This window comes from Equus quagga, chromosome 1 (genome assembly GCF_021613505.1).
Source record: "Equus quagga isolate Etosha38 chromosome 1, UCLA_HA_Equagga_1.0, whole genome shotgun sequence".
NCBI classification, from domain to species: domain Eukaryota; kingdom Metazoa; phylum Chordata; class Mammalia; order Perissodactyla; family Equidae; genus Equus; species Equus quagga.
The window spans coordinates 16,285,877-16,354,750 of NC_060267.1; the positions used below are offsets into that span (position 1 = coordinate 16,285,877).

General features: G+C 53.3%; 4 protein-coding genes across 4 annotated transcripts in view; 3 read left to right on the forward strand and 1 right to left on the reverse strand.

Moving 5' to 3' along the window:
- Positions 1–3,872: 3,872 nt before the first annotated feature.
- On the forward strand, positions 3,873–12,241 carry KRT84 (keratin 84). Its single transcript, XM_046677286.1, has 9 exons — positions 3,873–4,469; positions 5,637–5,845; positions 6,461–6,521; positions 7,013–7,108; positions 8,030–8,194; positions 8,348–8,473; positions 8,995–9,215; positions 9,675–9,706; positions 11,089–12,241. The coding sequence occupies exons 1-9, from the start codon at positions 3,948–3,950 to the stop codon at positions 11,382–11,384; spliced, it is 1,728 nt and encodes a 575-aa protein (XP_046533242.1). The 5' UTR covers positions 3,873–3,947; the 3' UTR covers positions 11,385–12,241.
- Positions 12,242–24,344: 12,103 nt separating this feature from the next.
- LOC124246410 (keratin, type II cuticular Hb5) lies at positions 24,345–31,384 on the forward strand. The gene is made up of 9 exons (XM_046674505.1): positions 24,345–24,868; positions 26,203–26,411; positions 26,988–27,048; positions 27,213–27,308; positions 27,982–28,146; positions 28,410–28,535; positions 28,944–29,164; positions 29,920–29,951; positions 30,389–31,384. The coding sequence occupies exons 1-9, from the start codon at positions 24,449–24,451 to the stop codon at positions 30,580–30,582; spliced, it is 1,524 nt and encodes a 507-aa protein (XP_046530461.1). The 5' UTR covers positions 24,345–24,448; the 3' UTR covers positions 30,583–31,384.
- Positions 31,385–35,607: 4,223 nt separating this feature from the next.
- LOC124245731 (keratin, type II cuticular Hb5-like) lies at positions 35,608–49,875 on the reverse strand. The gene is made up of 9 exons (XM_046673416.1): positions 49,388–49,875; positions 46,453–46,661; positions 45,008–45,068; positions 43,863–43,958; positions 42,733–42,897; positions 42,384–42,509; positions 39,661–39,881; positions 37,147–37,178; positions 35,608–36,422 (listed from the first exon to the last, which is right to left on the reverse strand). Exons 1-9 carry the CDS (start codon positions 49,808–49,810, stop codon positions 36,271–36,273), a joined length of 1,485 nt encoding a protein of 494 aa, XP_046529372.1. The 5' UTR covers positions 49,811–49,875; the 3' UTR covers positions 35,608–36,270.
- Positions 49,876–66,170: 16,295 nt separating this feature from the next.
- LOC124245739 (keratin, type II microfibrillar, component 7C) overlaps positions 66,171–68,874 on the forward strand; it is a 6,565-nt gene continuing 3,861 nt past the window's right edge. Inside the window, exons 1-2 of the mRNA XM_046673428.1 lie at positions 66,171–66,618; positions 68,364–68,572. Of these exons, the coding sequence (XP_046529384.1) occupies positions 66,235–66,618; positions 68,364–68,572 (593 nt within the window). The 5' untranslated portion in view covers positions 66,171–66,234. The remainder of the gene's footprint in view (positions 66,619–68,363; positions 68,573–68,874) is intronic.

Below are 68,874 nucleotides of genomic sequence, written 5' to 3' on the forward strand. Positions count from 1 at the left end.
GCCACAGCTGCGGGCTCAGGAGGGAGGTGGGGTGCCGGAGGGGAACAGGGCCCACTGCTTAGAAGTGAAGGGAGGGTTGTGCACAAGAGAGGGGAAGGGGCAGAGAGAAGGAGAGAGGGAGGGAGGGAGGAAAGAGAGCGAGGGGAGGAAATGGACAACAAGAACCACGCCAGGCCCACGCAGTGTGCACCGCAAACACTTTCATAGTTAATCCTCACTGTACAGACGTGGCTCACTTAATGACAGGCTACGCTCTGAGAAACGCATCGTTAGGCGATTTTGTCGTTGTGCAAACATCATAGAGTGTACTCACACAAACCTGGATAGTCTAGCCTCCTACACAGCTAGGCTGCATGGTACTAACCCTATGGGTCTACTGTCGTATGTGCAGTCCCTCGCTGACAGAAGTGTCGTGCTGTGGCGCGTGACTGTACCTTGACGTAGGTATCATTCCACTTTACAGACGAGGAAGCTGAGGCTTAGAGAAGTTAAGCAGCTCCCCCAGGTCATCATGTACCGTGGAGGGGAGCGTTTGCTGACTAACATTGTTCAGAGGGGCTGGTGCACAGTGATAATGAAAAGCAGACCGATGTTCAGTTGGTTGTATTATTGTGTTTAAATGCTCTCAGACAAGCCCCCTTATCGCCTGTGCCCAGAGCAGAGCCCTGACACCACCCTGCCGTCCAAGGTAACCCTGCTGGCAGGTAGGAAAACTGGGATTGAACCCGGTCCGTGAGACTCAGAGGGCCGTGTCACTTCTTCCGCCCTCGGCCAGGCACACTCCACTCACTGGAGTTCCTCCTGCTCCCCTCCCCCTTCACCTCCACAGGGGCCTTGGGGCCCCTTCCCAGTCTCCTGGATCCCCTTGCCTGGCGTTGGTGGAGGGGATGCCTTTTCGTCCAGCAGCCCAAGAGGCCAGAGCTGGAGGGCAAAGAGGGTTGGTCCTCTGTGAGCACTTGAGTTCCTGCACCGCGATCATCCTCAGGCCCATTCCTCTCCATTTTGGAGACTAGAGACTTCTCTTCCCGAAAGATCTGTGAAACCTAGAGCCAGAATTCCTCTTCTTTTTCATCCCTGCTCCTTTCTCCCCTTTTCCCTCCTGCTTTTAATCTTTGCAGTGTGTTCATTCACTCAGTAAAGCTACATAGCCCGCCCACCTCGTGGCCCCGCTCTGCTGAGCACTGGGAACACGGGAAGAACAAAGCACACAACCATGCCTGCCTTCTGGAGCCTGTGCCCCAGCCGGGAGGGCAGGCAGGGAACAAGCAAGCGGGCAGGAGAGGCTCTCTGATGGCAAGAACTGCTAAGAAGGGGAAGAAGCAGGGAGCGGGATGTGGGGTGTATGGGGGAGGGGCTTTAAATAGGGGGTGACGTATGAACGAAGACCTGGAAGAATTAAGGGACCTGGGCTTGCAGTTATCTGAGGAAAAAGAGTTCCCAGCAGAGAAACCAACAGATGGGAAAGTGTCCCGGGCAGGAGTTCTCCTGCCCGTCTGATGGACAGCCAAGCGCCCAGGGTGGCTAGGGTGGGGTGACAGTGGGATGGATAGAGGTGAAGGGAGGGGGCAGAGACTCTGTCGAGTCCTGTATGGCATTTACTCTGAGTGAAATGGGAAACCCCTGGAGGGGTTCGAGCACGGAAATGACATGATCTAACGTGTTTTAAAAGGATCACTCTGACTATGGTGTTAAGAAAAGACTGAAGGGGTAAAGGAGGAGGCAGGGCACCTGGCTGGAGGTCACTTGAACTGCCCCCATGAGAAAGGAGGGGCTCGGGCCAATGTGGTAGCAGTGGGGGTGGTGAGAAGCAGTAGGAGTCCAGATACCTTTTGATGGTAGGATTTTCCAGTGCAGTAAATGTGGGATATGGAATAACAGGAATAAAGGATGACTCCCAGATTTTTGGCCTAAGCTACTGCAGGGATAGTGGCAAGTGGAACAAACTTAGTAGGAACAATTAGGAGAACAGTTTTGGATCTGTTAAGGTTGAGATGCCTATTTGACATCCGAATAGAAATGTTGATCAAAATATACATGTGGAGCACAGAAGGAATGTCCAGGATGGAAATATGCCTTGGCAGTCATCAGTGGATAGATAGTATTTAAAGTCATGAGGTTGTACGATGTCACCAAGGGAAAGAGTGTAGATAAAGATGTGAACAGGTCCAGGGGCTGAGCCCAAGGATGCTGTGGAGTGGAGAGGTTGGGGATATGAGGAGAAACTGGCTAAGAAGACTGAAAAGAAGCAGCCAGTAATGGCAAGAAAATCAGGAAAGCAGGATGCCTAGAAACCAAAAAAGAGGGTGTTCCAAGGAAAAGGAAATGATCAACTAGTCATGTCAAATAGTCAAACAGTGCTGATTAGTTAAATGAGGGCTAGAACAGACCACTGAATTTAGCAACATGAAGGTCACCAGTAACCTTCACAAGCAGTCTTCCCTTAATATCATTTTTCTACTTCTTCCCCCTTTAGACATACACCTGATAGCTGGGTCTATGAAAAATAGTAGTAAACCAGGAACAGAGGGAAACTTCCTCAATGAGTATCTACAAAACAACCTACAACTAACATCATACTTAATGGTGAGAAACTTGAAGCTTTCTCAAGAAATCAGGACTAAGCGAAGAGGTCCCCTCTCACCACTGCTTTTCAACATTGTCCTGGAAGTCCTGGCTAATGCAATAAGACAAGAAAAGGAGATAAAAGTTATAGAGATTGGGAAGGAAGGAAATAGTGAAGATGTGAGCTGATCCAAAGTACTCATCCCCTTCCAAGGGTCCAGTCAAACACGAGCTCCCCAGGCACAAGACAGGTGGGACGAGCCACGTCACACACTAGAACAGAAAAGCTAAACAGCAGCCTGCCATATTGATAATACCCAGTTACTTAGAACTTTTCGTTTTCTATCTGCTTTTTGTCTCTCTATCCTAACCAACAATTCATCAACAATTCAAGGAACCTACATAGACCAGACTACAGATCAGCCCTAAATTGTATGTGGGGTGCTCAAAATCATGTGGCTAACTTTCCACACAGACACATGGCCAAATTATTGACACGCTTTGGCCCCAAATTATGCCACAAAAGTGTTGAGTGGCAGAAGTCCTCTGGATTAATATTCCGCCACCACCGTGAGGATAGAGACTCTCGTTTTTATCTCTGTACCCTCAGTACCAGGCACAGTGCCTGGGACAGAGTAGGCACCTGATGATTGGTGAATGAATGAATGAATCTCCTTTGAGTGTCTCAAATCAGAGATGTGTCTACAGTAACCCAAAGAGCTTTACTGAAGATTCAGCTCTTACATAAACAGCCAAAGAAGCTCATGGAGGATAGATGAAACACTGCCAAAGGTTTCTGGATTTTTTAACCCATCTACAGAGCTGCATTAAACTGTATTCTCACCATATCATTTCTTACTCAGAGCTGTGCAGGCCCCGTCCCTCTCCTGCACACCCTCTATCTATTTAGGGGGTTCTATCTGTAGATGCGTCCTTTGCAAGCCTCTTGCTGGAGCTGTTACCACCCTAACTTTCTGGTGGTTAGCCACACTTGCAGTGAAAAAATCTATTGGATTTATGCCTAAAGCAAATTAACGTCCCCATAATGGCAATTGTGGTGGACTTGTGGGAAACAATAGGACCATAATATTTATGTGTTTATGTGTTTTTAATGTTTATAGGTTTGATGTTATAGCCCTGATCCTGAGGAGTATAGGTGTGTCTGTGATTAGCTCATTGCTGAGGAGGTTATAGGCTTGAAGAGTTTCTGCTAACTCCCCAAGCTCATAAATGCTGCCAAATGGCTTTTTTCGTTTTTATGGGGCCAGTCCTCAGGTCCCCACACACATAAAAGGGGTGAGAGGGATCCACTAGCCTCAGAGGACTCCCAGCTCCCGCTCGCCCCACTCTGCAATCACACCTCTGCTCTCATCCAGGAAGCCACCATGTCTTGCCGCTCCTACCGAGTCAGCTCTTGCCGCCGTGTGGGCAACTTCAGCTCTTGCTCAGCAGGGACCCTCCCCAACCTGAACCGCTTCCGGGCCAGCTCTGTCTCCTGCAGGAGTGGGCCCAGCTTCCGGGGCGTCGGCGGCTTTGGCAGTCGGAGCGTCATCACCCTTGGATCATGCTCACCCCGGATGGCGGCTGTAGGCCCTCATCCCATCCGCTGTGGAGTCGGCTTTGGTGCTGGCAGTGGGGTGGCCTTTGGCTTTGGTGATGGCATTGGTGCTGGTCTGGGGTGTGGGGTCAGCAGTGGCCTTGGCTATGGCTTCGGCGGCCCTGGCTTTGGCTACAGAGTTGGAGGATTTGGCATCCCGGCGGCTCCATCTATCACAGCAGTGACTGTTAACCAGAGCCTGCTGACCCCCCTCAACCTGGAGATTGACCCCAATGCCCAGAGGGTGAAGAGGGATGAGAAGGAGCAAATCAAGACCCTCAACAACAAATTTGCCTCCTTCATCGACAAGGTACCTATGACAGTTCAGTCTCTGGATCTGGATGATGAGAGCTAAAATGTACTGGGGTGCTGGGACATTGACCTTGACCCCAGATCCTTCAGGTGTCAACCAAAGGCGTTGCAGTATGGTTTCTGGGTGGCTCTGCTGCAGAGCAAGGACAAGCCTGAGGAGAGGCTGTGCAGTGGGATAGACTAAGACAGTGGTTGTGTCTTCTGGAGGAAAGCGGAACACCCATCCAAGTCTGAGGGTCTCCGGACAAACTAAGACCCACCACCTAGTCACTTAGAAATATCCCCCAAACAGGCTAGAGACATTAGGACTTTGGCCAGGTGTTGGCTGGGATATGTTTAAAGCTTTTATCCTTGAGGTCTTCATGCTTTTCTTGAGGTTTTCATAGTTTCTGAGGTTGGGTGGCCACATCTGTTCAGGCTTAGGAAAGTGGTGAATGGAGCTGAGTGATTTTTGTACAAAACAAAGAATTCAATCACCCAAGATTCAGCTAAATTGCCTGGAATGAGGGAAAGAGTTAGGCACCACCTCGGGTAGTCCCTGATCTTCAGGCTGATGAGAAGACCAGTGATGTGGAACTGACGTCCCACAAACCACGTCTCCGTGGGGCAGGAATGTGGTGATTGTGTCAGAGAATAGAAACTAACCTTTGTGAGCTTCAGTTTCCTCATCTATAAACGAGGGTTGGAGCAAATGCTCTCCAGTTTCTCCTCCAAGCCTACAAGTCTCAGCTGACGGAATATCTGGGATGGTGGGGATGACTTACGAGCTGAGAATTCCCACTCCCTAATGCCGCATCCCACCCCATAGGTACTTTACTCTGCTCCTCATTCCTGCCAGGGATTGTTGACATCAGCTTTTAGATAGAGGCAAAACCCCAGCCCAGGCAGAATCAGTCTCTCCAACTTCGCGGTGAACTGGCTTATACCCTTCTCAGAAGGTAGAAGGGGAAATGGTACTGAAGTGCTTTGGTTTGAAAGCCTCTGTTTGTAGCTAATCCTGGCTGAGCGTGAGGAGGACTCACAGACCTGCTCTTCCAGCTCCTACTGGAGAGAACGATGTCAACACACGGTTGAGAGTCATCTCTAGCCAACTCAAGTACAGGTCAATATGTAGATGACCCTATCAAGCTGTTCAATCACTATTTCTTTGCCCCCGTGGATTTAGGTGCGGTTTCTGGAACAGCAGAATAAGCTCCTAGAGACCAAGTGGAGCTTCCTCCAAGAGCAGAAATGTGCCAAGAGCAACCTGGAGCCCCTCTTCGAGAACTACATCACCAGCCTGCAGAGGCAGCTGGACGTAGTGACCAGCGAACAGGCCCGGTTCGAGGCTGAGAGGAACCACCTGCAAGATGTCCTTGAGGGTTTCAAGAAGAAGTGAGTGGCATCTAACTGCCCTGACCAAGGACGGGCATGGGCTCATCCCCAAAGCAGCAGCCAAGCTCAGAGGAGAGGAGCTGGAAGGATCAGGGTTGAATGAGGGTTTCAGTCCCCAGCCTGGAGACAGGGGTGGGGGCCGTGATGTGTGGAGGAGGAGGAGAAGGCTGTCCATGGGTCCTGAAGAGAAAGGAGATTTGCAATTGGGCATTGTTTGTCCCTAATCCTGCCTGTGGGAATGGGTAGTTGACCCCAGAAAAAGGAACCCTTTGATTTTGAGAACACTGCCCAGGTTCAGCAATGAGTTGGGTCCTGCTTCCTCTATGGTCAAGCACAATGACCCTAAGTCTTCTCCAGCAGAGGAGCATAGCAGTGGTCCAGATTTTCAGACCCCCACATCCAGTTGGAGAAAGTAAAAGGGATTTGGAGAAACTGAGGGCCACTGGCTCATAAAGATCTTAAAGATGGGACAGAGCGGAGGATAGCGTATAGGTGGCAACAGGGCGCCATGCTTCTGGGTGGGGCAGAGAGGGCAGAAGAGGCTCACTGTGGGGCTGGGAGTAATTGGCTCTCAGTTCAGGGCAAGAACCCACTCTCTTAATCCTTGTCATCCAGGTATGAAGAGGAAGTAGGATTCCGCGCCAATGCCGAGAATGAGTTTGTGGCTCTGAAGAAGGTAAGAGAGAGCGACAGAGCCGATTAGACTCCTCCTCCAGACAGGCAAATGTTCTCAAGACACCCAGGAGACTGCCCGGGAAGCCCTGTGGAGTCTGGGATCACTCACACAGAGTGGAACCCCCAAAAGCATAACAGGCTCCCTTAGAAGTTCTGATTCAACCTCGGATTATTTAGGATCAGATCTTCGTGAAGCAGAGGTCTGAAGAGAGGACATTTTAAGAATCTTGGATTATCCAGATTCTCCTCACCTCTAAATAAGCATCAGGAAATGTCCAGCAGCCCCTGGGGGAGTTTTCAAGCTGTAGTGGGGAGAAGAACAGGAGTCACTAAGCTGCATTTCCACCCAATGCCTTCACCACCCATCCCAAAGCTTGGCCTGGCCCTGTGGGGATTGGCCTGATCTTCCCACCCACCTCTGGACCCTGCCAATGGGGGACGGTGAAGCAGTGCACAGGTAATGAGCACTTCATCCTTCTCTCTCTCATGCAGGATGTGGATGCAGCTTTCTTAAACAAGGCTGACCTAGAGGCCAACGTGGACACCCTAATTCAGGAAATCGACTTCCTGAAAACCCTCTACATGGCGGTAAGGGCTCCTCCCCTCTGAGCCATCCAAGGAGATCAGTGCTTGGCCCGGACACCCGGGGAGCTTCCTCTGGACTGGCCTGTTTTCTAACATTTGGTGTCATGCATCTTGCCTCCCACCCAAATCCATGTCCCCTATGTGTCGATGTGTCTACAGGTGGAGAAGTGAGGTAAGCAGGCTTCTCAGCAGCCTGACTCAGGTCGATGAATATACTCCTTGGATCTATGATCTGCCTCCTTGCTGGCCAATCAAAGACTGGAGTCTAGGAATGTCTAGACTTCCTATCTGCTGAGAAGACTCTGGAAAACTGATTTGCTAGGAGATATAAGAAAAATTGCATTTGACCTGATTAGCCAAAAGAACTTGCTCTCTTTTGCTCCATAAGTGGTCCGTTTGGTCTGGGGCAGACCCTGCCAGAGTTGAATGCCTGGCTCTGAGTGGAAAGGCTGAAAAAGCTCCTCTGGAGCCCTCACCTCACAGGCCAGTTCCAAGACCCCCAGTTCTATTAAGGACTTGGGATATAGGAACTCCTAGACCACCATGTCCTAAAATATTGTCAGCTCTCAATGATCTATGACCAGCACAGCCACTTTGAAGATAAGCCAAAGAGGAGTTTAAGCCCCAGCATGGCTCTCATCCCTCCTCCGAGGCCCCAGGCCCGCCTGGCCTTAATAGTCACCTAAGCAAAGTTGGGGGTTAAAGCGAGGTCTCCAAGTATATAAGAAATGTTTAAAGTCAAAGAGAAATGGTTCTCCGTCATCTCTTTCTTTGCCCTGGGTTTGGATAGTCTGCTCCATTGCTTTGGTCTGAACAAGTGAGCAATGCTCTCTGCTCTTGACACTGCATCCTGGGGACACTATACAGAGTCCTGGACACTGAGGGGATTCTGAGTCCCTCTCTCTCGCTGATCCTCCGACACAGGAAATCCAGTTGCTGCAGTCACACATCTCAGAGACATCAGTCATCGTGAAGATGGACAACAGCAGAGACCTGGACCTTGACGGGATCATTGCCGAAATCAAGGCCCAGTATGAAGAGGTCGCCAGGCGAAGTCGGGCTGATGCTGAGGCCTGGTACCAGACCAAGGTGGGCAGGGGCGCTGGGAAGGGGTGTAGCAGCCCTGGGTAAGACTCGAGTACTGCGGAGTGGACTCAGTGAAGGTCTGAGGCCCCCAACTCAGTTGGGGATGTAGTCTTGACCCAACCTTTGAAACCTCGGAACATCTTCTCTCCCCCCCAGTATGAAGAGATGCGGGTGACAGCTGGCCAACACTGTGACAACCTGCGCAATACACGGGATGAGATCAATGAGCTGACTCGCCTGATCCAGCGGCTGAAGGCGGAGATCGAGCACGCTAAGGCTCAGGTGGGCAAAGGAGAGGAGAGAAAGCCCCAAAGGGAGGACAGGCAGGGCCCCCAAGCTTTGGGGAGCCCCAAGTCTGAAGACATGGGGAGACCACCAAGACCCAGGATCAAAGGAATTGAGGGATTAGTCCAGGAAGACTTCCTGGAGGAGGAAAATGTGAAAGGGAAGGAGTCTCCCATATAGAAGGAAAGGCTGGGGCCAACTTAGAGAGGCAGGTGAAGCAGAAAGAATAGCTTTACTCTCTGGACCCCATGGGTCTTGGAGTAGCAGAAATCAGGAAGTATAAAATCAGTGGGGATGGAAACAGCAGAAAAGCAATGCCCTACCTGCTAGCGACCTCGAACTATAGGATCACAATCCCGCAGAAAGCAGCCACCGTGGGCTCCATCCCTGACTTGGCACCAGGCTGTGTCCCCACCAACAGAGGCCAGTGTTTCTAGCCTCTCCCCCCGCCCCCCGCCCCCGGGGTTCCCCTAGTCCCTGCTAAAGCCCACCTGCCAACTGCCCCCTCCCCCTGGCAGCGGGTCAAGCTGGAGGCCGCGGTGGCCCAGGCGGAGCAGCAGGGTGAGGCGGCCCTCAACGACGCCAAGTGCAAGCTGGCAGATCTGGAGGGAGCGCTGCAGCAGGCCAAGCAGGACATGGCGCGGCAGCTGCGCGAGTACCAGGAGCTCATGAACGCCAAGCTGGGCCTGGACATCGAGATCGCCACCTACAGGCGCCTGCTGGAGGGCGAGGAGATCCGGTGAGCGCTCTCAGGGCAGCGGGAGGGCTAGGGGTCAGACTCAGACACCGCGAGAGACTAAGTGGGGGAGGGGCCCAGGTGAATCTCTGAAATAAGCGGTCTCTGGAGGTGACAGTAGCTTTTCTGCCCTTGGCAGGGTTTTAGAAGAATGCTGGAGGTCTGTGCCTGCTGAACCCAAGTTTGAGGACAGGCTGCCCCAGAATCCTAAGGAGTTTTTCTTGATTGGTTAGCTGATTAGAAATAATAGTAATAACACACTTCCTGAAATATCTTGATTCAACAGCTTTGGGGTAGGGTCTAGGAACACGTAGTTTTTCAAAGCTCCCCAGAAGCTTGTATGGCCAGGGGTGAGAGCCACTGGTCCACACTGTCCACTCAGCGGAAAAGCCCTTCTGAGAGCAAGCAGGTTTCCAGGGAAGAACCCCCACTGTGAGCTGACTTGTTTCTTTCTCTCTCCAGGATCTGCGAAGGTGTTGGACCAGTAAACATATGTAAGAAACTTAAGTCTTTTCCTCTTCCCATTTATCTCCTGGAGCCCTTCCAATTTCCTTTAAACTCAGGCCCACCTTGGGATCAGGAGCCCATGGCTGGGCTGGCTGTGACAGTCAGGGGAGCAGGGACCACCTTGGGCCCTGGACGGGGAGCATCCCCTTAGCCCAGGTCTGAGATCTCCGCAGAGCCCGCCTTCCCCAGAGCTAAGCGATGGCGAGGGTTTGCAGGCTTATTGGTGGGAGAGGGTTCCGGAAGAGAGGCAGCCTTTTTGCTTTGAGTGGCTTTGCCCTTCAAGGGCAAAGGCCAGGGAGGGAAGTGAAAGGCCTGTGCCAAGGAGTTCCCCGACGCCCACCCCCTGAGATGGCGAGGGATGGGACAAGGCTGAGCAGAAGTCCCCCGGCTGCTGCCAGGCAGAGCATGCTGTGCTGGGCACTGCCGGGTGGGGACACAGAGAAGGCGAGCCCCAGCCCTGCTCCCTAGAATTGCAGTCTTCTTGATAAGATGAGTCCTATCCACTGTCTGCCTAATCCTCAGAGCCCGGAGGTCGGGGTGGGGGGTGGGGGGGGGTGCCTAGGCATTGGTGCATCTCCCTTTTGCTAATTCGGAGAAAATACGTGAATTGCCAGAAGTCGCAGAGCTAGTCAGTGGCACAGCCAGAAGTCAAACCCAGATTTCTGACCCCAATCACAAATATATGCAGATGTGTGGTGAAACTGAGGCCTAAGCTGGGTGGTTAGATGGTCAGAGCTTCATGTGGTCAGAGGACAGCACCACAGAGAGGGGGAAGCCGCAAGGAATGGCTTTCTGCAGAAGGTCAAGCTTGAGTGGAGGTCACAGGTGGCGAGAAGGATTCTGGGAAGAAGAGGGGGGGCCCCTCCACAGGCGGGGCATGTCTAAGCGAAATTTAGTCGGATTAGGGTCCCGAGGCATGGAGGTGTGCCCAGTAGAGACCACAGGGCTACAGAGCAGAGCCATCAGCGGCTGAACAGAACTGACGAGGACTCTTGGAGGGGCAACGTGGGGAGCACCAAGGGGCTCGATATAACTGGGAGAGAAGCCCGGGGCTTTACCCGGGCTACTGCTCCAGCTGTCTGGAAAGTCCAGCTCACGCCTCCCTCAGACCACCCAGCCACAAATAAATGATAGTCAGCAGATAGCTGTATGCAAACACCTGGGGAATTGGGTGAATTCTTCCATTTTAATCTGAGTGTTTGACATTACTGGAGTCACAGCCTTTGAGGCACCGAGACAAGAGAAGGGAAAGTAGGCACTGACTGTGTAGAAATAAGGACCCCCTGGGGCCACCAGTCCTGCCTCCCCTCCCCCGCAGCAGGGAGCATAGGGACATGGCAGCCCCACTGATGGTTTCTTCCTCCCGCAGCCGTGAGCAGCTCCCGGGGCGGCGTGGTATGCGGGCCTGAGTCCCTGGTCACCAGCTCCACCCTCTCGCGCAGTGGGCTCACCTTCTCCAGCGGCAGCAGCATCCGGTCCAGTGGCGACCTGCTGAGCACTGGCTCCCGGGGGTGCTCGGTGCTGGTGGGCGACGCCTGCGCCCCCAGTGTCCCCTGCCCGCTGCCCACCGAGGGGGGCTTCAGCAGCTGTAGCGGGGGCCGCAGCAGCCGCAGCTCCAGCGTCCGCTTCGTGACCACCACCACCTCGCGCAGAACCAAATATTGAGATGCAAGCCCCAGCCAGCCACCGCCCAGAGAAGAACCAGCTCAATGTCTCCTGCTTCTGTCCCCAAAGCACCTGGACTCTGAGCCCGAGGGGTCTCCAGCTACCCCCACTCCTGCCAGGAAGCCACATTCAGCTCTCCTTCCCCGCCCCAAGGGCTGCTCTGCCTGGCCACCATCCTCTGGGGGGATTTTGTCGCCAGCTAAGCACTCCATCCACAGCACCCCCTAGACGGGCTTCTCCCTGACTCCCAATTTCCTTCCTTTGGATCACTCCCCACCATCCAGCTAACAGCATCAAGAAATGCAGATTCAATACAATTACCAAAATCAGGGCGCCAGGGGAAAAAGGAACCGTTCAAAGCCAAAAAGAATGTGTTTGGGCACCACCACCATCCATGGCTTTGGAGCAACTTGGAAACTGGAGAGTTGACTGTCCACACCGCGGGCACCCTTAGCCCACTGTCCTTTGCTTCCTTCCTCTTCCTTTCCTTGGCAGGAGAAGGTTCTTTCCTTCTCTTCCTGACCCAGAAGGACCCACAGTCCTCGGTGGCCCAAAGGATCCCTAAGTCCCCTGAGATGGTTCTTCTCCGAGCGGCGTATGTCCTGGCTGCTTCTCTTCCTGGGTTGTTGGCTTAACTCTGGCATGTGTGTCCACGAGGCGGGTGGCGGGCGTGCTGGTGGAGAGGTGGGCTCTGCAACGCTCGGGCTGCCCCGCCCTGTTGTGGTGTGCGGGAGGCCCAGCCCTGGCTGCTGCCGGAGGGTTTCTGTCTGTACCCTCCAGGAAGGCCTGGGGTGGGTGAGGGGCCTGTTTGTACTGCTCTCTGTGTTCCTGGGTTTTCAATAAACTTGCCAAGCTCACATCGCTAGGACTCCGGTCTGTCCTTCTGGATCACACTGGGAAGGGGAGAGATTGCCTCCTACACTCACCAGGCCACCCCACTGGGGACTTGCAAAGGGCAGAGGCTAGTGTCCTGGGCACCGGGGAGGCGCTGAGGAAAGAGGGCTCAGGCCCCTCCCCAGAGGGGCTCACAGTTCAGCAAGGGAGAGGAGGCACAGGCAAAGGCTCTGAACAAGGGCTGAGCAGCCACCTTCTCTCCAGACACGGCCCTACACCCTGTAGGTACCCTCCTCCTGACCAAGGGAAACCCTTCCACCTGTTCCCCAGGTCCCACCTCCCCCTACCCAGTTCCACTGGGATCATTGCAGGCGCCTCCTCATCTTGCTGTCTCCACTCTTGTCCGCATCCAACTCATTCACCATGATGCTGCTAGAGAGGTCTTTCTCACACAGAAAACTGATGATAGCTCTCCTCTGCTTAGAGCCCTCAGTGGCTCCCTATTGCCTTCCAGAAGTAGCCCAAACTTCTTAATATGCCATATGAGCCCTTGGTGATGGGTTCATGCATTCCCACCCCCTGCCTTCCCCACCCCCACCATGCACCCCGCTTTCGGCCTCTCACCCTTTACTCGTTCATCCAACAAACGCTTGATTAGCACTTGCTGTATTAGCCAGGCATGATGCTGGGAAACTGCAGAGAGTAAGACTGGGTCCTTGCCCTCAAAGAGCTTAGACTCAGGCCTGATGGACATGCCAGTAAACAAGCATTTATGACTTGATACACTAATTGCTGTGTTAAGAGTAGAATCAATGTGAGCCAGCCCTGAAGGCCTAGTGGTTAAAGTTTGACATTCACCGCTTCAGTAGCCCAGGTACATTTCCTGGTGAGGGAACCACACCACCCATCAGCCAGTAGCCATGCTGTGGCAGCGGCTCACACAAAAGGACTTACAACTGGGATATACAAGCATGCACTGGGGCTTTGGGGAGGAAAAAAAAAAAAAAAGAGGAAGACTGGCAGCAGATGTTAGCTCAGGGTGAATCTTTACCTACCAAAAAAAAAGAATTAAAAAAAAAAGAAGAGTAGAATCAATGCTGCTGTGCACAGAGGAGGCCCAACCCAGATGTAGGCATCCTTAAAAGCTTCCTGGAGGATGTGATGTCACCTCATAGATGTGAAGGATAAGGAATTAGCCTTACTAAGCAAAGGGAAGTGTCCCGGGCAGAGGCAACAGTGTGCCCAGAAACCAAGAGGTTGGAGAGAGCATGCCCAGCTTGCTCCTTCTTAGAAAGGAGGAAGCCCATCTTCCGTCTTTATAGATTCTGCCTTGCCCAGGCCTCAGCCAGCAACCTGAGATCTTACAGGGTTCCTCTGCTCACGGCCTAAGGCCTGCCCGACCCTGGACTCACCAACCACCTGCCCTCCCGCTTCCAGAGGCTCCTGGCTTCCCAGCTCATCTCCCATGTGCAAAGTCCCACACATCCCTCAGGTGGTGGCAACATCAAGGCTGCCTCCATCTGGCCTTGGTGCCTCTCCTCAGCCAGACCCACGTCTGCCTGTGCTAGTTGTCGATTTATTGCCTCCACTCCAAATTCACCCTTATTGCCTACTCTGTGGAAAGGGATCTGATCCCTTTAAATAATTTCTTTTGCCAGTTGGCACATTAAGCCTTGTCAGTAGGCATTTCCATAGACATTGGAAAGACCTCACGGGAGTAGGGGCCTTTGCTTCCAGTGCCCTCGCTCAGCGGTTTCTCTAGCACCTGATTGCTGCAGCACAGGTGGCCTCTGTGTTATCAGGCCCCTGCAGTGCGCAGCAGCAGCAGCAGCACCTAGCAGCTCCCCCAGCATCCCCCTGGGGCAGTTTCATAGCAGAGGGCTTCCAGCAAGACACCTCCTTGTGAAAAGCTTTCCCCGGCAACCTAGAGGGTGGGCTTCAGGTCAGTTCTGGATGGAAGACCTCCAGCAAGCTCATTTGGTGTGGCACCACATGGCTTCTCCAGAATCCAGTGAGCACTGGCTGTGCCCTCCCCAACGAGGTCTGGACCTCAGCTGTGGCCTTTCCACGGGGCCTCGATCCCAGCCCTAGAGGTAGTGGCTGTTCCTCACATCGTCATCTGTATCCTCTTTAGAGTTCTCTGTGTTTCTCACTAGCCAGCCCCTCATCACTCCAACCCCTGATATTATCCATATGAAACTTTCCCTGTTCAAGTTATTGTGTGCCACTGTCCCCTCATGGGACCCTGACTGACACGTGCCCCCTAGACGGTATTGCTTCCAACCTCTTGCAACAGACATGCCAACACTGGACTCCTCAGCTCCCGTCATCAGATTTCTTCTCTTCCCTCTCCATGCTACCCTGTAGGTGATCTCTCTCAGTCAGTCTTGTGGCTTTCAATGCCCTCCCTATTCCAGGAACCCCTGAGCTTATGGCTCCAGCCCAGACCTTCCATTAACTGCGAGCTGGTATATCCAGTTTGCTCATGGACATCTCCGTGTGTGTATCGAATGGGCATCTCAAACTAAACATGTCCAAAAACAAACTCATCTTCCTTCTTCCCTTCCTATGCTGCTCCCCCCCATAGTAATGGCAATTCCGTTCAGTTGCTTAAGCCAAAAAAAGCCTTGGTGTCATCCTTACTCCATCTCTTTCTCTCACATCCCCACATGTAATCCATCAGCAAATCTTGTCCTTTTAACCTTCAAATGATATCCAGAATCCAACTGCTTCTCACCACCTCCATGGCCACCACTGAGGGCAAACTGCCATCACTCTTGCTCTCTGCTTCTCCACTCATCCTCCTTCAGTCTGTCCTCAAAAAACAGCCAGGGGGTCCTGTTAGAATTAAGTCGACTTCCAGTTCCATCCATGTTGGAGGAAGCCGATTAGAGCCTGTCTCTCCCACTGATTACAACTAAAAACTCTGGATAAAATTTAAAAGCAATGATTGGAAGACTCTGAAAAGTAAGCAAAAGCAGGTAGATTGTAGCAGAAGGACAAAGCACGAAGCAGTGACCCCTGTCTTTTTTTTCCTTCTGCGTACACGGCTGTGAGCTGAGGGTCGGCTCCAGTTGTGGGGCTGTGAACCATCAGCACGACCAGCTAAGACTCCAATAGAAAGCTCATCTTTCTAACCGGAGGGAGCAGGAAAAGGGACACCTGTAAAAGAAAGCAGACGGGGGAGAGGAAAGTTGGAGGAGGGGATCCCTCTGTGCATAAATCCACACAAGTCCTGGGCTCTCCCTGGAGCTGTATGTGCATGAGAGACCCAAAGCGGTGTGCCAATGACTTTGAGAACTGCAATGAGATTGAAACCATGGCCCGAGTTTCAGACAAACGCCTAAGCGGGATATGCACAGAGCAGACACAAAGCAGCAAGCAAAAGCTTGGGCAACTGAGCTGAGCGTGGAACCATTGCCCACAGAAGAACTTTCAGTCGGAACCTAATTAGGCTGATTCCCGCTAAAACCAAACAAAACCCATCTGAAATTTCTCCAGAGGATTTAAGCAGGACTGATACTCTACACAGCACAATATTTTAAATGCCAAGGATATGATCTAAAATTATTTTGACATTCAAGAAGCCAGGAAAATGCAGCCAATTCTCCAGAGGAAAGAAAATCAACAGATGTCAATCCCGAGATGATACAGTTGTTGGAATTATCACACAGAGAAAAAGCACTGTTATAATTATGTTCCATGAGATAGAAGTAAACACATTTGAAGTGAATGCAAAGACAGAAGTTCCCAGCAGAAAATAGAAACCACAAAAACAGAACCAAATGGAAATTTTAGAACTGAAAAATACTATATTTGAAATTTTAAAAATCATCTATGGGCCCCGTAGCAAAAAGCAGAGGACAAAAGAAAGAGTCCATGACTTAGAGATAAGTTAATAGAAATTATCCAGTCTGAAGAATAAGGAGAAAAGAAGATTGGAAAAAATATTTTTTAAGCTAGAGAAAAATGACAGTATGCGTAGGAGACAAGTATTCAAATTACTGCAGATTTCTTGTTAGAAACTATGAAAGACAGTGGACTATGACAGAAGGCTATGAAGACAGTGGAACAACATCCCTAAAGTGCTGTCAACCCAGAATTCTAATCCAGCAAAACTATCCTTCAGAAATGAAGGCAAAAAAAGAGAGAGAGAGAGAGAAGACATAAATTAGCAATATTAGGAATGAAACAGGGGACATCTCTACAGACACAACAGATATTAAAAGGATAATAAAGGAATATTGTGAACAATTTTATGCCCACAAATTTGGGGATCTAGATGAAGTGGATAGATTCCTTGAAAGACACAAACTACAAAGCTCATTCAAGAAGAAATAGATCACCTGAATGCAGGGCTGGCTCCATGGGCGTGTGTCCCATGCTATCACACAGGATCCTATACCACAGACAGTCCCCAGGCATGGTATAATGACCATTTTCAGGATCTTGAAATTCTTAATAATTTTTTTTTGAGGAAGATTAGCCCTGAGTCAACATATGCTGCGAATCCTCCTCTTTTTTCTGAGGAATACTGGCCCTGAGCTAACATCCATGCCATCTTCCTCTACTTTATATGTGGGACGCCTGCCACAGCATGGCTTGACAAGCGGAGACATGTCTGCACCCGGGATCCGAACTTGCGAACCCCGGGCCACCAAAGCAGAACGTGCACACTTAACTGCTGCGCCAATGGGCCAGCACCAAAATTCTTAATAATTTTTGACAAGGGGCCTTGTATTTCTGTTTTACACTGAGCCCCACAAATTGTGTAGCCAGTCCTTCGTGAATAGCTCTATATGTACAGAAAGAATTGAATGTGTACTTTTAAATCTTCCAACAAAGAAAATGTCAGGCCCAAATACCTTCACCACTGCATATTACCAAACTTTTAAGGAAGAATTCAACCAGAAAACGTAAGAGGAGGGAAAATTTCCCAACTCCTTTTATGAGACCAGCATTACCCGGATACCAAAACCAGGCAAAGACATTATAAGAAAAAAGACTACAAACCAATATCCCTCATGAACATAAACGTAAAAATCTTCAACAGAATACTAGCGAATTGAATACAGCAGCAAATAAAAGGATAATGTATCATAACTAAGTAGAGTTTATCCTAGGAATGCACGGCTGGCCCAACTTTTAAAAAATCTATTAATGTAATACATGATAGCAACAGACTAAAGAGGAAAATTGTATGATTATCTTAATAGATGCAAAAAGACATTTGACAAAATTCAATATCTACCCCTGATAAAAACCCTCAGCAAACTAGAAATAGATGGGAACTTCTTTAACCTAAAAAATGGCATCTATGAAAAAAAAAAAACCCTCTAGCTAACAGCATGCTCAGTTCAGTGAAAGACTGAATTCTTTCCTTCCTGGGACTGGAAACTAGATAAGGGTGTCTTAGTCAGGGTTATACAAGCTGGTCTAGCCTGTGAACTCAGGCAAAAAGAAGAAATAAAAGCCATATAGGTTGGAAAGGAAGGAATAAAACTGTTTCTATTTTCAGAAAACAGTATCTTCTACATAGAAAATCCCAAGGAATCTTTTTGTAAAAACCTGCCAGAACAAATATGTAAGTTGAGCAAGGTTTTAGGATACAAGGTCAATATATAAAACTAATTGTATTCCATATACTAGCAATGAACCATTGGGAAGCCAAAAATTTTTAAAATATCATTTACAATAGCACCCAAAAGATGAAATACTTAGGTGTAAGCCTCAGAAAAAGTATGTGAAGAAGGATCTGCATGCTGAAAGCTACGAAACGATAAAGAAAGGAATTCAAAAACTACTTAAAGAAACAGAGATATATACTATGTTCATGAATGGGAAGACTCAGTATTGTTAAGACACTGATTCTCCCCCAAAGATGACACAGGGGTCAGATCCATGGACTCTGGTGTGGGCAGAACCCAGTTCAAATCCGGATCCTCTACTTACTAGCTGTGTGACCCGTGGTCACAATAGGCAGCAGAATACTTCACGTCGATTGAACTGAGCAGTGTTCCAAGTGCTTTTCATCCTCTAACTCACTTGGTTCTTTCAATAACCTTATGCAGCAGGCATTTTTCTTATTTCCCATTTCACAGACGACAAAACTGAGGCCCAGAGAGGTTAAGTAGATGGTGGAAGCAGAGCCATTCTGACTCCAGAACCCACATTCCTCACCATGCTGCTCTGCCTGCCACTTGCTCTCAGTAAGCCTCTTGCTTCATCTGTAAAATGGGAAAATGTTTCCTACTTCAAAGAGTTGTTGTGGAGATTACACACAATGGCATAACTAAAGTGCTTAGCACGTAGCGTGGCACACAGTAGGTGCATAATAAATGATTGTCATTGTTTTGATGGTGGTGGTGGTGGTGGTGGTTCTAGTTTTATGACTGATGGAGGATATCCGTGTTGGGCAGCTCAACCACTGCAGTACCAGCCGCGGGTGGAATGCGGGAGTGTCAGCAGGCTGTTTCCAGCATCTGTATCCAACCTCTGGAGGCCTGAGCCCCAGCCAGGCAGCTCCACCTGCTCCTGCAACACTGAGCCTCCACCGGGCCAGCTGTGGGGCTTTGCTGCCCTCTGCTGGCCACCAGCTTCCGAGGAGGCACTGCCACTGGGGATTTTCAAAGTAATTCAGTGGGAGAAGGAGCTTAGAGTCCTTTAAAACAATTTTTTTCCTCCAAAATTGTGTTTAGGACACAAATATTACAACATGAATAGCAACTTTAAAAAGAAACCTACCCCCTCTCTCACCAGCCCAACACAGCACTGTTTTTACCATTCTGTGTTTCTATCAGTCTTCCTTCCCACAGATGCTCAGGAAACCACAGCCTCGACGCAACAAAAGACCAGGGGGGGCTCGGAGTTTTCAACTGGTTTTAAAACTGGGTATGCTCCAGGGCTCAAGGGCCAGGGCCTCCCACAGGTGGCATTTTCCACCAACCGTTAAATATCTAAAGTATCCAAGATACCCATTCGTGCACACATTCCATCAGTCAGCAGATGTTTCCTGGGCACTCACCACAGTCCCAGCACTGTTGTAGGTGTGGGGAACCATCAACGAGCAAAACACCAAGTCCCTGCTCCCACGGAGTTGGTTTTGGGATGAGAGGAGAGACTGAGAATAATCAATAAGTAGAATCAATCAATCAGTTGTAGAGTGTGTTAGTAGGTGTTAAGTGCTATGGAAAAAAGAAATAGAGCAAGGGGAGCTGGATGGAGAACGCCCTGGGGGGGCAGAGCAAGAGGCTCTTTGAGAGGAGTTACTTGAGCAGAAGCCCCACTGGCCAAGGAGCAAGCCATGTGGTGAGGGAAGAGCATTCTGGACAGAGGAGACAGGCAGTGCAAAGGCCCTGAGGCAGGAGTGTGCCAGGTGTGTCTGCAGAGCAGCAGGAGGCCAACATGGCTGGCGAGAGCAAGGAGATGAGGTGAGAGAGGTGACAGCAGGGACAGGCAGTGCAGGGCCCTGTCGGCCATCCCTAGGACTTCATCTTGTACTCTGAGTGACATGGGGAATCCGTGGGCATTTGAGCAGAAGAGTGAGACAATCTGGTTCTAAGGTGATCCCTCCACTGTGTTGAGAATGGAGCAGAGGGGCCAGGGCAAGCAGGGGACCAGCATGTCATTCTCATCTGTTTTTATAACTGTGTCTATACAGCTCTGTGCCCCAGAAGCAAGACCTCGAAGGAACTCCTTGGCCATGCCATCCTGAGCAGTGCTGGGAAGCCTGCTGCTGAGTCATCTGGGAGACGGGACTCGCACAGAGGCCCTGTGTATCTGTCCGGCACTGGGCCACAGGGGTCTGGTTCAAATGACCACTCCTACTCCGCATCAGTTAGCTGATAGCACCCACAATCAGCTTTAGATAGCTGTTTTCCTCCTAAGAGTTAGGGAAATGGTGCTAGAAAAAAAAATTCAAAACCATTAATACGGTCGAATTCTGAAATTAGAGGCTCTGTGTTTACTGAGCATCTGCTCTGACCAGAGTGGCCATGGGAAACAGCAGAGCCACCAGGGACCTCCACCTGCAGGAAGGTGTGTGGACACGGTTCGGGAGGACACTGCAGTTTCTTGGAGCTCCTGGTGGGGAAGCCCGTGAGAGGGAGGATTGGGCAGCCGGGGGAGCGGCCTTGCCAACAGATGAGGGGCACGGCCCCAGAATTGCTGGGGAGGATCCAGGGTCCATCCAGCTCCTCCCTGTGGCTCAGACCTCCCTCCTCTCACATGGGGTCTGAGTCATGCCCAAGTTTGAAAAAAGCCAAAGAAAGCATCACAGGGCTAGAAGACCCTTCAAGAGCTGTGTCCTAGCACCGGGGAGTGGCATCGACTTGGATACGTAATAAAGTGTGGGGAAGACCAGCAGAGATGATGGGCGATGCCCAACTTGAATGAGCTGTGTGGGCAGCAACCAAGGCCGTGCTCAGGACAGGCCTTGTCCGTGGGGAACCCCTCAAGCTCAACTCTTGAGAACCAGCCACCAGCAAAGACAGCAAGAACGTCCACGGGAGCCCAGGCAGATGCAAACACAAAACTGCGAGGGCCGGCAGGCAGTGCTCAGACAGACGGACAGACAGGGCAGGGCGGGAAGGGGTCAGCGCTCCCTTCTCTGGGGACAAATCCTGACAGCCTTCCTAGAGGCAGGGGAGTCAAGCCCAGGAGAGAGGGCAGAAGTGAAGGGAGGTCGTGAGCCGCTGGCGTGAGGAAGAGCAAGCATGGCCCCAACCAGCATCCAGCTTCACATGCAGGAGGGGGACGGACCATCGTGGGTGGGCATGAGTGAGTGATGTGGCCTCTGGGGAAACCCCAGGAGATGGACTCCAGGAAAGGAGCAGAGTCGGATGGAGTGGAAGTCGCTGGGGCACCAGGATGGGGCAAAGAACCTTTCTCACCCAATTAACTCTTGAAGGCTTCCTGGAAGAAGTGACCTCTGGGGAGCATTTTAAATTACAATATGGACATGGGCTCTTGAGTGGACATTCCCGACACTGGGTGTGGCCTTCAAAAGGTGTGGAGGCAGCAGGGGACAGGAGCGAAGGCGGTGGCAAATGACAGCGCCAGGACAAGGGTGTGTGGAAGGGAATAATTGGAGTTACTTGGGGAGCCCCGGAAATGGCATTTTATGAGCTGCCCACTCAGAGAGGGAGGAGGAGAAATCACAGCCTCCCTCTGACTAGTTCAAAAGCCTTCTTGGGAGAGGTGGCCTGTTGTTCTGGGACATTCCAGACAAAAGTGTGACCAAGGAGAAGACTTGGGGGAGAGAGAAGCGTTCAGGGAAGCCATCGGGCACAGGAGGGCAGTAAATGAGGAGGAGGCCAGAGCAGAGAGGTCCGGGGCCAGTGCCAGCACCTGGACAATGATGTGGTCCCAGGGGGCAGAGTGCTTGGGTGATGGGTAGAGACAGGCATGGGGCTACGGGTTCTGTGTCCCTCCCTTGGGCAGACCAGACTGCAAAGGCTCAGATTCCCTGGGTGTACCCAGACCCTCCAGGGAGCTGTGCCAGACTGGCCTGGTCTGTGAGGTTCTCACTTGCCCTGGTCGACCTGGGAACAGCCCATGAGGACTCGACCTCCCTCTCCAGCCGGCCCCTCCAATCCAAGCACCATCCGGACAGCCATCCTGAGCGCGCCCACCAGCCCTGGTCCCAGCTGCATCTGCAGAGACACAGACTTCACCCAGCGCCCATGAGTACCTCCCTGTGCGGGCTGGGCCCGTCCTCACTCTCCACACACCTGCCCAGGTGCTCACACCCTTGTCCTGGATAGTTCTGCTGGTCCTGGATGGGCATCTTATTTCTGAAAGCAGTGGGGTTTCTCCCAGGTCTCTTGAGTCCCCTGGATCCACTTGCTCATCCTCAGTTCCCAGGCTCAACTCAGGGTGGAGGACGGGGAGCGGTGTGTGTGCGTGTGTGTGTGTGTGTTGGGGGCAGGAGGAAGCAGCTGACACAGGAGCCATTCTACAGGAAAAGGCTTCCACTCCCTCCTGTTCCCAAAGAGGGGCAGAACTGGGTCTGCTTCCATCCTCTTCAACAAGCTGAAGGAAGCAGAGGCTTGTAGGAGTTGAGAAGAAGGTGGGCCCACCCATCCTCCACCTCCCACTCTTGCCACCCCCTCTACTTTCAAAAGGCCTAAATCCCTCTCGGCCCACATCGCACCAGTTCCAGGTCTACACAACTGTCAGTCAATGAGCTCACCGTCCAAGGCACCGGAATGCAGCCCTGGACCCAGGCCAGCAGAGCCCCTGCCGAGGGGTGCGGGCTGGCCAACCATCCCCTGTGCTCCCCAACGCAGCCTCCCCTCTCCACCCCCAGATTCCCCCCAAATCCTTATACTAGTGAACTCAGGTTAAAGAAAACATTAAAAGCAGCCTTGAAAGGGTAAAGAAGTCATAAATGTGCGGAGGAGGCGAAGAACAGAGATGGGGCGAGGAACAGGCCCACTCTGCCGGCTGAGGGGTGCAGGGGCCGGTGGGGTGTTTCTGATAGGAAACAAAGAGTCCCTTTCCTTTATTCAGAGTTTTCTGGTCCCCAAAGCACATTCTTGTGTATTATCCACTTGAGCCTCCAAACAACCCTGGAAGGTAAGGATGAATCTCACATTACAGCCACAGAGATGGAAGCTCAGGGAGATTAAGAACTTCCCCAAAGCCACATTGCTAAGAAGGATCCAACCTGGCACTTGAACCGGGTCTTCCAACTTTGATTCCGCTGCCCACGTGCTACGTCTCAGCTGCTTCCGCAGGGGTGACTATGATCCGAAGATCATTTGGGGCCAGCTGGTGAGGCTAGCTGCTCCTCCCCCGCCAGCTGCCCAAGGCTCTCCGTCCTACTCGGAAGAACAGGCGTGGGGTGTGGAGGTAGAAACCCGTCAGCCTGTGCTGGGCGAAGCCCTGTGGTAGGCCCGGCGGTAGAGACAAGGGCAGAGCCAGGATGGAAGGGACGACTCAGGAAATGGAGGCCCGGCGGTGGCAGCGTTTGGTTCTGGGAGCCTCCCTCGAGGGGTGATCACTCTAGGAGGAAGCTCATCTCTCTCCTTCCTGAAGTTTCTAACACCTCTGGGGCCTGGTCAGAGACTACAGCCCCCAGGTCTGTGCTTAATGAACGGTAAAAGAATAGCAATCATTATCCTAATAAGTGGCCCCAGGACACACAGGGAAGCAGGGACTTAGAAAGAACCAGAATCCCAGAGCCCCAGGGAGCCAGAAATCAGCGTCTTCAGAAGAGAAAAGCCACCTTCCACCCCCATCTCTGAACATTCCTCAGGGGTGGTAGTCCTGGGGCTGGCGAACAGGATGAGTACCTCCTCTGGCTGGTGGTCTTGGAAGGAAGGAATGCTTACAGGACCTGTTTCTTCTTCAAGAGCCAAGGGAAGGTGCCCAGAGCAAGTTCACAGCAGCCCGGTTATCCCAGGATTGGGTTCTCCCATCCTTTTGGCCAGTGGAAGACAGTGCCTAGGGGGAGGCCTCCCATTACCCACAAGTGCCTGTCATTGTGGCCACCAAGAGTTGAGTGGCTTGCAGTTTGGGTGGGTGAGAAACAAAGGGCTTTTGGGCTGGAATCCAGAAAGTTCTAAGAGGCCATGTGCTCCTTCCCCGTGTCGTGCAGGGAGCTTGGTCAAAAGGGCCCCTCTGGACCTGAACCACCATCCAGGCGATGCCGCCTGGGGCAGTCCGGACTAACCGGATGCATCCGCCCCTGAAACACAATTACTTGAGAACGTGTCCTGCATGGAGCCAGGACGTCAGAGGTAACGACCTCTCGTGGTCTCACCCAACCTGGGACCCTGGAAGTTCTCCAGAGATGGTGGCCCCAGCCTCTGCCCCAAACCCAGCCCCTTCAGACTGTTGTGGAGTTCAAACCCGTCTCCAGGTGTGGGTTGAGGCCCTCTCACAGGGCGATTGCGAGAAAATTAATTACTTAATGTATGTAAACGAGCTTTGAAGATGAAAAGTGCAAACGCACAGTGTCCCTAATAACATCCTCAATACCTTTACGGAGTCCCGGAGTCGCCGCTGAGCTCACCTTTAAGACGAGTCCTTGGGGAGTTGCTGGCAAACTCCCCAAGCCCATAAACAACATAAAATGGCTTTTCACTCCTTTTATGCAGCCAACCCCAGCTCTCCCCACCAATAAAAGGACCAGGGAGGATCAGAGAGGCCAGAAGGATCCTAAGCCGTGCACCCCGCAGCCCTCACCATCGTCCGCTGTGCTCACCTCTGCTCAGACGCACAAGATGTCCTGCCGTTCCTACAGGATCAGCTCAGGATGTGGTGTCACCAGGACCTTCAGCTCCTGCTCGGCTGTGGCCCCCAAAACTGGCAGCCGTTGCTGCATCAGCGCCGCCCCTTACCGGGGGGTGTCCTGCTACCGGGGGCTGACGGGCTTCAGTAGCCGCAGCCTCTCTAACCTGGGCTCCTGCGGACCCCGTATCGCTGTGGGCGGCTTCCGGGCCGGTTCCTGCGGCCGCAGCTTTGGATACCGCTCCGGAGGCGTGTGCGGACCCAGCCCGCCCTGCATCACCACGGTGTCAGTCAATGAGAGCCTCCTGGCGCCCCTCAACCTGGAGATCGACCCCAACGCACAGGGCGTGAAGCACGAGGAGAAGGAGCAGATAAAGAGCCTCAACAACAGGTTCGCTGCCTTCATCGACAAGGTCAGTGAGGCCCGGGATGGTCCAGAGAGGGCCCCAGCCCTGCCCTCCCTGGGGAAGATCCCAGTCTGTCCCGGAGACAGCAGGGCAGCCACATTTCAGACAGCAGAGAGAGGGAAATGCATACCAATAAGGGCAGAAGGACGGGTTTTCATCCTCCAATTCCAGCAAAGTGTATTGAGGGCCCCCAGCAGTCCAGAAATTGAGTGTGTGGTCTAAAGTGTGTGTGTATGTGCGGAGAGAAGACAACACGGGAATATCAGAGCTGCTCCTGAAAAACTGGCCTGGGCCCTGGGTGCTGGAAGAGTGGGAGTTAATGGGAAGAATAAAAGGCACGTGGCCTGTGGCCTAGGCAGCTCAGGAAGTGTCGGGGGCGCCGCTTGGCACCGTGTTGCCTCCCCCATCCCTGCCCTGGCATGTGGGACCCCGGCATGATACTCGTCTGGCTGACGGAACTGGGCTCTGTGCTTGTTGTGGGGATTGGTGGGTTCATGCAGGAAAAGTGCTGGCACACAGTAAGCACTCGATAAATGCTAGCTGTTAGTATTATTTTCCAAGAACGGTAGTGGATGGGGAGGTGTGACAACTAACGAATCCAGATTTGGCAGCCTCCTTCATGGGTGGGGGGCTGGGAACGTGGACGGCAAGGTGGCCAGGCTGGCAGGAGGAGGCCCAGTGATGCAGAAAAAACACCACTCTGCTGCGAGCCTGTCCCCCGATAAGGCCTCCTACACTGCTCCCTTCACTCCTGCGTATGCGCGGCCTCACTCCGCAGAGTAGATGGGACCAGCCTCTGGGGTCTGGGGTCCGGGGTGATGGGGATGGCAGGACTGACCTTCCTGTCATCACTTTCTCTTAGTTAATCCTCGAAATGCCCCAGTGGGGTAGGTATCATTATCTCCATTTGTCGAATAACAAATTGGAGTTGAGAGAATTTAGATGAGCTACTTAGACGTATGTGGTGGGCAGGTGAGGGGACCCACAGGACGGCAAATCCTGACTCCATCACCTGCTGATGGGGTGACAATGAGCTAGTCATTTCACACTTTGGGTCTCAGTTTTCCAGTCTGTACGATGGAGGGAATAATATCTCCCCCCAAAGGATTGTGAGAATTGAATGAAATTAAGAGATAGATACAGATACAGATACTGATAAAGATATTGCACTGCCTCCCCAGGGGCTGGTACCCAGGCTCCTTGGGTCCCAACGCTCAACCCCACGGTTCAGTCCTTGGCTGGTCCCGGCGGTTCAGGGAGCATCAGGCTAGAGAGGGCTCCGGGGGACCAGGCACCTGGCCGACTCCCCCTGAGTCTTCTTCCTCCACCCTGAATGGCAGGTGCGCTTCCTGGAGCAGCAGAACAAGCTGCTGGAGACCAAGTGGCAGTTCTACCAGAACCAGCGCTGCTGCGAGAGCAACCTGGAGCCGCTGTTCAGTGGCTACATCGAGACGCTGCGGCGGGAGGCGGAGTGCGTGGAGGCCGACAGCGGGAGGTTGGCCTCGGAGCTCAACCACGTGCAGGAGGTGCTGGAGGGCTACAAGAAGAGGTGAGTGCACACAACCAGGGGATCACCGGGAAGCGGGAAGGCTCCGCCCACGACCCTCTGGAAGCAGCATCTTTAAGATTCCTGCCTGGCAACAGGGGCTGCCTGGAACCCGAGGACATGTCCAGTAGTGGTTTAGGTTTCTGCAGATTCTTCAGCTCCAACTCTACCTCTGGGAGGCCCGGTGGGTCTTAGAGCTTCAGGGGAAGTGAGGAAAAGAATGCCAGTGTGGTCCTACAGCAATCTTTTTTCCCTGCTCCTTCCACTCACCTTTACGACACAGGCTCTGCATTCTCCCTGCCTGTGGCACCAGCTCTCTTTGCATCTAGGAAGCAGGGATGATTTTAGGCTTGGGGGATGGAGCGTGCATTCCTTGATCTCATCCCAGAGACTGCAGGACTGGGTGGAATAAGCCAGGCTGGGACGAGGGCTAGCCCATGAGAATGCACAGAACAGGTCATGGAGAGGATGACATTTGCAGGGAGTTAATCCCTTTGGACTTCCGGAAGAGCTTGCTGGGGAGCTGGGATGGTCTCCAGGCCCCCGCCCTCAGCTCCGGCCCCTCTCTCCTATACCCAGGTATGAAGAGGAGGTGGCTCTGAGAGCCACAGCCGAGAACGAGTTCGTGGTTCTAAAGAAGGTGAGGGGGCTGGTCATGGAGCGGGGAGGGAGGGGGACCCATCTGTGCAAACTCCAGTGGGGGGCCCGGTCACCACAGGGACCACAGAGGCACCCTCCCTGGGCCTCCTCCCATACGCACGCCCTCTCCTCTTCGCCTCCCCCCCACCCCCCCGCCACCACCAGGACGTGGACTGCGCCTACCTGAGGAAGTCAGACCTGGAGGCCAACGTGGAGGCCCTGGTGGAGGAGTCCAGCTTCCTGAAGCGCCTCTATGATGAGGTGAGGGGCCCCGTCAACCCTCCAGGGCAGGTGGAGGGGAACAGGGGAGGCCTGGGGGAGATGGACGAGGGTGCGTGTGTGCACGTGTCCGCCCCATGGGTGATGTAAGCATGAGAAGAACATGCACACACATGCAAGAGGGGCATGTTGTGTGGCTGTCATGTGTGTGTGAGCCCAGGGAGAGCCTGGCATGCGTGTCTGAGGACATGGAGTGCGTGTTGGGTCTCACTGTCGTGAGTTCCTCTGCGGGTTACAGGTGTGTGTCTGCGTACACATCGGTCTATACGCGGATAGGAAAGTGTGTACGTAGGGGTGGGGTCAGAGTAGGTTTCCAGTTAGAGAGGGCTCTTAATTAACAGACAAATCACTGGTCCTGACATTCAAACCCCAGGCCTCTGCTGAGCGACTCTGAGTCAAGCCTTTTCACACACAGGGCTGCAGTTTTCCCATTTGTTAAGTCGGGGGCATCCCCAGCTGACCTCTAGGGTCCCCTCCAGCTTTATTGTTTTATCACGTACCCGTGTGTGAATGGTGGGGGGCGCAGCATGTGGACAGCGGTCATGTAACGTGCCTGACCAGAGACCCCTCCAGGGAGTGGACCTTGTCCCCAGGCCTAGAACACATGGCCCAATGCGGGCACCAGAACCAACTGCACTGGCTGTTGGCCCCCCAGGAGATCCGCGTCCTCCAAGCCCACATCTCAGACACCTCGGTCATCGTCAAGATGGACAACAGCCGGGACCTCAACATGGACTGCATTGTGGCCGAAATCAAGGCTCAGTACGACGACATCGCCAACCGCAGCCGGGCCGAGGCCGAGTCCTGGTACCGCAGCAAGGTGAGTGGCACGGAGCACCTGCCTCCTGACACAGCAGTGGGAGGGATGCGAGGTGGATGTTAGCAAGGCTTCTTTTTCCGGGAGATTTTGATCTTTAGGGATGGTAAGAGAAAGGCAGACAGCTCTCAGTCTGGGTGGCAGGGCAGGGCTGCCAGGTATGATTATGCAGGCTGAGCACTGTACAACCTGCACTATCATCTCTGCTGTCCTGAATGGTGGGATGTCCCATCCTGAGCCTCAGGAGCCTCTCTGCCTACCCCCAGTGCGAAGAAATGAAGGCCACGGTGGTCCGGCACGGGGAGACCCTGCGCCGCACCAAGGAGGAGATCAACGAGCTGAACCGCCTGATCCAGAGGCTGACCGCCGAGATCGAGAATGCCAAGGGCCAGGTAGCATACAGGGAGGGCTCCAACACCCAGCACAGGCAGACGGCAGCGCAGGGCCCTTTGCCCCCAGGGTGACAAAGGCCTGGCCCCTATCAGGCCTCACAGGGTGCCCATGAGGAAGCAGGGACCCAGAGCGAGGGCAGGGGCTCTACCACATCACGCAGCACTCAAGCCACGATGAGCTGCATCACTGACATCCCCTCCTTGGCCCCCTCATGACCACCGCCAAGGAGAGATGGTGCTCCCATGCCCTTCCCCATGTTCACAGTCCCATTAACTACCCGGTCACAGGTAGCTAACCCACCTTCTCTTCTCTCTGGGACCCCTCTCCCTGCCCCAGCTCCATCGGCTCAGCTGAGCCAAGCCGGCCTTCTCTCTCTCACCCTTGTCCTCACATCTCCTCCCCCGTAGCGGGCCAAGCTGGAGGCCGCTGTGGCCGAGGCCGAGCAGCAGGGCGAGGCGGCCCTCACCGATGCCCGCTGCAAGCTGGCCGGGCTGGAGGAGGCCCTGCAGAAGGCCAAGCAGGACATGGCCTGCCTGCTCAGGGAGTACCAGGAGGTGATGAACGCCAAGCTGGGCCTGGACATCGAGATCGCCACCTATAGGCGCCTGCTGGAGGGCGAGGAGCACAGGTGGGCTAAGGGGGACCTTGTGGGTATGGAAGGTAGAGGCCCTGGTCCTTGGGAGTGCATTTCCCTGAGCCCAAGTGTGAGCTACATAGCTGACCACTGCTAGTACAGGTCAAGCTTCAAGAAGAAGAAGAACTTATCGAATACTTATTATATGCAAGACCCATGCTAGGTGCTCATTTTAATCCTTGCCACCCAATGAGGTGGGTATCATTTTTTAACCAAAGACAAGGAAAGAGGGCTCAGCATTCAATGACTTTCTCATAGCCACACAGTTAAATGCAGGAGCCAAGTCCTGCATGTATGTCTCCTGTCTCTGAAATCTGTTCTCTTGGACTAGCTTGCTACACGAGGCTGCAGCTCGGCCTGCCGTGCAGCCTTACGTGTTATAGGAAATGCGCTCTCTGCACGCCTAGCTCTTCACTGGCACGGAGCCCTTCCACACACACAAGCATTTCACTCCACTCTCCTGTTTGTGAGCCTGATGGAACCACCCAGAGTGGGCAGGGCCACTCAGAATGGAGGCGGTGGTGGAGTTCATCACCTCCCCCATCTCTGCCGAAAACCACAAGACCTTGTCTCCGTGGTCAGAGAATGGTTACAGAAAGACAGTGAGCATTTCATACGGACTTTGGGGAGCCCTTCCTGCCACTCAGGGGTAGGATCTGTACACAGGAGGGCCCTCTGTCCCCGAGCCACATCCACCTCAAGGATGACTGCTCAGCGGCCGGGGCTAACGGAGTGTTCTTTCCCCGTAGGCTGTGCGAAGGTGTGGGCTCCGTGAATTTGTGTGAGTATCCGCTCAAAACCCCCCTAGAAAAATGGCTTTGTCGCTGGGCAAAGTTGAACCCGACAGCCTAACCCTTTGAACCTGGAATGTTCCCCAAATGGGAGGTGGCCTTTCAGCCTCCCCTGGCTCCTCATGGGGGAGCCTTAAGGGGGGTAGGAAAAGCAGAGGTGAGCGCCCTTCCCTGGTGGCAGTGTGAGCTGCAGGCCGTGGAAATGGGGCAAGGTGGCTTTGCCCCTCTGGGTCCGGGGTCCTGGCGTCTTGCCCCGGTCCCCTGGAAGGGCTGAGATGCTGAGAGGAACAGGGCCTGAGTCATGAACTGCTAAACCCCTTTGAGGAGGAGGAAGCTCCTGCAGTGCAGAAGCCCTTTAGGGCCTGTTATGGGGTTGGGGAGTTCACGGCAGGCCACTCACCCCTCCCTGTCCCCTCTCTCCCCACAGGCGTCAGCAGTTCCCGCGGTGGAGTCTCCTGTGGGGGCCTCACGTTCAGCACCACCCCGGGGCGGCAGCTTGTGTCTGGCGCCTCGGCCACGGGGGGCAGCATCAGCGTGCTGGCCCCCGACGCCTGCGCCCCCTGTCAGCCCCGCTCCTCCAGCTTCAGCTGCGGGAGCAGCCGGTCGGTCCGCTTTGCGTAGAGTCCCGGGGTCGCCTGCATCTGCCAAGCTCGGGATGGTGTGTGAATGGAAAATGTGTGCTTGCTTCCAGAATCTTCCACATGTTCCTACAGAGGGAAAAACCCTGGGGCCACTCTCCGTCCCCTCCTCATTTTAGGGCGTTGCTTCCTAGCTCTCCTCAGCTTCAGTTAGAGAGTCATTCCCTGCCTTTCGCTTAAGTCCAATTTGACTCCAGAATACCTGTGGCCAATTCGTGTTGTCCATCAAGCTCTCCGGGACACTACTAGTCACCCAGGGTGCCTGGACATCATGGAAGCTTGGCCTTCCCCTGGACAAGGAATGAGCCCAACTATCCAGCCGCGTCTCCCACCACCTGAGAACCAAACAGAGAGGAAGCCCCCCACCCCACCTCCGGCAGCTGCCCTCTCCTGGCTGGGGAGATCTCTGCAGGAAGCTTTTGCCAGGTGGTTATTTCGTGTTTTGCTTGTCTCTCTGACGGACTGCCTTCTTCTGGGCTAACGTGTTCCAGCCAAATTCCTCATGTGACCTCCCAGTTAAGGGGCCCATTATGGGGGGAATCCTTTTGATTTTGGACAGCTCTCGCTATTCAGTGCACCTTTAAACATTTCAGAGAAAACTCCGTGGTTGCTCCAGATCTCCCCCTGCCGGTGCAGGGGCGGGGTCTGTCCAGTGCAGAGCGGGTGGGATGGAGAAGGTCAGGCCACTTCCTGGGTCTCCCTCTGGTTACGACTGTCTGTGGGTGCCTTGCCTTCTGGGTTGTCTCAATCTGTGTTTCAATAAATGCTGCTGCCCTGCAAGGATATGTGATCTTGCGAACGACAATGTCTCCGTCGCCTCCAGCGTGTCCCATGCTCAACTCCCTCTTGCCCCATCTCCAGCTGGCCAGTCCCTCCCAGCCCCATGCAGTGTTTCCTCAGCCCCCCAGTGATCCTGCCTCTTCCTGTCCACTCCCGTAGCCTGATTCCGGCTCAGCTTCCTCGGTCCCCTCAGGCCTGGATTACAGCCCCAGCTGCCCCCGTGATTGCTTTCTCCCCGGCCCCACCCCACACACCCCCAGCAGCCAGAACCCCATCCAAACTCCTTGCTCTCATACCCTCCCGCCTGGTTCAAACCAGTTCCCGCATAAATGTGTGCTCCTTAAGCCAGATGCAGGCTCCTCCAGTCTCTTCTTCCCCAGCTGCTCCTCCACCCTGTACAGCCCCACCACCCAGCCCTGATCCTCCCAGATGTGGGCTCCACCCCATGGAGACAAGTCCACCCTCTTCGGCTGCCCAGGACCACTCCTCGGGGACACACAGGCTGCCTCACGCCCTCCTCTCATTTGCCTTTGCTCTCTGCTCCCCCTGCCTGCCCTCCCTCCCACTCATACACATCCTCCTCCCCACCCCCACAGCGTCTAGAACCCTGAGGGTCTCTGCTTCTGTCTTTGTGGCTCGGAGCCAGGGATGTCAATGTGTGTTTCCTGAACCTGGATCAGGCTGGAGATTCCCTAGGGGCAGGAAGTGTCTCCTCCTGGCTCGGAGCCTCCACTAAGTCCCAGGATGGGGCTCCAGGACATGTCAGGCCTGGCACAGTTGGATAAACTCAGGCAGCTGGTAGAGCAGGAGGTATAGACATCAACCCTCTTGGACTCACTTCTTTTTCTCTGTTAGGAGAACAAATTGCCTGTCACTATTCCAGGCAGACATCCATCTGCCAGCCCTGTCTGCTGCCCCACCCCCTAGCCTTTCCCTGGGAGAAGAAGTTAAGGCCCTGTGCCTTCTGGTGAATCCTCAATTCAGGCCCAAAGGGGCTGCTGGCCTCTTCTGAGCGCTCGGGCTGCTGCCGTTTGAGCTTTGCCGGCTGACTCCAGACAGGCCGTGTCCAAGTTTCTTGCCTGTCCCTTCCCTTCTCCCACCTGTCTGGGCCTTGAGGGCGTGGTGATAATCACAATGAGCCAAGGTTCAATTTAGGGCCCATCATTCATCCACAGGAAAGGTTACATCTCTCAGGGACTGAAAAGTCAGGAGATGGACATTTGGGTATCAACACGCCATATCTCAGCAAGGCCCCCAGGCATTGGGCGTCGACCCCGGGGGTCTGAGCTGAGGTGGCTGAGCCCTTTCCAGCCCTAGCACCCACTGTGGTTCTGGATGCTGGAGTGAGTCTGTGCTTAGGGAAAACAACTTGATGGTACCATGGTCTGGTACCAAGCATAACTAAAATGCCAAATCGAATAAGCAGAAAATACAACACCATGCCTTGAAAAGTCAAACAGCCAGGAGCTGGCAGACATTAATAAGCTTTTTAATAAGTTTCCGTGTTTTGTGTGCAAAGATGAGTCAAGGGACTTGCCATCCCCAGGTGCCTCTGGCTTATGGGAGGAGTCCCCTCCCCAAGCCGTCCTCACAGCCCACAGCAAAGATCCAGAGCGAGCTCTTCTGGATCAAAGGATCCTGGGGCTCCCATAGCCCTGATAAAAGAGCTATTCCCGCAGAGAGCAAAGGGTACAATCCAGGGGTAACTAAGGATTAAAGTTTTATTAGTAAAAAACTTACAAAGGAGAAGTCCAGGTGTCTGAAATGGAGAGAGCAGGGAAAAGCCAGAAGAGCGAGCGGCCCCACACTCAGGTGGGCCCGTGCGAGGGGTTCCTGCCTGGCGCCTGTTTCCTCCGAAACTCCACAAACCAAGCTGAGACCTTCGTCAGAGAAAATCAGACCTTCTGTCTACTCTGCTCCCATCTGAATAGTCAGTGTCCCCCACAACGTACACAGGATCCCGAAAGGGTTAGGAAGTATGGAGGATGGTCCTTTCAAAACATCAGGTCAGCCCGGGTTTGGAATCCTCTCCTTTCATCTCAGAGGCCACAAGCAGGCCTCCACAAAGTCTCAAAGCCCCTGTGCCTTGAACTGTCCTCACAAAGCCGGCTCCTTCCCCCGGCCCAGTATCTCCAACTGCTCCCTGCTTCAGTCTTTGGGAATCTCAGAAAATACAAATTGGTGTCATTCCTCATTAGAGCCAAGCATAGTGAGAAACTCAAGCCAAAGTGTGTCCCTCTTTGCAATGGACATGGACCTCGGAAACGACCACCTGGGAACTGCCCTTTGTCTGCATGTTCACACCCCTGCTGCTTTCTGAGGATACAGACATTAAGGGGTGACTGTACTGAGTGTTTTGTTCATTGAGAATTAGAGTGATGAGGACCCCTGCACTACGTTTTGCTCTCCTTGGGTGGGGGCACCTGCAGGGGAAAGAGGCTCAGCTCACAGCTGCCTCACACCACTTCCCTGCCCCCCACCCTCCCCACATCCCTTTGTGCTCCTGGAAATCCCTGCCCATTTCTGCTTTGTTCAGAAACAGAGAGGTCCCCAACGTGCCCGCTCTGACTCCCTTTGCGCTACTGGATGGGGTGGTGAGAGCTGGGTAGCAGGGAGTGGAGTTGGGGCAGCACTCACAGTGTGAGCTTCTGCATTAAAAATGGAGACACCACCAGGCACAAACATGTAAACACACCCTCCACCACCATCTTCAGAAGGAAGTGCAGACCCCACCCTCCGCCTCCAGGGCAGCAGGTGCCCCGTGGGACCCATTTCCCTCCTCAGAGCAGGGCTGGTGGCGCCTTGAACTTAGTCCTACCCCCACTCAAACTTGGTGGGATCCAGACGGTGATGCACTCAGGATGTAGCCCCTGGGACCCTCTCCGTCCAGGAGTCAGAGAGGAGGAGAGCACTATACTAACAAGACCTTGGTTCTCCTGGGACCCAGGGGCCGATGTGCCCCCTGGGGACACATTCTGGAGGCATCAGACTACTGCATTGCCAGGGGCAACTGCTCAAAGGGTTTTCTAAGGCTTGAGATCAAATATGTATTCTTGTGGCAAAATACCTTCCACCCAGTCAGGTTTTTTTTTAAACCTTTTTTTTTTCTTTTGCCCCAAACAAAACAAGATGGGAAAAGTAGAGTTCTTCCTGTAAAACAGGTGAAAGAAAGTTGTCCTTCAGAAACCCCTGTCTCCACGTCCTCACACCCAGGGGGACACGCTTGCATCAGAGAGGTCTCTGAACAGACTTCTCCAGGTGGGACTTGTTGGGGATTGTCAGTTCCGGAAGAGGACGAGACAGAGTTCCCCACTCGATTGCCCCCGTCCTAGGCCATCAGGGGAAATCCACAAGCCCTGAGTTTTAATTCTGGGTTCCCACATAAGAGGCCTGTATTAATTGCTCCATAATAAAATCGTCCAAGATTCTTGACGAGCAGAGGCTTTGGGGAGATGTTTCTACAAATGCTTCCAGAAGGTTCCTTTATGTCACCTCCATCTCTTACCTGTGAAGTGTTAGACTCCCTCATCTGGGAGCGTCTGATGAGCTGGGATGCTTAGTCTGAAGGAAGAGCTGGGGTAAGGCAGCAGGAAGTGTGTGAACATTGGCATTCCCCAGATCTCAGTTTGGATCCTGGACTAGCCGTATGAGCTTAGCAACGTTACTTAACTTCTCTGGACCTTAATTTCCTTATCTATAAAGTGAAGATAATACTGTTGCTGTGAGCAATGAATGAAATACACATATGATGTGCCAGCCACTTAGCAGGTGCTGTGACTACAGGCTCCCTTCTCCTCTTCTTTTCTATCTTTGGCCCCACTCTGCCCCGGCATGGGTGGCCCAGATGGGTTCTGATCTTTTGGCAAAGTCAAAGGAGAAATGCAAAGAGATGATGTGATCCTGTGAGAATCAGAGGGAAAGTCACCTCCACGGCCAGAACTTTCTGACCCTCCTGTTCCCTTGGCCCATACGCCAGTGGTTCTCAAACTTCAGATCCTGTGGGAATCACCTGGGAGCCCGTGTACGTTCAGATTCCTGTGGTCACCCCTAGAACTTTTGATTCAGTAGTTCTGGATGGAGCCCAGAATCTGCATGTGTGACAAGTCCCCCCAGGGATCCTGACGTGGGTCATAGGTCGTGGTCCGTGGACCCCACCTGGAGAAGCACCGAGACAATCAGGGCTTTGGGTGGGCTGGGAGGACAAGGAAGGAGGCAGGCACGCACCTGGTTACCAGGAGAAAGCCTTTCACCATCGCCATTTAATCATGCGCACCAAAAACGAGAGAAAGAGCCACAACGTGAATCATCCAAATACAGTAAAATTCCAAACCTCCACCAGCAGAAACCTCAGCCAGTTACCCTCAGTCAATCTGTCCATCCTGACATACGAATAGTTGGGGGACGCTCTGGGAACACACAATCTCTAAGACTGAGTGACGGCCTCCTGGAGCCCCAGCGCCCCTGCAGCCCCCTCCACGGTGTGGCGGCGTGCACAGCCCCTCGTCCGAGGGCGAGCACAGAGGTGCCCCCATGCACCGCCATCCCGCCACGGGGCTCCCTTCCCAGAGGGCCTGGCCCACGGTCACTACTTAGTAAGGTCTGCTAACCTGAATTAGTTGGGGAAGAAAGTGGCTAAGCAGTTTGTATCAAAAAGCCTTTAGGTCCCTTTCCCGGACCACAGGGAGGGGAGAATCAACAGAGGCGGCAGAATGCCAAGTCCAGGGTTTGCACTCAAAGGTTAAATCGTAATTCCAGTAAGAAGAAAACTGGACTATTAGCTCCGGGTTCCCAGTAACGGGAAATTACTAAACTAATATTGGGGCCTGGGAGAGACACATTTCCCCCTCCCGTCCCCCTCCTGTCCCCTCATCAGACGCCATCCATCCCCCCACTATGCAAACCGCACAGATCTTGCCATGGAGCAGGTCCCCACCCCAGAGGGGGAGCAGAGGGCACCGCTGCTGATGGTTACGCCCCCCAGGCCACGAGAAACGGTCGAGCTGAGGTCCCCGCAGGCCACAGCACCGTGGGAACGGCTCACACCTGTGGACAGAGACACCGAGTGAGAATTCTGTTCTATCCCAGACGTGGTATGACCCAGGAATTTTTGGAACTAATGATTAATTCTCTTCACACTCCAAGGGACCAGCAACATGAATCTTTTAAAACTACAGTCAAACCTAAACCCATTGCCATCTGCTTCTTGAAGGAATGGAGTTACCAAATTGCACACCTAACTTTACTTGAACCAGACTAATGTTGAGAAGTGTTTATACATCTTCGAGCAAAAACTGATGGATCACAAAAGAGCCACCATCTGGAAATACGGTTGCTGGAAAGGTGATGGAAATAGATAGACACCTAGCCTAGGGGCTGCGTACACACTGGATTATTAAAGATACAGATTTCAGAGTTGCCTGCAGGGGCCCCAGCTGATCAGAATGTACATGCAGTGCTTCTTCTTACTGAAACATCGAGCCTCTTGAGGAGTATTCTGTGTGTCATTGAACGACTTAGGCTCTATCTGCAGAACAATTAGGAGATCAGAATTTGCCACATTCATTTGCTTAGGCTTCATGGATGTTCCACATGGATCCATGTAGGGGCCAACTTGGGGCCATCTTTCTCTCCAGATCTCAGAGACTTCAGCTCCTATCTCCCTCACCCAGTGCCCCATGGACAGAGGTTCAGTTACCAGTGAGATGCAACCCAATACTAAGACTATGGACACCCAGAAGAACCGCGCCCACGCACACACCCAACTTACAGATGTTGACTGAGCCCACGCCTTCACACAGCCTGCAGGAGAGAGGAGAGGGTGAGCCGTTAGAACTGAGTCCTTCTGCCCTTGTGGCAGACCCACTCTGCTCCATCCTGAAGGAGGGGAGGGGGGGAGGGGCTGGGCGCGCGCTGCCCGCCTGAGACACTGAGATAGCCTCAGTGTTGGCCCTGCTCCCCAAGATCCCAGAAGAACAGGGGAATGTTAGGTTTCAGGACCCAAAAGGCCACCTTAGGCCTTGTTTGCTTCTCCGCCGTGGAAACATGGTGGACTGAAAGGGAGAGATGGGGTTGCGGTGTGGGTCATCCTCCTTGTCCCTCAGCTGGAAATTTGAGCAAAGGCAAAGAAATAGGTGATGGGAGTAGCAATTGCCTAACTGGACACCCCTGGCAAAAACTTGCCTCTCGTCCAAATTGATCCATTTTTTATCCCACAATTTTAAGTGCTACCCCAGACGTCCACTTGACTTGATAAATGCTGAGGGAAGCTGGAGGGTGCAGTGGCTGAGAACCTGGACTCTGGAGCCAGGCCAGCTGGGGTCAAATCTAGCTGAGCCAATTCCCAGCTGAGTGACCTTGGGCAGGTCACCTAAATTTTATGTGCCTCAGTTTCCCTAGTTGTGAAGTGGGAATGATAAAACCCGCCTTCTAGGATTGTCGTAAGCTCTACCTGGAAAGCGCCCACAAGCAGAGACTGACACACAGTAAATCCGATGAGAGAGTTTGCTACTAACACTATGAACATCTCGTTAATGAGGGGACCTTTATACCCCTGCGGGGGCTCTCCTTAACGCTCCTCCTCCCTCACACCCACTGCACTTTCTGGTCTATGTCTCCCCTTTCTTAAACCCCAGCTTCAAACCTTTCCTCCAGGAAAGCCCTAGTCGCTCCCACCCGACCTGGCTCAGAGCCCTCCTCCGCGCAGCAGCCTGCAGTGAGGACGTGTGCTTTGGGCTCCCTTTCCTGCCGTGTGAATCGGGCTTTGCCGCAGCCTTGGCACTGTGCCCTTCCAGAAGACTCTACCCAATACCCATCATGGCGCCTGTTGAGCCACCATGCTGGCAGCAGCCGTATCCGAGTCGAGTGACGATGACTGTTTTTATTTTCTGTATTCCCTGCAATGAGCATTGCTTGTGCAATCCAATTAAATGTGCTAAATACCAAGAGGAGAAGGTGTATTAACAGATCAACAGCCACAATACGAAGGCCCAGTACGCTAAACCTCCTTGCAGATCTCACGGGGTGGGGACAGTGCCTCATTCATTATGTGACTGAGTTATGAATACACGAATGATCATTAGCACAACGAAAATACTTCTCATGGTACAAATGCTGGGTCCCTCACTGGATGCTGGTGAGTGGGTTGGGGGCTTATAGGTGCAAAGTCAGAGACAGTCACTCAAAGGCCTGATGAAATAGACAAAAAGTTCACCTGCTTGGGTCAAGCACGGTGCAAATCCAGCAGCACGGCCAGCTGCCGGGAATGTCACTCATGTCAGGTTTCTAGCACTGACCAGGTTAATAAGGAGCCTCTCCATGGCGTCGGCCCGCCTCGCTACCCTGGATGGAGCGGTTCTTATTCTGATACCAACCTGCTCCTGCTTGTGCTTCCTAAGTTCCATTAATTCGTTTAATCCTTGCACCAGCCTAAAGTGCTGGGTTTCATGATTATCCGTTTTACAGCTTAGGACACTGAGTCTTAGAGGTTCGTAGCTGGTGAGTGGTAGGGCTGGGGTTGGAGCCCAGGTGGTCTGGCTCACAGCCCATGATCCTAACCTCTATAGTCTTCTGCCCAGTTTAGCCTGTTCCCTGCAGTGGGACCCAGCTGGGAGGCAATAACAATCTGGCTTCCTCAAGGCTGGAGGCCGTGCACTGCTCCCATGCTGACTGCACCTGTCCCGGATTCTTGGTTCAAACAGTCCCCTTTCTACCCCCTCAGCTCTTTATCTCCTCCTCTGAGAGCCTCGACAGCCCCCTGGGGCAGTAACCCCCGTCACCTGCAGGGTGGATCGATGTCTGCCCCATCTTCCCCTGCGAAGCAAGGACCCGAGCTGCTCATTTCTGTTTGCTGGTCTGAACACCAGACAATGTAGGTTGACAGGATTCCTTGTCTGTGCATCCCAAGTCAAACGCCCTTTACTGAATCTTCTGAGTGACTCCAGCTTCTAGAACCCACCCAGATGGGATTGCAGAAACATCCTTTCAGACAACAAGGTAAAGTGGTTGCCTTGGGATGAGCTCTAGGTGCAGCTGGAGGGTCACTAGAGTGCTAACCAGAGGCTGGTGTCATTTTGGCTTTACCACCAACTAGCTGTGGGTTTGGACAAGCCCCTTCCCCTTTCCAGGCCTCAGTTTCCCTATCTGAAAGTGGGGAAGTGGTTGGAGTGCGTGATTCTAGAGTCTTTCCCAGTCTGAACGCTCTCTGCCTGGAGGATGATGGTCCAGCGAGGCCCTCTTCTAGACCTGAGAGGGCGTGTGAAATGACCCTGAGCCCCATCCTCACCGGATTTCTTCCCCTTCCAGCAGTTTGCGATAAGTGGCGATCTCCACGTCCAGGCCCAGCTTGGAGTTCATCACCTCCTGGTACTCCCTGAGCAGGCAGGCCATGTCCTGCTTGGCCTTCTGCAGGGCCTCCTCCAGCCCGGCCAGCTTGCAGCGGGCGTCGCTGAGGGCCGCTTCACCCTGCTGCTCCGCCTCAGCCACGGCCGCCTCCAGCCTGCAGCGCTGTGGGGAAGGAGAGGCGGAAGGAGCTGGAGAAGGATGCAGACTGTGGCGACCCCAGCGAGTCATCCTGTTTCACCTCCATTCCAAATGGTCAACTGTTAAATTAACTAGGCAGGGACATAGGCATTTGGGGCTTTCTTCCTTCATTTCTGTACCACTTTATTGCAAAACTCAAGTCCATGGTGAGGCATTAGAGGGAGGAAATGCTGGCATTGGAATAGGACCGATAATAATTATATTATCTCACGTTTGTTTACCGTTGCTGGTTCACAAGTCACTTTCACAGAGTGATCTTATTTGCACTTGGAGTTACTCTATGAGCTCATCAGAAGAGGTGTTGTTATTCCCACTATGCAGATGAAGAAACCGAGACTCAGAAAGGCTGTGACTTGCCCTAAGCTACCAGTTAATCGGTGCCAAGCCCAGGTTTTCAGAGGTCAATGTACGGGGTCTCGATCTTTGGTCCACGGAGATCAGCGTGCCAAAAGAAGTTCCCATTTACAATGCCAACACACTGACCACGGCTCCTCCTTTCTGCCCCACTTAGGGAAGCATAAGGAATGCTTCCAATTCAATGGCAAAAAAAAACTAATAACCCAATTTTAAAAGTGGGCTGAGGACTTAAATAGACATTTCTCCAAAGAAGACATATAAACAGCCAACAGGTATATGAAAAAATGTTCAACATCACTGAGTATCAGGGAAATGCAAATCAAAACCACAATGAGAATCACCTCACACCTGTCAGGAGGGCTGTTATTAAAAAAACAAGACAAGCATTGGCGAGGATGTGGAGAAATTGCACACTGTTGGTGGGAATGTAAAATGGTGCAGCGGCTGTGGAAAATAATATGGAGCTTCCTCAAAAAATCAAAAATAGATCTACCATATGAACCAGAATCCCACTTCTGGATATTTCTCCAAAAGAATTGAAATCAAGATTTCTAAGAGATATTAACATTCCCATGTTCATTGCAGAGTTATTCACAATAGCCAAGATGTGGAAACTCAGGTATATGGCGGAACTCAGTACTGTGATAGAAGCGGTATCACAAACGAGTGAGGAAAGGATGGATTACACAATAAATTTTCTTACTATATGTAGAAGAATTAAATTAAAACCCCACTCACTGTATATAGAAAAAATAAAGTTCAGATGAATAAGACGTAAATGTGAGAAGTAAGGACAAAAATGCATGAGGATTCCACTGTGCCCACAACTTTCATGAGCATAAACCGTTATGGTAAGAACTGATGGAGCTGGCCACACCCAGGTTAAAGATTTCTGTTTAGTAAAGGACCTCAGACAAGGTAAACAGACAAGTTAGTGATTGAGAGAAGATTCGTTGCAACGTGTATAACTGACAAGGGGCTACAGTCTGGAGAGAATGGACGAGGGTGTGCTGCAAATCACCAAGAAAAAAGACAAGAATTGCAATAGGAGAATGAGCAGATGACAGGAAAACGCACATGTGTAGTCAGTGAATGAGGAGACATTCCACGTCGTAGTTAACCAGAGAAATGAAAATGAAAATAACAATTGCCTGCAGATTTACAGCTATTAGATCCACAGGAATTTGTAAGTCCCATAACAGCGTGTGCTGGGGCAGAAGCCCTCCCGTGCAGATTCTGGGAGCGCACGCCGGCACGGCACTCCGCTGGTGTTTAGGGAAAGTAAATACGCCCATGTCTTACAACCCTACAGTTCCACTTACTGCGTTATACCTTCAAAACGTCTCCCATATAGGTGCACATGGAGACACATATAAAAATACATACAACTGGTTGTTGTTGCAAAGACTTGGAGGCAAACTAAGTACATATCAAAAAAGGAATGAATAGGAAATGATGGTCTATGAATATTAGAGAATTCCATGCAACAGAAATCAGGAAACGGCCATTTAGAGTAACATGCATGGATTTCAAAGACATAATGTGAACTCGCAAAGGGAGGACTCAGAATGACATTTATGGCGTAATATCACTATGTAAATCTAAAACACTAAAAATTTTATATAAATATAAAGCCTATTTATGCATTCGTGTAAATATATGTACGAAAGATGGACTACAAGGACGTACACTAATACGAGAGAATGAGTGCTGGGGATGGGGGGGGGGAATGGAACTGAAGAGGAAGAATAGACAATTTCAAATTACAGAAACGCACAAATGGGGGTAGTGTGCCCTCTGAACAGAGTGGTGTGTGGTCAGTTCAGGTCCATGCACCTCGAGTCCATCAAGAGAGGTGGGGAGAGAGAGAGAAAGCGGGAGACCATGTTGTCTGAGGTGTGTTTAGGGGAGAGAAACGGTGAAGGGATATGGAGGGAGCTAAGAGCAAGATTCAGAGATGGTAGACAGACCAACGTTCTGCCTCAAATGTTTTGTGCACTGTTGGTCCTTCGGATGCAGGTGGTTAAACTAGAAGCCTCCCCAAAGACGGCAGGCAGAAAGCAGATCGGAATCAGCAGGTGCATGGAGTGGGGTGTCCGCGTCCCTCACCTGCTGCTTGGCATTCTCCACCTCCGCCGTCAGCCTCTGGATCATGCGGTTCAGCTCGCTGAGCTCGTCCTTGGTTCTGCGGAGATTCTCGCCCTGCCGGGTCACTGTGGCCTTCATCTCCTCGCACTGCAGGTTGGGAGACAAACAAGCAGAAACAGCCATTGATTGCAATGTAGCTAGAGAGGGTGCGGGGATGTCCCTCCGGAGAGCCAGCCCACTGCTCTTCTGCAGTAGTCCTGCCTCCTTCCCCTGGTCTGCTCGACCTCCGCTGCAGCCCCACTGAATGCATGGGTACATTTCCCGGGGAAGCTCCAGGTTCCGGCTAGCCTCCTTGCCCAGCCCAGCCCACCTTGGTTTGGTACCAGGATTCGGCCTCGGCCCGGCTGCGGCTGGCGACATCATCGTACTGAGCCTTGATCTCAGCCACGATGGAGTCCATGTTGAGCTCCCGGCTGTTGTCCATCTTGACCACCACCGAGGTGTCGGAGATTTGTGACTGAAGGAGGCAGATTTCCTGTCGGAGACAACAGCCAGTGTGCTCATCTCCAAATCCTGCTCCCATTCCCATCTCCTCGGGTAATCCCAAAAACAGTCCCAACTCCCAAACTTTAGGAAATAAATTAGAAAACTACTGGCAAGTCAGGAAAAATTTTAAAGTGTAGCTTTCAGAGGAAAAGGCTAGAACTTGGACCATGGCCTCAAGGCCACGAGTAAGGTGGCATTCCATTAACACCTGGATCAACAGAGGCCGATGCCTATGCATAGGGACAGACCGATCCCTCCCCTTGGGGCCTGAACCATCCAGATCAGCTGTGGCTTTCCTATCAACCCAACCAATCGGATTTAGAGTCCGGGGTTTTCTAATTGGGTTTTCACACTTCCTGAATTAATAAAATATTACCATATCTATATACCATCTTTACCTATATTGTCAAATCTCCACTTCGTGTCGTGCTGTGTAAACAGGCAAAGAACCACAGTCTTTCTTTTTTTTCCAAAGATTGGCACCTGAGCTAACAACTGTTGCCAATCTTCTTTTTATTTTATTTTATTTTTTTCTGCTTTTTCTCCCCAATCCCCCCAGTACATAGTTGCATATTTTTAGTTCTAAGTCCTTCTAGTTGTGGCATGTGGGACGCCGCCTCAGCATGGCCTGACAAGTGGTGCCATGTCTGCCTGCAGGATCCGAACTAGCAAAACCCTGGGCCGCCAAAGCGGAGCACGAACTCAACCACTCGGCCACGGGGCCAGCCCCCACCCCCCACAGTCTTTCAAATCATTCTAAAGGAAAGGCATCACCCATTTCCATTTGAAGAAAGGCCTGAACAGGAGAAAATTCCCCTGCTCACAAAAGGAAAAGATGTGAGGTCCTGGAAGAATAAGGAGGGGACAGCTCTCCCCAGAACCCGGGCACCAGGACAGAACACCCTCCTGCGTCTGCTCCTTCACTGGCTCCTCCAGAGATGGGAAGAGACTCACCTCCTCGTAGAGGGCCTGCAGGAAGCCTATCTCCTCCTTCAGAGCCTCCACATTGGCCTCCAGGTCAGCCTTGCGCAGATAGGCACCGTCTATGTCCTGATGGAGGCAGACAGGAGAGGGTGGGACATGGGTCATTCAGTGTCCCTGGACCTCTGCGTGCTCCAGGGGCCCTGAGGCCATCTTCTGGCCCAGCTCTCTGACCATCTACCCTGCAATTCCGAGTCTAAGCTGGACTTCTCGTCTTCACCTTCAGGGCCCCTCTAGGAGGCACAAGGCCTTTGTTGTCTGCCACTGACCTTACCTCCCATCACATAAACATCAGTGGGACCACCTGGGATAGGAAGTAGAGAGAAGTCTGAACCCCACAGACTTTTCTCCACTTCCATCAGAATTGGGAACCTTGCTAAAGCAGATGACCTAGTATCACAGCCCGAAACATCGGGTTGCCGCTGCTGCTGAGCCAAACTGGCCCACAGAGCGTGACCATGTGGCCGTCACAGAGCCGCAGGCAAACCTCTCCCGCAGGTCGTCCTTGGTGCCCAGGTTAGGCAACGCCCAACACCCAAACAGCTGACTTCGCTGCCTGAGACTAAGTGGATTTTCTACCAGCCCTTTCTCCATTCCGTGATTGCTCACAAATAAGGTGTCTGGCAAGCACATTATTTGTTAAAGAGCGTTAGTATACCTGGCAACTCACCAATTTGAAACCAAAGAGAAATCATTAGCAGTTTTCCCTCTGGTTTTTTCATCACCTGCAATTGCACTGAGTGAGGGCCGCGGCTCACAAGAGCCCCAGCAAGCTGAGAACCAGCACTCCCCCATCGGGGATGATGGCAGGAGGCAATGTCCACGCGAGAGGGAAAAGGATTTAAAAGTGACCATTTCAGCTAATCAGGGAGTTTACAATAATGCAAACAGTGCATGATGAGGTTTTCTTTCTAAGAAGCTTCCATCAGCAGGGTCTGGGTCCCTGCACAGGGGCCAAGGGGACTTCCACAGCCTGACCGGCTGACCATCTCCCTCCGCCAGAGGACTCGAGTGCTCAGCCGCCACAACCAGACTGAGGCGAACTTGGCAAGCTGCTCAGTCTCCGAGCGCCCAGCGCACAGGATTTAATTCCTGCCCATGTGGGAAGAGTCGCTCACCTTCTTCAGCACCACAAACTCATTCTCTGCCGTGGCCTTGAGGGCCACCTCTTCTTCATACCTGAGGAGAGAGGGCACAGGTGAGGCCCTGGGGATGAGGGCCCTCGACTCGACTCTCTGTGCACCCTGGGAGGAGACGCTTGGCCCCTCGGGACTTCTATTTCTCCGCCACAAAGAACTCATCAAAAGGGCCCTGGACATGGAGTCCAAGCCCCTGGTTGCTGGTCCAAGCTTGGACTGAATTTGCTGCAAAACCTTAGGTGAGGCGTTTACTCTCTCTGCGCCTTGAGTCCAATGGCCTGGGTGGGGTGTAGTAAGGCCCTCAGTAAATGTTTGTGGGGTGACTGAAAGACAGACCCTCCGGGGGCCTTACAACCCTAAAACCATCCAAAACAGAAAGCTCCGTGGAGCCACCCCTCCCCCAGCACCCCAGGACTGGAAATCCCGGAACAAGCCACCATGCCCGGACTGTGGGGGCATTCCCACCACCCTCCTCCACTGGCCTGGCCCATCCCTTGCTCTTGTCCATGAGGTCTCCGCCCCAGGGCAGCCCTGCCCCAGGTGAGAAGGGGGCCAGAGTTCCCAGAGCGGGGTTTCACAGCTTTTTAATGACAGGGTAATTTGGGCTGCTGTAAACTGTGAGCCATGTCATTACCGGCCCTCACACCCCCAGACTGCGAGGCGGACTTTGACACCTGCGAACAGAGTCGTGTCTGAATTTGCATCCCTCCAAGGGAAGTGAAAACCCACTGCTGGGTCCCTCTGGCTGGGAAAACCTGATCTTCCAAGACAAGAATTCTAATTACTTCCAATTAGAATTACCAGGACCAGTTACGTCAAAATCACCCTTCACTCTGTCTGTATCTACCAGGTAAAGAGGGACAAGCTAACAGTGACCTGCTGAGTTTAAACTAGCTAATGGTCAAAATTAAGAAGTTGCGTTACAACGGAAGGTTTATGTGGGCCTTTGAATTGTGGAGCCTTGCACAAGAGCCTGATGATTTATCTGTAAATAAAAGAATTATCCAAGTTCATCAGACACCTTGAATGGCATCGGCCAGATCACCTTCAAGAATTCCTCCAGGGACCTTCCTTTTCCACCCATCCTAGCGCTGACTGCTCCCAAATTCTACTCTCCAGCCCTGTCCGTCTCCATCTGCCTGTTTCATTTGTTCCTTTCCCTCCATCTCTGGGTCAGTCTGTGCCCCGGATGTGTGCCCCACCCCTCCCAGGCTGGGAGCTTTTCTCTCCAAATCTTCCCCCAGTTCCCAGGATGGGGCCGCAAGAGCTGGGAGCCAAGACAAGATGGAGCAGATGGACAAAGCAGAGCCGTCAGATAGATAGGCAGCCTGGAAGGACCCTGACCTTCAGCTGTCTCCACTTCCACGAGAGTTGTGCCAAGACCTACCCCATGCCTATAACCACACCCAGCCTGGCCGCCTCACCTCTTCTTGTAGCCCTCCAGCACCTCCTGCACGTGGTTGAGCTCCGAGGCCAACCTCCCGCTGTCGGCCTCCACGCACTCCGCCTCCCGCCGCAGCGTCTCGATGTAGCCACTGAACAGCGGCTCCAGGTTGCTGTTGCAGCACTTGCGGTCCTGGTAGAACCGCCACTTGGTCTCCAGCAGCTTGTTCTGCTGCTCCAGGAAGCGCACCTGCCATTCGGGATGGGGGAAGGAGATTCAGGGGGAACCCTGGGAGGTGCCTGGCCCCCCAGAGCCCTCTCTGCCCCTGGCGGTGGCCCCTGACCTGCAGCAGCCTGTGACCTTCTCTCAAAGGCCAAATCATTTGGCAAAGTCTGAAAGTGTGGGTCACAACCGTTCCCCAGGTGACTCCCCCCGCCACATCCTCATCTCCCAGAAAGGGCACACAATTTATGTGTGATTTGTTTATGCTGCACAGAACAAAATAACATCTGATTCTGAAAAAATACCCCAGCTCATGTGTGGTATACCAAAAATGGCCCCTCAAAAATGTCCCATCCCTGGAACCTGTGAATATATTGCATGCCATGGCAAAAGGGACCTTGCAGGGGGAATTAAAGTTAGGGACCTAAAAATCAGGAGATTATCCTGAACTGTCCAGGTGGCCTCAAAGTAGTCACATAGGCCTTTAAGTGGAAGACGACGACAGGAGGGTGAGAGAGATGCTCAGAAGAAGCAGGCAGAGGAGAGATTTGAAACATGAGAAGTACTCAGCCACTCTCATTGGCTTTGAAGATGGAAGGAGAAGGGGTCGTGAGCCAAGGAATGCTGGCGGCCTCTAGAAACAGAACCACCTCCAGCAGCCAGCCAGCAAGGGGACAGCGACCTCGGTCCTACAATCACATGGGACTCAATTCTGCCAGAAGCCTGCATGTCCCAAAAACAGGTCTCCCCCAGGGCCTCCAGAAAGAAGTGCCATCCTGCCAACACCTTGATTTCAGCCTCAGGAGATAATAAGTTTGTGTGGTTTAAAGCTGCTGAGTTTGTGAGCATGTTTATGGCAGTGATGAAGAAATGCACCCACCGTGACTCCCCCTCTGATCCTGGGGCACAGGAGCCCCGGAGGGGACCCTGGACCAGGAGCTAGGAGCTCTCTCACTACCCAGCTCTGCCACTATCCAAGCCACTGTGCCTCCTTCTCTGTGGACCTCACTGCAAACTGAGGCCGTGGGAAGACGTCAGCAAGTGTACACTGAGCCCCCAGGCCCTCTCTGGCCCATAGGCATGGTTTATTTGGCCTGCATGCTGTTTTATAAAAATCAGATTCATCGCCAACATTTCGTAATTGAGAGATTTCAGGCCAGACTCCTGATTTCCTGACCCTGACAGACAGGAATCTCGAGGGATACCGGCCTGCATCTGGCGGTGAGTCGCTGTGCTGCCCCTCTAGGCGGGCGTGCCTCTCAGCCTGGCTTCGTTCGTGCATCCTCTAGGCCCCACACAGCTACCAGCCCTAAACTAGGTGATCTCTTCTCAAGCCCTAACCTTAGGGAGTATGAGCCTGGCATAAAGCGACTCTCAATTGTCCATGCTTGTGGGAGAAGCAACCAAAACTCTGATTATCCCAAAGGCACCTGCCTTGGGTTTTCACGTGCAGGCCCAGGCCGTGGAGGCAGCTCTCTGACTTGCCTGCCCTGCAGCCTTAGCCCCAGCACTGCAATGCTGTTTGCACACCTGGAGCTCATCTCCAAGGAAGGATGCTGGGAGGAGGTGGGTGGCTGTCAGCAACCCCAAGGGAGGGAAAGCCAGCCGGGTGCAGCAGTGTGAGTCTCCCTGCCCAGACCAGAACTGACCCCTCATGACAGAGAGGGCAGCAGATCTGGGTGATGCCCAAAAGGCCACGTGCAAAGAGCCCAAGTCTGCACCCTTTTGAGCAAATTAGGAAAAGGCGCCCCTCCAGGCAGACGCAGCCCCCTGCCAGGGCTCACAGCCCAGCAAGCAGAGAGCCTGGGCTGGACATCGACCTCCCCCACCCTGGGGGGTGTCCTTGTGCAATGAATAACCGCATGAGCCTCAGTCAGCTTCTCTGTGCCAATGGAAGGGAAGAGGGGCTTGGACAGCAGCAGCACGGTAAGAAAGCATGCACAGCGCCTTCGCTCACAGCTAGGCCCACTGCTGGTGGCGGTGTTTGTCTGAGAGCAAAGCTCGCACCACCGTCACCCTGGCGCGCGCCTCTCACAAAGGCCCAGGGTGGAGATGTGCAGGCCAGTCAGGCCTGGAAGAGGAGCCTTTCCTCCCTGGACCTCAGTGGCCGGCCTCCCCCAGAGATCAGACTGTGGGCTCTCAGAGAGGGCGTCACTGGGTCAGAGGAAAGCAGAGCTGTGTATCCAACCAGAAGGCGCGGGGAGACGGCAGCATCAGAGAAGTGCAACTTGACAGCCCCTCCAGTCTCTCAACTGAGGTCTTTAATCCCTGTAAGTGTTGGGTGGGGCGGGCATCTGGGGCAGGGGTCCTGGCAATTCACAGCCTTCCTACCATGTCCCCACCAGGGGGGAGCAGGAAAGGGGCTTCTGGCCCCTCTTCGTCCTGGCTCCTCTCTCACACTGGGGTTGGTGGCATCTCCTAGGAGGGGATCAGACGCCAGCCTATGCAGAGATGCCTACCCAGCCCCTCTCACTGTGTGGTGGCTGAGATCCAGAAGATGGGGCCACAGACACACAGTGAGCTCTTGCTGGGCAGGTTACGCAGCAGCGATAACCCATGCTGTTCTCTCTGGGGCTTTCACTTCCATTATTGCATTTAAAAACCAAGACCCTGATTCAGCCACGCTCTCAATGCCACGTCCTCATCGTTAGCAGGGCTAGAACTCAGAGAATTTGAACCCAGCCCATTACTGGGTTCCACACCCCTTGCCCCTTCCTAATCCACCGCCCTGGGGAACAAGCCCACAGGCCCACCTTGTCGATGAAGGCAGCGAATTTGTTGTTAAGACACTTGATCTGCTCCTTCTCCTCGTGCTTCACGCACTGCGCGTTGGGGTCGATCTCCAGGTTGAGGGGCGCCAGGAGGCTCTCATTGACTGTCACGGTCGTGATGCAGGGCGGGCTGGGCCCACAAAGGCCCCCTGCCCGGTAGCCAAAGCAGCCCCCGCTTCGCAGGGGCCATCCACAGCTCACGGCAACCCGCGGGGACCCCACTGCACACAGGCTCCGGCTGCCAAAGCCCCCAAGGCGCCGGTAGCCCGGCCCCCCAGGGCTGCCCCCACGGGAGGCCAGGGCGCTGGTGCCGCCACGAGCCCCAGGCTTGGGCACAACAGCTGAGCAGGAGCTGAAGTTCCTGCCCCCGTAGCTGGAGCTGGTGCGGTAGGAACGGCTCGCCATGCCGCAGCTCTGCAGGGCAGCTTGGGGCAGTGGAGAGGACTGGAGGACTCCGGGTCTCACCCGGAGACCTGTCGTGCTCCTGCCTTTTATGGGGTAGACACAGGCCTCCCGACAACATAAAAGGCAGGAGAAAGTTATTAATGCCCTTTATGAGCGTGGGAATCTCCCGCTGGGCAGACTGAGAGGAAAGCTGAAACTTGCCCCTTTAATAGGCGTATGGAGGAGACCCTGCACCACACGGACCTGTCCCCTGCCTTCCCAACCCTGCAGGCCTGGACACATCTGTTCAGCCCCCACTTTCCCTCCCACCCTGAGAGCAGACCTGGGGTCATTATCCCATGTAGGCCAGTGGATGCTCGGGCCAGAGTATTCCTGAGGCTTGAAGGGTCCCATGTCCCACCAAGGTCCCACTGGCCCTTCCTTCCAGGTAGATCTCCTGCTTCCCTGAAGGCCCATCCTTCCAGGGTGAGCACACGTGGAGCGAGCCTCTTCCAGCTTTGCCTGTAACTGCTCTTAACCACATCCCAGCTTACAGAGGAGTGACTGGGGGTGCCCCGGCCCCCGGATTCAGAAACCATGCCTTATCTACTCTTACATCCCCCATGGCCACCTGCACCTAGTAGGCCCTCAGGCAGCATTGCTTGGATAGACTGCACACAGGAGGCAATGACCAATGTGTGGAGAGCTTCTTCACCTAGTCCACAGCTTCTGGTTGACCCTCCCCTGCGTGCCAGGCCCAGGAGCCGGCCTCAGGGAGCTGTCCTGGAGGAGGCGCCTTCGTTGACAGGCAAGGGCTAGGTCCACCCAGAACAAGGCCTTCATCTGGATGCTGAGGGAAATCAAGCCTGTGGACAGAGCTGGCCCTCCGCGGAGGCCACCCACTCACAGCAGGTGGAGGTCATGAAGGTGAGATCTGCGGCAGGTCCTAGAGGGTGGTAAGAGTTGGCAGAGAGAACAGAGGCGGGGGTGCCAGGCAGAGCCACCACAAAAGGCTGACAATCATAGAAATGACCAATTCATGAGATCCCTCGCAAGACAGGGGCCCTCGGCCAGGGATGCTCACCCCCCGCCTCCCACCCCGTCTTCCAGGGTGCCTCCATGTCACACCCGGAGGAGCAGGATGGAAACGGGACCCAATGGGGAAAGCACCTGCCTTTTTGATAGAAAACCATTGGCAGCCCCGACCATGATGACGCCAAAGCCCCCAGCTCCCCAGGCCCTCGAGGAAAGCTCTCATTACGGAGCATCTCTGTGCACGAAGACAAGAACAAGAACTAATCTTCCAGAGCTCCCTCTTCAGGAAACAGGCTTGGAGAGGGGGCATAAGGAAAGAGCCGAATGGAACAAGAGAGAACGGGGATCTTTCTGCTCTCTGTCTCGCTCTCATTCACACACACACACACACACACACACCCCTCACAGCAGGAAGACACGAGGACAGAACCACATGCTATGTGGGGAGTGCAGGGATGGCCAGAGGGAGCAGGCCCCGCCCAGGAGAGCAGGTCTGAGATGAGGGCCCTGTTTCTGCATCTGGAGGACTAAGCACCAAGGAGGAACCACATCCGGGGGTGCTGAGGAGACACCCTATAAACCGAGTTGCTGCAGAAACGACTGCCTCCAGTCTTTTGCTCTTGTGGCCACACGGCTGCCTCACCCCTTGCACTATAGAAGCACAACCCTCACTCTAGCCCTCCCTGGTGGGGAGAAGAGCTGAGTGCACGGGAGGCAAGGGGCCTCCTCCACGGACACGTGGAACAGGGAAGCAAGAGAAACCAGAACTCAAAACTGATGCTCTGGACTGGGCCTGTTTCACGGTGGTCTCTGTTTGTTTCTTTCATTCAACAGGTACCAGGTGCCAGGCTCCACTCTATGATCCTGGGATGCATCCATGAATAAAACACGCAAAGATATACACTTCCATGGGTTTCCATTCCAGTGGGAGAGATCAACAGTAAACTTAATAAATGAATAAATTATATATTAATGGGCATAAGTGTTACGGAAAGAAGAAATAGAAGAGGATAAGGGGACTCGGGAGAGCTGGGAGGAAGATGGGGTCCAGCTTCAACAGGGTGGCCTGAGTGGCTGCACTGAGAAGGTGACATTGAGCAGATTTTGAGGAGGTAAGGGGGTGAGCCATGTGGGCTGAGGAAAGAGCCAGTGCAAAGGCCTCAGGGGGGAACACACCTGGTGTGCGCCCACCAGGAGCACAGAGGCCAGTGTGGTTTGAGCAGCGAGAGAGAGAGAGAGACAGAGACAGAGACAGAGAGACACAGAGACAGACAGAGAGGTCTGAGCGTGGGCGTGTCCAGGGGACACAGGGAGGGAGGGGCCACCATGAGGACTTCAGCTCCCACTGAGTGCAGCATGGAGCTTCGGGGGCCTTTGTGCAGAAGACGGACATGAGTGGACGTGTTACATGATCACCGGGATGTGACAGCTGCCAGGAAACCAGACCGTAGGGCGGGCAGCGGAGAAAGGAGGGAGAAGGCTCAGTCTCTCAGGCATCCTGGGGAGCCGGCCGGAGGCTCAGGCCAGGGAGAAGCCCTGGAGGGCAGGGAAAGTGGCCGCTTTGGATGGAATTTCAAGAAAGGGCCAACTAGACTTCTTGACAGATTGGGTTTGGGATGTGAGAGGAGGGGAGGAGTCAAGGACGCCTCCACACCTTCTTGTGGGTTAAACTTGTCTCCGAAACAAAGAGAGGCAGCCGTGCAGGGAGAACGCCCAGGCAAGCACCCCAATTGCTTGTCCTGGCTCTGCTGGTGCACAGCCTGGTATAAGTCACTGGCCCTCTCTGGTCCCCGGTGTTCTCAATGGAACACGCGAGGGTCGGACCAGATGACTTCCGACATTTCCTAGGGAAGCCATGCGGTCTCCTTTCTTCAGGAAATTCTTTAGAGTCTGTCATTTCACTGGCCCATGCTAAGTACACTACATAGATGATTAATAGATGACAGATAGATAGGTAGACAGATAGATAGATGGATAGATAGATAGATAGACAGATAGACAGACAGACAGATAGCCCTGGTGGTCTAGTAGTTAAGATTGGGTGCTCCCTTGCACGACCCGGGTTCATTTCCCGGTCATGGAACCACATTACCACCTGTCGGTTGTCACACTGTGGCAGCTGTGCGTTGCTGTGATGTTGAAAACTTTGCCACCGGTATTTCAAATACCAGCGGGGTCACCCATGGTGGGCAGGTTTCAGTGGAGCTTCCAGATTAAGACAGACTAGGAAGAAGGACCTGGCCGCTCACTTCCAAAAAACTTGGCCGTGAAAACTCTGTGAACAGCAGTGGAGCATGGTCTGATACAGTGCAGGAAGGTGAGAGCATGGTGCAAAAAGACTGGACAGGGTTCCGCTCTGCTGTGCACAGGGGCGCTGGGAGTCAGAATCGACTGAATGGCACTAACAACAGATAGATACCTAGACAGAGAGACATCGAGATACATCGAGATACATCACTTCATCAAGTCTTAGCACCACACTTGGGTCTGTAACACCTCTTTCCATGCCCTCTTTTCTGGGAATCTTGGTGTAGTCATTGTCCCCACCAGCCAACTCAGATGTGGCAGTCTGGCAGGGAGGTATGACTGTGTAAGGACATTTTTGTTTGTTTTGTTTTGTTTGCAGCCCCCGGTGCAAATCTCCATGGCACAGAACACCATGAAGAGTTGGCAGCATTCTTGGAAGCCTCTCCGGGGAAAGTGAAATGAAACGACTGGGTGGGGTAGGGTCTGAAGCAGGACAGGGAGAGCTGGGGAGTGATGGGAAAACAAAGTCGATGAGGGTCGACTTTGATCTGCAGGTGAGTTAGCCAGGTGTCGATTTCTTGCCATCCTTGTCAAATCCACTCAGTTACCCGCCTTGTCCCACGTTTCTGTCTACACAGTCTCAGTCCCGAGGCAGACGCAGGGGTAGATGGCCAAGCTCTGACTGCACTTTCCCTTGTCTACACTGACTACCCTGCCTAAAGCAGCCAGCTCCAGAATTGCCCTTCGTACAGCAAGTCCGCCATTTCCAAAAGTGCCGTCTTCCCGGGTACCACGATCAGCAGACCATCTCTCCAACCTCAGGGCCCCCAGTTGTTCCCCAAGCTCCAAGATTTCTGACAACTGTCCCCCATCTTTTCTACAAGGGCTTTCAGTCTCCTGGAAAGTGATATTACCCGAGCCCAAGGCCTTTAAAGAGTTGAGATGCCACCCTGCCATCACAGCCCTGACCTTCAGCTGTCACTTTACGACTGTCTTCTGCTTGTCCAGGGAGAAGAGTGACACCCTGGTGGGGAGGACAGAAGCAAGCCCGGCCCTGAAGGCTGTGTTCGCTTCTCTCTGTCAAAGCTGCACTCTCTTCCCCGGCCGATGGGCCTGTTCCTCGCGGCTCCCCATTCCTTACCGTGTGCCCCTGAGCTGCCTCTGGTCCCAAGCACTCCTCCAGGAAAATAAAAGCAAACTTACTTTTTTTGTCTTTGGAATTGAAATTATGCGACTCGCCTTCAAGTTGCTGTGAAAGTAGCTTTTAAAAATCTGGACTGAAATACCTCTCTCTTTAGCAACCTTGATTTCTCTGAATGCCCACCTCTGTCTCTTTTCATTAAAATTATTTGTGACATGGTGACAGTCAAGAAATAATGTACAACTGAAATCTCACATTGATGTAAACTATTAGGAAGTCAATAAAAAAATTATCTGTGACAATATTATTGAAATTTCATTTTATATTCCTTCTTAGGGTCTCTGAGTACATGTGCGTACCAATAATTTCTTGACATTTTTTCCAGAGTCTTGGGAAATGGTGATTGTGTTCAAACATGTTCTGCTGCTATTAAGGAACGGCAAGGGACAAGGTCCCTTTCTCCTGGGTTTGTTTACTGTCACACCACCAATAAGGGCTTCCTGGACCTGAACCTCGGGCCTCCTGGTTTCCTCTGCCCCCCAGGAGACAGAATTGTCGAGGAGGGACCCCAAAAATCACAGACGCTCTGCTCGTCGCATCTGTGTTCAGGCATCTGGCAGGTGTCCAATACATGAAATTCTTCACCCAACAACATTCAAGTCTTACAGTCGCCTTTTTAAGCTTCCTCTCCACCCTCCACAAGGTGTTTGGCTCCAACCAGTTTTGCTTCTTTTCCTCTTTCCTTTTCTCCTCACTTAAATACTTCCTTCCTTGACTCCAAATGTCTTCTTCGCAGTGGGACTTACTTCCCTGTACTTTTTTTTTTGAGGAAGTTTATCCCTGAGCTAACATCTGCCACCAATCCTCCTCTTTCTGCTGAGGAAGACTGGCCCTGAGCTAACATCCGTGCCCATCTTCCTCTACTTTATATGTGGGACACCTGCCACAGCATGGCTTGACAAGCAATGTGTAGGTCCACACCCAGGACCCGAACCCACAAACCCCCAGCTGTGGAATGTGCGAACTCAACCACTGCGCCACCAGGCCGGCCCCTTCCCCATACATTACAGCTGTTTCTCCTGTATAAAGTCAACTGTCCTTGAAGTCATGAGTTCCATCCCAACAATCGGGGAATTTATCATTATCTCCTTTTGTTAATATTCCATGTTTACTTGGTTAAGTCCCTACATCCATCGTGCTTGTCCACGATCCAAGAAAGATGCACGTCCAGGCAGTTTAGGTGATGGGGATGCCTAGGAGGCTAACCGAGGACCTCAGGGAGGCAGACACCATCTCAGCAGCAGCAGCAAGTCGCTGCAGGATGTGCAAGGACTCGTGGAAGAAGGCTTCTCCTGTTCAGGACCAGCAGCATCTCTGTGACCCAGGCATGGCGTCGTCTGAGGAGCAGCTCCTGCTGCCTCCCCTGAGGGGGTCCTCCTGTGTCTATTCCCAAAGACAGAGAACGGGGTTAGGCTAGCCCATCAGCATCCCATGCGGAGCACCCCTGTTGGGCAGTCTCTCATCAAGCCTGGCTTGCTCCCCAATATCCAGGCTGGACCTGGCCACCTCTGGCCCAATGGGGTTCAGGGTGGGCTGCCCCAAGATGCACCACTCTGGTATGAGGATTATTTCAAGCTGAAGACAATAGAGGCTCAGAACACTCAGGAAGAACATTTGGCCTTCCCCCAAAATGCCTAAAATAATTTAAGATAGAAGGCCTGATCCAGGAGGGAGCTCATACCACTAGATAACTATACTACCATGTAAATTAGGTGTGATAGGAAAGGCACAACAAGCCCATCTTATCAAAATCCCATCTCTGGGGCCACGTTCTCTAGAGGTGGCCCAGTAAACAGTTGTCTAACAGACATTTGCTTTTCCATCTCCATGTGAATGGCCTTCCTCCCCTTTGAAGTCCCAAAGCACTGCCCCAACATCCTCCTTTGCCCTTAGTTGAGATGATATTTAAAGGGGCAACTTTGGCCACTGTGGCGAGTTGCTCAGTTTTGCCTGAGTTTCTCCCACGTATGCATGTCATTGAACTTTGATTTTCTCCCGCTAACCTGTCTTTTAATTGTTTGACCAGCCGTAAGAACCTTACGGGGACGGCGGTCAGGGGTTTGAATTCTCCTTCTTCCCTACAATCCCAACTCCAAACTTCCGGTCTAACCTTGCAGCCGGTCACAGGGCACAGAGACAAGCATCGGGGACCTCTTTCACCAGAAGGGCCTTAGTGCGAGGCAGCCAGGATTACTAAGTAGGGCAGCTGTCCACACAGTTATTCAGGGACCCGGGTTCTGATAAATGTTGCGATTCTCCACCCACCTGGCAGAGACAGAGCAAGCCTGTGGGTGTAGGATGCTGGATCTTCTATCCTAGGACCTAGGAGAGGAGGGCATGTACCACTTGGTCATTCTGTTTGGTCTCCAACTTAAGGATACTTGGATTTCTTAGTGACACCACCAACGTTACGAGGGTGTCCAAAAAATCTGTAAGGAAGGACCTCAGCTTAAACCTTCTGCTATGCTCAGCTCCTGAAGGAAAGTTGGCAATTCTTGGCCAGGTTCTTCAGCTAAACCACTGGGGCTGGAGTCTGGGAGGTCCCTGTCAGCAGAGCCCGCCCGGGCACCCTGCCCGGCATTCGTCTTTGGCAGCAAGGCCCTCCCTGGCATGTGAACATGTCTGGCAAGGGTTTCATGGCCACGCAAGCTGATGCTCTGTGACTCGGGGCAGCATCATGGCTCCTGAACACCCATCATCCTCCCCAGTCTGGGCATCCTTGGCTTGGCTTCATCCACTCACCGTTCATTCAACAGTTACTCATCAAGCATCTGGGTGTCATACACAGCACCAGACACTGGTGACACCAAGATGGGCAAGAGCCAGACCCTGTCCTCAGGTGGCTGACAATCTGATGATGACGATGGAAATCAGACATCTACAGTACACTGTGATGACAGAGACGAGCAGAGATGCCTGGCTCTATTACAAGGAAATGATCCCTGAACCAAGACTCGAGTTCCCAGACCGAGGGGACAGTGTGTACAAGGGCATGGCGGTACAAGAGAAAGTGATCCACTCTGGGAGAGCAGCTGGCCGAGCATGGCTAGAGTGCAGGGTGTTCCCTGCAGGGCGATGAAAAGCGAGGTTGGAGAGAGAGGCAGGGCGAAGACACCAAGACCTGAGTGCCATGCCCAGGAGTGTAGACTTTGTCCCGTCAGCAGTGGAGAATTGTCATCTGATAGTGACGTACAGGGGTGGCTGGGTTGGGATGGATGGTGATGAATGGATGGATGGGTGGATGGGAGGAAGGTGACCAGATGTATGATCAGATCAACTAAGTGGTAGGGGGAAGAATAGATTGTGGGAATATAATAAAAGGCAGAAAATCCAGTTAGCAGCTATCGCATGAAATGAAATGAAAAATAGCATTGGCCTGAGCTAAGCTAGGGTTGGAGGAAATGGAGGAAAGGAGATGGAACGAACAGTTCAGTATTAAAGGGCTTATCGGTTTACTGGATGTGGGGGGAGGAAAGGAGACGAGATGATGATTCTCAGGTTGGCGCTTGTGCCGGAGGCTGGAAGGTGGTGCCCATCTCACAGCAGAGGGGGCAGGAGGAAGCACAGGTCTGGCCTCAGAGGGAGGGCCTGAGCTCAGTTGTGGATACGCTGTGGTTGGGATGCCCAGGGGACATCAAGATGGAGAGAAATAGAAAACACCACCCTGCGTCGTGCGCTCGCGATGGGTGGAACGTGCTCAGGGCTCTCCGAGTGTCCGCTCCTGTAATCTCCCCCGAATCCTCATGTGGGAAGATGTCAGCCAGGGCAGCCCCCAAATCTCAGTGGCTTAGCACAACAGCGTTTTACTTCTGACTCATTCTACACGTCCAGCACCGTTGCCGGAAGAATCTGCTTCTTAATAAACTTACTCCAGGACACCGGCCGGGTAACCACCACCTGGAACACGTCCAGTTGCTGTGGCAGAAGGACAGGGAGGTCTGGAGGGCATCACACGGACAGCGCTGTGTCTGGACTGGAAGCGGCCACATCCCCTTCGCTCACAGCTTGCTGGCTGGAACCAGTCGCTCCAAGGGCCAAGGAGAGGCCATGCTGCCACCTGCCCGGAAGGGGAGGGACGTAGAGGACAGCACCCTGCAGATGCGTTGTTCTCCCGGGAGAAGGGGGCTCAGCTAAGCGGGCTGGCTAAGGTCAAACAGCAGACACTAGAAGAGCTGGGTCTGTCTGCTGCCCAGCGCCGGTCTCCGAAGCCCCACACCATGGTAGCTGACTGTCCAGAGGAATCAAGACTTGAGAGCAAGGACCCCGGGCAGAGACAAGGAGTCCTCAGTTGGCACTCTTCTCCATTTAATGACAAGCACTCAACACATCCCCCACATGACACCTCTGCGGAAAGCTTTCCAACTTAACACCTGATATAAGGGGAACTCCGCCTCCCCGGAGGCCGTCTGGCCGGGCAGGGCTCAGTGCTGCATCAGGAATAAGGAAGAAGACAACAGGGTGGCCAAGAGCAAGCCAACTGCCCTTCCCTGAGCAGTACAGCCACTATCGGCCCTGCCTCAGGACGCAGTGACAGGGCGCCCAAACTTGTTGGGGAAATCCAATGAGACAGGCGTGCGAGGCACTCGGCACAGTGAGTGACACACCCTACACGCTCAATACACAGTCATCTCCTCTGTTCTTTCCCCCTTGGGGTCCCTCGGGCATCTCAAGCCAATGTGTCCTAGAAAATAGCACAGACAATGGGGTCCTCAGGTACAGGTACCAGTCATTCCCCACGTGGCACCATCGCTGATGAGCAGCACACACCGGGGGCCACTGGGCAGGTCATATCACATTTGGAAGTGAAACCCCATCACACTCAGTGAAGCTGCACCAGGGAACACGGTCGCTCTTCTGCTGGCTGATGTGAAAATGAGACTACGACACATCAAGGAGAGAGCACCCGCTGCACAGCCAGGAGCTTGGGTTTCTGCCTCCACCTCGGCTGTGAGCTGGCTGCGGGGCGTGACACAGTCACTCACCCTCTCTGAGCTGTTTCCCAGTCTACAGAAGGAGGGGCTGCACGACCCTCAGCCACTGAGTCAACTTCACGTCACGTTCCACGCACTTGAATGCAGCATAAAATCCAGCAATGGACTTTAGAAATATTTCCACACATGCAGAAGTTTTGGGCCAAACTTCAAGTATTTAAATTTTACAAAGTTTAACACCTCCTTCCCTCGCACTTCCAGGTCAGCAAAACGTTCCTGCCTGTGGATTAGACCGTGTGTGCGGCCTGGACCTGTGAGGAGAACCTGAACCTGGGGAGACTGACATCCTTTTGTGCTCAGCTTTGGGACTTGGCTGACAGTCTGGGACCACAGGAAAAATCCACTGGGTCTCCCAATCCTCACGTGACACCACAATGAACACCTCAGTTTATGAGGCTGTTTAGCAGCTACTTCAGCCTAGAAATCAGAAAAGGCTGGGACTCCCTGCCCCACCAGAGGCAGGAGACTCAGAGCAGTTCCTCCTGAGCCCCTCCTTCTTCCCCGGTGATGTACATGCTCTTCTGACGACCCCACGTCCCAGAGCCCCTGCTCCTGCCTCCCGCTGCCTAGGGTATAACTGCGTCCCTGCCCTTCGTGTCCTGGTTCCAGCCTCTCGTTCTGCCCTGGGCTCTCTGTCCTCTCCCCAGCCCAGTGTGTCTCACTAAGCTCGAAAACATCTTCGAAGCTCCTGCTTCGAAGCACTCACGGACACACGGGGTCCAGAGGGGTGGCCACCCTTACCCTCTTCTGCTCAGACCACACAGGAGGGAGAGTGACCAGTCTGAGTCCTCTCGCTGCTTCCAGTGGGACACTGCTGGCGAGGCAGCACCCAGCAGCCATCAAGGGCATCCAGGGCTCTGAGACCCAGCCCAGTGAGGGACCCTGAGGAAGAGGAGGCTGTGTCTGTCCTGGGGTGGGGGAAGGGTGGAGGGGACATGTGAGGCAGCTGTACCCACAGGCACTGAGTGAGGCTGCTGGGGGACAAGGCGGACACCGTGGGGTGCCCAAAGAGGTGGACAACTGCCAGTGGGCTGACGTGACAGGGGACTCAGCTTGGGGCTCTACTTAAGGACTACTCCCAGGGGTGCCCAGCCTGGCCCATGAGACTGGAGGCAGCTAGCCAACAGCAGGGTGCGGTGGGACGCAGTGACCCCCAGAACGCCCCAACCTCTATGGCTTGGAAGCCTTGCCAGAGAGGAAGAATTTCAGGAGACAAACTGGAAGAAAATTTGGCTCAGAAATGCTCATAATTACCCCTCTCCTTTCTTCTTCCAGGAGCCCATCCAGCAGCATCACACCTGCATGACGTGCAACCCATTTCACAGACCAAAACCCTGAGTCACAGCTCTGCTGCGGGGGTGCTGTAGAAAAGATGCTCCTGGACCACCCAGACTGCCGCGCTGTTCCCACTAGAGGGCACCCTCTCCCGGCTGCAGAGGGCACCCAACGCCATCATCTGGAAAAGCCCTTTTCCTCCAGGAAGCCTTCCTGGGTTGATGGACAAAAAATATGGCTCCCCTGGCTCTTGCCTGTCTGGATTTTTGACTGGCCCAGAGGTGGATCTTCCTGGGGAGCCTGCAGCCGCCACCCCCACATGTGAAGTCCCTAACAGATGTTGTGTACAAGGCTTCCCTCCTCTGGTTGGTCCAACCTGTCTTGAGAGCTTTAGCTCCCTAAAAATCTGCTTCTGAGGCGCATTTCCCCAGGCACCAAAGGCTCTCTGGAAGACACCCAAGGGCTTCTCAGCCCAGTCGTCAGGCTGCCCCAGAGAAGCTCTCTAGCTCATGTCGTAGCTTCCTCTCACTTCCTTATTTTATTTGGCTTTTCTCCCGGGCAGAGAGTTGAGCCCACCACGCTCTCCAGTTCTTGGCCCAGTGTCTCATCAGCCCACAGAAGCCTCCTCTCTGTTGTATTCATCTGTCTGCTTCGTTTCTCATCCCTGCTCTCACTCTCCTCCCCAAGGCACCCTCTGTAATGCGTGTGATGTTGTCCCCAAATATGTCCACATGGCTGTAAAGTAGGTAGCAGTGCTTTCCGAGCGTGTTACTTTTATTCACATTAATGGTTTTGACCTTTTTTTTAACTCAACACTATGTTGCTTGTAAGCACACTAACTTTGTTGCTTCTAACGTCTGCCTTCTGTTCCATGGTATATTACATTCCAAAGCATTGATCATCCTTCGCTTATCTCTGTCCAGCGGATGGTCACCTAGGTTGCCTGCAACTTCCTTCTGCCATAAATCATTTCACAGTGAGTTGTCTTGTCCTTGCATGAGAACTGCTCTCAGATGTGGGCTGGGCTTCTCTCAGGGGTGGGCTTGCTGGGCCATAGGTTTTACACACACCTAAATTCACTGCATAACGCTATGGTGCTTTCCAGAATGCCTGCATCAGCCCACACTCCCACACCCGTGCACAAGGGCTCCCATCCTCCCATGATTCCCCCGTAGTTGGTAGCACCCCCCTTTCTAATCCTTGCCTTCAGGAGGATAGAAAGACACCTACTGGCTCCGCCTGCATCTTTCTGAGGACTGGCGAGCGTCAGCCTCTCTTCATGCACTTGTTAGCCGTGGGTCTCTCCCCTTGGGAACTGTCTGTGAAGACTTTGGCCAGCTTTCCACTGGGTGTCCTGCTTTCACCTGTTATTCTGTAGGAGTTCCTTACATATTGTAGATGTCAAGCTTTCCCAGGCTATCAACTGTCTGTTGATTTTTTCTATGTAGTCTTTCAGTGAACTGGAATTCTTAATTTTGATGTGGTCGTCTCAATTTTTTCACCTTGTGGTTTTGATTTTTAAGGCGTAAGTGTTTCCCATCCCTAAATTACAAGGGTATTCTCTTACGTATTCTTCCCTTTGCTTCCTAGTTTTATCTTTCATGTCCAGGGCTTCCTTTCATCTGAGGTCGTCCACGCTATACGGTATAAGCTGGACTCCAGCTGTATGCTTTCCATACCGCGAGTCTGTTTGTACAAATCTCACCAACCAAATAAATGGCCCTTTGCTTGATATCTCCTTCATCAAATACCAAGCTTGCCTTATACGAAGGGGCCTGTTTTGAGCTCTCTATTATGTTCCAGTGTCCCCGTTACCTGTCCCTGCACACGTACTATATTTTTTGATGACTATGGCTCTCTAATCCTCAGACATCTTCTGTTTTCCTTTTTCATAACTGACTTTACTATAAATGGACTTTTTATTTTTTCATATAAATTTTAGATTCATTTTGTCAAGTCCCTCAAAAGAAATCCAGCTGGAATTTTTACTGGGTTTGCATTGTACTTATAAATTAATTTGGAGGGAATTTACATCTTTAGAATATTAGGTCAAATTATTCCTGAATATGACATCATTCCACTGATACCAGATTTTCTTGTGTGTTTTTCGTAATAGAGTCTTACATTGTTCTCCATAATGATCTTGCAAATACTTTGTTGTTATTGTACTTTTTTTTCTTTCTTCTTCTCCCCAAAGCCCCCCAGTACATAGTTGTATATTCTAGTTGTGAGTGCCTCTAGTTGTGGTATGTGGGATGCCGCCTCAGCATGGCCTGATGAGCGGTGCCATGTCCGCGCCCAGGATCCGAACTTGTGGAACCCTGGGCCACTGAAGAGGAGCACGTGAACTTAACCACTCGGCCACTTCACTGTTTTTACCACTCTGAGGAATGGTATCTTTCTTTTTCTATTTACTTTCTAATTAGTTGTCACTAAGACAGAAAAATGCTTTTGATTTTTGTAAGTGGACCTTGTAACTAGCAGCAAAGCCCAGATCGTCTTATTATCTCTACAGCTTATCAGTTGATTTTGTGGGGTTTGCCATGTGGCTGATCCCATTGTCTGCAGATAACACCAGTTCTCTCTCTTCTAATCCTTACACGTTTCCCTTCTCGGTCAGGAATTCCAGTATACTGAGCATGGCGAGAGTGGGCGTCCTCGCCTGGCATGTGCATCGCAGAGTCCTTTATCAAAAAAACCATTAAGAGGGGACAAAAAAATTAGAAGGCCCATGAATATCAAGGCAAGAAGAAATGACGAAAGTCAGAGCATTGGTGGGTCAGAAGCCAGGCAGACAGGCAGTTGGACACCTGAAAACCACACAAGGAGGAATGAGGCCAGGTGGTGGTCCAAGCCCCGGGAGGCAGGCAGAAAGCACAGGACCACAGACAGGGCAAGCAGTCATGCAGGAAGGAGTCAACCCTCGAGCCCACACAGGCCAGCTGTGTGCAGGGCAGGCACAGGGCACAGGCCTTGGCCACTGACCCAGCCTGGACCTCGGCCAGAGCTTTTATAGCCCTCAATGAGGGCAGGAACCTTCAGCCTGGAGCCCGGGTGGAAGGAAGCAGCTGTCAGCTTCCACTGTCCCTTTGTCAGCTTCCTTTCTGGCTAAGTCTGTTTTCAAGGGGTTCACCCGGTCTGCAATTCTCTTTGTTCTGGGCCATTTACAAACAACTGCTCTGAGTAAGGCTTTCAGAGGTGGCCAGGATCGCCTTGTAAAGCCGCTGGGCTGTTTCTGCTCACGCAATGGTGGCACCTCCCAGCACGTGCACCACAAGGCACAGATCACGTTCACAGTCCACAGGAAAGGACACTGGACTGAGGCAGCTTGTTTGGGTACGCTGGGATGTGGCAGCCCTGGGCTTCAAACCAGGCCTTTTTATCCCCAGAGTCCGCTCTGCCATCATCTCCAATCAGGACAGGGGCCAGGGCACACTCCTGACTCCCCCAACCCAATGAGGCCAGTGTGTCTACACCGAGACCCCAAGTGAAGCATCCGACTCGATCCCGTGCCCGCTGCGTGGAGACAGATGAGCAGAGTCAGAGGACGGGGCTGCAATTACCAGCACAGTGACAGAGATGCCTCACGGAAGACACACCACCTTGCAATCCTCAGCATTTTATCAAGAAATAAATCTCACATGATCACTGGACATCATTGAGGACCTTCTGGGTGCTTACCAGTTCCAGCCGAGATGAGAGGAGACAACAGTCTGGTTCTTTCTCAATTGTCTGGCAGATGTCTGACCCCACAAATGCTTAGCGTGAAATTACCAACTAGCCGCGTCTGCCACACAAGTGCCCCCAAAATACCACCGGCCGTTGAGCTGGAATGAGCCACCCCCAGACCCCCAGGCCTTGCCTTCTAGTGTCTCGCACACAGAAGCCCTTAAACCACATCCCACACCCCGGAGTTCCCACCCCAGACACAAGAGAGTGTGGAAATCTACCCACGGGACCCAAGAGGTGGGGCTGGGAGGGTCCTGTTTTTAGGACCCAGGCAGATGCTGCTCAGCCCCCTGACCGATTTCCATGGCATCATCACCTGCCCTCGCGGGAAGGACGGGCCTCCCCTCACTCTGGGCTGTAACTGGCCCACTTAGCCTGAGAGGGAGCAGGGAGGGCAAAAGGCCAGGCCCTCACAGGAGGTGTGGAGGGCTATTTTTAGCCCAGACTGGGTCAGCATTTGGTTGTGGCTGGACAGGAAACAGGTCCGTCAGAGGAGTCATCCCCAAGTACAAAGGTGGCCAAGAGACACGCGCCTGGAAGAGTTTATGGGCTCAGATCCTTGGTTAGGGGAGCCTCCCGGCTCGGTCCCACTGTCCACCCATCCAAGTCATCACCAGCCCTAGCCCGAAGGGAAGAGGGGGCAAAGTAAGGGAGCTTGGCTTTCAGGACAGCCACAGGACCCCCACCTCCTCTCGCCCTTTGGGTCCTCTCAGAGGAGGAAGGGATGCCATTTCTGGACCCTGGTGGCCACCCCACATCTCCGGCACCTTTCATCCTTCCTGGTATACACACCGATACTCAATGTCCAGTTTCTCTGCTGGGAACCCAAAAGACCACACCCCACATCAGACCCCATCTAAGCCGGGACCTCGCCGGGCCCTCCCTCCGCCTGTGGCTTCTCCCTCTTCCCCACTGGCCAAACGTTGGCACCCCCATGTGCACGCCACCCTCTCCCGCCTCCAAACACCTCGGGTCTCTGCTGGATTCTCAGAACCTCGCAAGTGTCTAGTGCATATTTGGAACTCAATAAGCATTTAATGAGTGAATGAGAGAATGAGATACTCCACAGTCTAGTCTCCGAATCAGAGCTGGACTCCTTTCTCATCTCCTCCTAACCCTATCCCCACCCCACCTCAGTCCTCCTTAAGACCCCCTCCAAGAAGCCTTCCCTGATTAACCCCTGTAGCTCTAGGCTGTTCCACACTCGCACTCCTGCCCCCTATTCCACCAGCAATGAGGCCCAGAACTCTAAAGAACAACCCTGATTCCCTCCTGAGCTCTCTGACTCAGTTCCTCCCGTGTCCCCGTTGGTGTCCCATGGCTTCGGTCTTCCATGCTCCCTCCCAGTCCCTACCCCCACCCCATCCCTGACTAGGCTCTGGGTAGGAGCAGGTTAGGAGAGGCTGATATTGACAGTGAAGAAAGGGACATGCTCTAGAGAGAAGAGGAAGGCAAAGAAGCCTAGAAGGCCTGTGTCATTTGGGACACAGCCCCCTCCTTGGGACAGGCCGGCCACTCCACCCCGAGGTCAGGTCACAGGTCCAGGGCGCATAGCCCAGCTGTGCCCCTGGGATGTGGCGGGCAGGCGCCATCCCCAGTCACTGCACCCGCTGCCTGCACTCAGAGCCTGGAGTCCAACCAGTGCTCCCAGGAGCCCTTCTCCTTCCCCACTTCCAGCAGCAATGGGACGGAGAGAGGCGAGAGGAAGCCCGTAAAGGTCTTTGAAGATGAAACAGGCCTGTGGCCACAGATTGTTGACACAGCCAAACTGAAAAGGCAAGCGGGTCAGCTCCTAAGAGGTCGGGTGATGCCAAGCCAATAAAATGCGGCTATTGTCTCTTTGCCACCCCTTTTAACACCAGCTGTCCCTGGTGCATAAAAGGGCCCGCCACAGCCCAGGGAGCACAGGCTTTGGGCACAGTTCTCTGCCAGCTTCTCCACTCTTCAGACACTTCCCTTCCTCCAGCATGACCTGTGGCTTCAGCTCCGTGGGCTGTGGATTCGGCCCCAGGACCTTCAGCTGCGCCTCAGCCTGCGGGCCCCGGCCCGGCCGCTGCTGCATCACCGCCGCCCCCTACCGCGGCATCTCCTGCTACCGCGGACTCGCCGGCGGCTTCGGCAGCCGCAGCGTCTGCGGGGGCTTCCGCGCCGGCTCCTGCGGCCGCAGCTTCGGATACCGCTCCGGCGGCGTGTGCGGACCCAGCCCGCCCTGCATCACCACCGTGTCGGTCAACGAGAGCCTCCTGGCGCCCCTCAACCTGGAGATCGACCCCAACGCGCAGTGCGTGAAGCATGAGGAGAAGGAGCAGATCAAGTGCCTCAACAACAGGTTCGCTGCCTTCATCGACAAGGTGGGTGTCCTTGATCATGCCTTTCCTGAACCTTCCCTTCCTGGGCTACTCACTGAAGGGGTAGTCAGGGCCAGGAGGGATGTGGTCCAGGTGAGCTTCAAGTCTGATGGAGGAGATGGACACACATCCAGGGCACAGACAGACACAGAGACATAGGGCAGGGGTTCCTGGTCTGATAACACTGTTATTATATACAACCTCGACAAGGCAGGTGTCCTTGAACACACCCTTCCTGAACCCCACCCATGCTCAGCACTCAGGCTGGGTACCAAGAGGGGAGTCAAAGGTGGGCACTTGCCCATAGAGCATCCCAGTCCAAAGGGAGGGACGGTCCTACCTCTAGGACACAGAAAGACATGAAAAGGACCAGAAGCTTCAGCCTGATAAGGGAGACAAACTGAAAACACAGAAGCAGAACTAGGGCCCAAGACTTGAGTGCCGAGAGATAGCATCTCCTCATGAGCAAAGGGCCACTGTGTGGGTGTTCAGCGCATCTGAAGCCAAATAGCTGCTTAGACGGCACGGAGATCCTCCCCACGTCAGGGGCAGGGCTAGTGGGTGTGATACTGGAAGATGGCCTGGAGGGAACCTCGTGGATCTGAGCAGGGGCCAGAATGGTTTGTTTAAGCCCCTGTGCCTGGGGCTCAGGGTCCAGGGGTGAGCAACAGACACAGGCCCCATTCTCCTGGGTCTCATGGGGAGGCAGGCAGGACGCATTCCTGGACACGGTTGGAACCATCCACAGATGTCAGTGTCCAGCTCAAGTCCGCAGCATCTTCTCCACTGAATCCAAGCGAGCACGAGGTGGTGGTGGTTCGAGAAGCCGGGGGAAGAAGGCTCCCCTGGGAAGCAGTCCTGAGCCCGGGGAGGGCTCTCCAGAGCCAGCCTTGAGAGAAGTCACGCTAGAGAGAGATCCACCAGGAAGGACCAAGAAAATCCGGAACTCCTCACAGCATGAAAGACCGAGGATAGCACAAGAAAGGACTTACCAGGGGTGCGGCAAAGGTTTCAGACAAAGGGATTGCAGTGGGGAAGGGCCACCCGTGTGACAGGAAGGTGGATGTGAGCTTTTCCTTGGACCCAGCAGTCCGTAATTACCACAGTGAAAGAAGGAGCCCCTGCAGGGCAGAAGGTCAGTTTCTTCCTCTCCCTTGGCAGGAGCCTCCCTGGGCCTTCGATTGCTCATCCGTAGCATGAGGGGTCAGAGCACAGCACATCTTGCACTGATGTCCCAGCTGACCATTATTCTAAGCACATTGTAGGATTTCAATGATTGGCACATATTAGTTTTTGACTTCTACAGTCCGCCTTTCTGAAAGGGCCCACCTGCGCATTTGCGCACTGACAGTCACACCTGACGGCATCACAGCTCTTCAACGTGCCGCAGCCTCTGCATAGCAGGGCTCACTAAACGCACATCGGGGCGGGCGCTCTGCCGGGGATTTAAGTGCTGTGCAAGGACACGTCACTAACCCGCGGCAGCAGAGCCTGGGCTCGGCATGGTTTAGCTTTCCATGTCACCAGCTAAATTGCCTTTGAAGAGACTGAAGTTAGCTCTCAGGAAGGACTGCCGGGGGTGAGCTGACTAAACCCCCATGTGGTTTTGAGAGAGATGACATAACCCCTGCCGGGGGGTCGTGGGGGGGACTCTGGGTAAGACACCCAGGGGCCTGCAGGTCCTGGTGTGGGGACCCCCCTCTTGATCCTGCAACAAGGGATTCTCAGGCTCCCCCTCTGGGTGGCAGGTGCGCTTCCTGGAGCAGCAGAACAAGCTGCTGGAGACCAAGTGGCAGTTCTACCAGAACCGCAAGTGCTGCGACAGCAACCTGGAGCCGCTGTTTGAGGGCTACATCGAGACGCTACGGCGGGAGGCTGAGTGCGTGGAGGCCGACAGCGGGAGGTTGGCCTCGGAGCTCAACCACGTGCAGGAGGTGCTGGAGGGCTACAAGAAGAGGTGAGCGCGGGAAGCTGCCAGCCCAAGAAAGGGCTCGAAGGCAGCTCCCAGCACAGGACAGTGTCCCGCTCTGTGGCCGGGTGTCTGCCTGAGGACGGACCTGCACTCCTGCCCCGCCTCCAGGCCCCTGGGTCCTGGGGGAGCACCGTGGCCCCTGGGGGATGGAGTTCACCTGGTCTTCCCACCAGCAGGTCAAGGAATGGCTGTTCTCTCCCTTTTGCCATCCCCAAGACCCTTCTCTTAGGACCCCAGAAAAATTAATATTCCCTGGTCCTTGAGTCTAGCCCTCGATGCCCTGACCG

Coding starts and splice junctions, on each gene's coding strand:
- LOC124246410 (XM_046674505.1), top strand. CDS start 24,449: ATGTCCTGCCGTTCCTACAGGATCAGCTCAGGATGTGGTGTCACCAGG. Junction 26,412..26,987: donor CTGGAGGGCTACAAGAAGAG/GTGAGTGCACAC, acceptor TCCTATACCCAG/GTATGAAGAGGAGGTGGCTC. Junction 28,536..28,943: donor TCGAGAATGCCAAGGGCCAG/GTAGCATACAGG, acceptor CCTCCCCCGTAG/CGGGCCAAGCTGGAGGCCGC.
- LOC124245731 (XM_046673416.1), bottom strand. CDS start 49,810: ATGGCGAGCCGTTCCTACCGCACCAGCTCCAGCTACGGGGGCAGGAAC. Junction 45,069..46,452: donor CTGGAGGGCTACAAGAAGAG/GTGAGGCGGCCA, acceptor CTCTCTCCTCAG/GTATGAAGAAGAGGTGGCCC. Junction 37,179..39,660: donor CTGGAAGGGGAAGAAATCCG/GTGAGGATGGGG, acceptor TCTCTCCTGCAG/GCTGTGTGAAGGCGTGGGCT.
- KRT84 (XM_046677286.1), top strand. CDS start 3,948: ATGTCTTGCCGCTCCTACCGAGTCAGCTCTTGCCGCCGTGTGGGCAAC. Junction 5,846..6,460: donor CTTGAGGGTTTCAAGAAGAA/GTGAGTGGCATC, acceptor CTTGTCATCCAG/GTATGAAGAGGAAGTAGGAT. Junction 9,707..11,088: donor TGTTGGACCAGTAAACATAT/GTAAGAAACTTA, acceptor TTCCTCCCGCAG/CCGTGAGCAGCTCCCGGGGC.